The sequence below is a fragment of the Gopherus evgoodei genome, unplaced genomic scaffold (assembly GCF_007399415.2).
Source record: "Gopherus evgoodei ecotype Sinaloan lineage unplaced genomic scaffold, rGopEvg1_v1.p scaffold_33_arrow_ctg1, whole genome shotgun sequence".
NCBI lineage: Eukaryota > Metazoa > Chordata > Testudines > Testudinidae > Gopherus > Gopherus evgoodei.
The window spans coordinates 1,952,588-2,023,809 of NW_022060005.1; the positions used below are offsets into that span (position 1 = coordinate 1,952,588).

Consider the following 71,222-nt stretch of genomic DNA (forward strand, 5'->3'; position numbering starts at 1 on the left):
TGCAGACACAGAATTCAGAGGTGCGTCTGCAGACCTCAGCCCCCATCCCAGCACTGGGGGAAGGGAAAGAAGGCATTTTGCACTCTCCACCAGCTGCTCAGCACTCTGGGACTCTTTGTGATCCAGTGGCAGCAGAGCCTTCTCAAAAGTGTATTGGGGGAGGGGCACAGGTGCCCTGCTCCCTTCATGGCCCAGCCCTACCCCTGCCCCCAGACAAGCTGAAAGCTGGAGCAGGCTGGGAGCTGCAGACCCTCCACCTGCCCAAGGTGGGGGAGCTGAGAGCAGTCCCTGGCCCATGTCCCTACTCTGTGAGGCCCCCATGGGGGATGGGGCCTCAGAGCTGCAGCCCAGCCAGGGTAAGAGTCGTGTGAGCGGGCAGCTGTGGGGAACCACAGTGGACCTCCACCTGCCCTGGGTCGGGGGGCCAGGATATGGGCCAAGGGCTGTTCTTGGCACCTCCATCCCAGGCAGGTGGAGGGTCTGCAGCATGGTGCCCCATACTGCCCAGCCAGGCTCCAGCTGTCAGCCTGGCTGTGGGGGACTTAGAGGGAGGCAGACCCATGGCAAAAAGTGGGAGGGCCAAGACCCCCTTTCAGTGATCCCACCACTTAACACAGCTCATAGTGACTTCAGTTAGTGAGGGAAGATGCTATGGCAATGCACACTGTCCCACAGAAGTGATTTTAGCTCTGTTGGTGTGTTATAGGACTCTCAGTTGAGCCTCAGGCAGCTCTGCTACTACACAGTGGAAAAAGGAAGGATAAAATGATGCCTAAGACCCATGGTCAGCACCAGCACCCAGTTAAGCACCTATGCACCCTGTCTAGCACGTTCAGTTTAGTTGAGGATGAGTCCCTCAGTCAGGGTATGCCAAGCACAGTTCTATTGCCCTTGATTCACACAACAAAGATAACCACCATTTAGTGCCCGTGCTCCCAATAACAAAGTGACTTGTGATCCAACACCAGCCAAAAGTGATCATTTCATAGAATCATAGAATATTAGGGCTGGAAAAGACCTCAGGAGGTCACCTAGTCCAATCCCCTGCTCAAAGCAGGACCAACACCAACTAAATCATCCCAGCCAGGTCTGCGTCAAGCCAGATCTTAAAAACCTCTAAGGATAGAGATTCCATCACTTCGCTAGGTAACCCATTCCAGTGGTTCACCACCCTTCTAGTGAAATAGTGTTTCCTAATATCCAACCTAGACCTCCCCCACGGCAACTTGACACCATTCCTCCTTGTTCTGTCATCTGCTACCACTGAGAACAGACAAGCTCCATCCTCTTTGGAACCCCTCTTCAGGTAGTTGAAGGCTGCTATCAAATTCCCTTCGCTTTTCTCTTCTGCAGACTAAACAAGCCCAGTTCCCACAGCCTCTCCTCATAAGTCATGTGTCCCTACCCCCTGATTGTTTTCATTGCCCTCTGCTGGACTCTCTAATTTGTTCACATCCTTTCTGAATAATCACTTCCCTCGATCTACTGGCAATGTTCCTACTAATGCAGCGCAATATGCCATTAGCCTTCTTGGCAACAAGGGCACAATGCTGACTCATATCCAGCTTCTCATCCACTGTAATCCCCAAGTCCTTTTTTGCAGAACTGCTGCTTAGCCAGTCAGTCCCCAGCCTGTAGTGGTGCAGGGGTCTGCCTAGCAACGGTGCCTTTTTCCCTTTCTTCCTCTAGCTAATTTTTTCAATGTAAAGTAAACCAGAAAAACCACTTTATTTGCATGTGTATAGTGCTGGTATCTGCCTCCTAATGGGAGTGCTATTGTGTGACAAAAGACGCTTAATAGTCTCTTAATGGTTTCTTGCTTAATATGCAAGCCACAACTGCCAGAGAGAGCAGAGAAAAAAAAAGTATCTCTGGTTCCTTTTAAAACCAAACCCTCTCTGCTAAAAAGCCCCTAGCAGAGAAAAGAAAAATATAATATTCCTACTGGCTTCTGGATTCTATCTATCTTTCCCACAACGCTGCCACTCATATCATAAACCTAGTCCCAGATTTGGACCTTAGCGTCCAAAATATGGGGCTTAGCATGAAAACCTCCAAGCTTAGTTACCAGCTTGGACCTGGTAAAGCTGCCACCACCCAAAAAATTAGAGTGTTTTGGGGCACTCTGGTCCCCACAAAAACCTTCCCTGGGGACCCCAAGACCCAAATCCCTTGAGTCTCACAACAAAGGGAAATAAACCTTTTCCCTTCCCTCCTCCAGGTGTTCCTGGAGAGATACACAGAAGCAACCTCCGTGAATCTAAGCAGAAGGATTCCACCCTCCCCCGTTTCCAGCCTGGAAACACAAGCACTTCCCTCTTCACCCAGAGGGAATGCAAAGTCAGGCTAATAAATCTAAAACACACAGATTTCCCCCTGACTTCTTCCTCCCACCAATTCCCTGGTGAGCTGCAGACTCAATTCCCTGGAATTTCCCACTAAAGAAAAACTCCAACAGGTCTTAAAAGAAAGCTGTATATAAAAAGAAAGAAAAATACATAAAAATGGTCTCTCTGTATTAAGGTGACAAATACAGGGTCATTTGCTTAAAAGAATATTGAATAAACAGCCTTATTCAAAAAGAATACAATTCAAAGCACTCCAGCAACTATAGACATGTAAATACAAAAAGAAAAACAATAGAAACCTTACTGCCTTACCATATTGTACTCACAACTTGGGAACAGAAGATTAGAAAGCAGGAAAACAGAAATCCCTTCTCATAGCCGAGAGAGTATACAGGCAGAAGAACCCAGAACAAAGGACTCACACACAAACTTCCCTCCACCCAGAGTTGAATAAATCCTGTTTCCTGATTGGTCCTCTGGTCAGGTGCTTCAGATACTTATTTCCAGGTGAAAGAGACGTTAACCCTTAGCTATCTGTTTATGACACGTATCATAAACCTAGTCCCAGATTTGGACCTTAGCGTCCAAAATATGGGGGTTAGCATGAAAACCTCCAAGCTTAGTTATCAGCTTGGACCTGGTAAAGCTGCCACCACCCAAAAAATTAGAGTGTTTTGGGGCACTCTGGTCCCCCCAAAAACCTTCCCTGGGGACCCCAAGATCCAAATCCCTTGAGTCTCACAACAAAGGGAAATAAACCTTTTCCCTTCCCCCCTCCAGGTGTTCCTGGAGAGATACACAGAAGCAAGCTCCGTGAATCTAAACAGAGGGAGTCCATACTCTGTATTGCCAGTCCTGGAAACACAAGCACTTCCCGCTTTACCCAGAGGGAATGCAAAGTCCGGCTAGTAAATCTAACACACACAGATTTCCCCCTGACTTCTTCCTCCCACCAATTCCCTGGTGAGCTGCAGACTTAATTCCCTGGAGTTCCCCACTAAAGAAAAACTCCAACAGGTCTTAAAAAGAAAGCTTTATATAAAAAGAAAGAAAAATACATAAAAATGGTCTCTCTGTATCAAGGTGACAAATACAGGGTCACTTGCTTAAAAGAATATTGAATAAACAGCCTTATTCAAAAAGAATACAATTCAAAGCACTCTAGCAACTATAGACATGTAAATACAAAAGAAAAAACAATAACCCTTATTGATTTTATGAACTCTGTACTCACAACTTGGAAACAGAAGATTAGAAAGCAGGAAATAGAAATCCTCTCATAGCTGAGAGAGCATATAGGCAGAAGACCCCAGAACAAAGGACTCACACACAAAAAACCCTCCACCCAGATTTGAAAAAGTCTTGTTTCCTGATTGGTCCTCTGGTCAGGTGCTTCAGGTTACTTTTTTTCCAGGTGAAAGACACATTAACCCTTAGCTATCTGTTTATGACATGCTGCTTAGCCAGTCAGTCCCCAGGCTGTAGTGGTGCATGGGATTCTTCCATCCTAAGTGCACGACTCTGCACTTGTCCTTGTTGATTTCTTTTGGCCCAATCCTCCAATTTGTCTGGGTCACTCTGTACCCTATCGCTACCTTCCAGCCTATCTACCTCTCCCTGCAGCCTAGTGTCATCCGCGAACTTGCTGAGGATGCAATTCATCCCGTCGTCCATAACATTAATAAAGATGTTGAACAAAATTGGCCCTAGGACTAACCCCTCAGGTGCTCTGCTTGGGCAAAACAATCCCATCATGCTGAGCACCAAGGCAGAGTGAGTGAGACAGTGCAAGGGAGAGCAGCTCCTGAAGTCCTCTTCCACAGTTCATCACTAGATGACAGGGCAGCCCTCATTCAGACCCTGCTTACATTTGTCATAGCTGCAGTTCAAGAAAGCATCCTTAATTAGCAAAGCACTTAAGCACTGAAGTCAATGGGTCTTAAGCAGCCACTCAAGTGAAATCCTGAATGAAGGCCTGTAAGAGCTATGAAGTACAGATCCAGAATTCAGCTCCAGAGTTTTGAGCTGGGCCCACTAGGGAGCGATGACATTCAGCTCTACATCTAGCTCTGGAATTCAGATCTGGAGTGGCATCCCATCCTCCTCCAACCTCTTATTGCTAAGAATGATCAAGCCCAGATCCAGAACATGGATCTGGAGTTTGGGGGGATTGGGCACCTCTCTGCCTACATTTTCCATCTGAGTCTCCTCTGCTAGCTGCAGCCCTGATGAATGACTCATTACCATTTTAAGAAATCTGACACTGCAGATATGACCCTGTGACACCAGCTGGTCTCAGAATGGGAACACCCACATCCGATTCAGTGCCAAGCATGCATTAAAGTGAAATCAGTTCCTGCTCTCAGGGGAAAGAGCCATGGCTGCTGTTTTCCTCCCCGGGAACCTCCAAGATGAAGCAACTTGTTCGGTCTGCCTGGAGTTCTTCAAAGACCCTGTGTCCATAGAATGCGGCCACAACTTTTGCCGAGCCTGCATTACCAAGAGCTGGAGAGGCCTGGAGATGGATTTCCCCTGCCCTCAGTGCCGGGAGATCTTCCAGCAGAAGAACTTCAGGCCCAACAGGCAGCTGGCCAACATGTGCGAGATCATCAGCCAGTTTGCAGTACCTGGGGCGAAAGAGGCTCTGGAGGAGGGGCTCTGTGAGAAACACAGGGAAGCATTCAAACTCTTCTGTAGGGATGATCAGAGGTCAATCTGTGTGGTGTGTGACAGATCCCGGGAGCACCGGCCTCACACTGTGGTGCCCATAGAGGAGGCTGCCCAGGAGTACAAGGTATATGTCTGTCTGTCTGCCATCAGATCTGTATGTCTATCTATATTTGTATTTATCAAGTCTCCCTCTCCCCCCTCTATCATCTACATCCCCCACTGCGTCTATACAGCTACATCAGTGGTTCTCAACCAGGAGTACACAAACCCCTGGGGGTATGCAGAGGTCTTCCAAGGGGTACATCAACTGTCTAGCTATTTGTCTCGTTTTACAACAAGCTACATAAAAAGCACTTGCGAAGTCAGTGCAAATTAAAATTTCCTGCAGACAGTGACTTGTTTATACTGCTGTATATACGGTACACTGAAATGTCAGTACAATATTTGTATTCCAGTCAATTCATTTTATAATCATATGGTAAAAATGAGAAAGTCAGCAATTGTTCAGTAATAGTGAGGCTGTGACACTTTTGTATTTTTAGGTCTGATTTTGTAAGCAAGTCATTTTTAGGTGAGGTGAAACTTGGGGGCAGTGCAAGACAAATCAGCCTCCTGAAAGGGGTACAGTGGTCTGGAAAGGTTGAGAGTCACCGATTTAGGCCATGAAAGCACATGGCAATCACCTAGTTCAGAGGTTTTCCACAGAGCAGTCTTCTGTGGGGAGCTGAAACATCATAAACTACCGGTCTCTCTGACGCTGCAAACACTTACTTACTCAGTTGCCTTGTTAGAAAACAAAAGGTTAAATGAGCGAGAGTCTCCCGATCTATTTTTGGCAAGGAAGAATTCCCAAGGGTGAATAAGGTCTTTTGCAGATACTGATTCTCCTGAGCCGGGGCTAAGTTTTCTGTTTATGTCTTCAGTGAAGATGATTAAAATGGAATTCACAGCTGATAAATGCAGCAGTATTGTGTGTATGAGAATGTTCTCTCATGTATATATGAATGCATATGTGTGTGTGAGTTTCTTCTGTGTGTGTGTGTGTGCGCGTGCACATATATGACTGCGCTCCTTCTCTGTGTATGTCTGTCTGTTTGTATGTATGCATGTCTGCCTCTTTTTGTGTGCGAACACGATCGTTTCATTTATATGAATGTGTTTGTGTGAGTAACACTGAGTTTTTTCTGTTGTGTTGTCTCTGTGCACTGAGAACAAAATACACCAACACAATAAGACCCCAACAAAAACAAATAATAATAATCAAATAGAATGTTTCCCCTTGTCCCTAGGAAAAAATTAAGAGCCGTTTGGATTTCCTGAAGAAAGAGAGACAAGAATTGCTGGAATTTAAATCAAAGGATGATAAGAAAAGCCAAGAGCTACTGGTGGGTGCCTGCTATTAATGACAAGATAGCAATGAGTTAGGAGCCTAACTCTTATTGACATTTATGTTTGCACGGTGGTAAACTTGAGACTTCTTAGTGTGTAACATTGCATTCCCATCAGGGGCACTGGAACAGGTGGGACTAGGGGGCCATAGCCCCACACTTTTTACTGGCTGTAAGGGTAAGCGATGGCAGGAGGGGGCAGAGAAGAGCCAGTGGGGAGCAGGATCTTGGAGGAAGGGACAGTGCAAGGGCTGGGCCTTGGGGGAATTGGTGGCATGAAGGGGCTCAGGGAGAAGGGGCAGTGCAGGAATGGTGCCTCAGGGGTGGCATGCAGCAGGGGGCAGAGCCGCAATTCAGGCACCAGTAGCCCTCCACCACTTTTAGAGCATGTCAAAGTTAGACTCAGGACTCACAGTCTGTCAGACCACTCTGTTTTATTAGCACAGCGCTCTGCTAATAACACTCAGATAATGTGAGCACCATGCAGGGCCAGCGCTTCCATTTAGGTGACCTAGGCGGTTGCTTAGGACACTAGGATTTGGAGGGGCGGCATTTTGCCACCCTCGGCAGCAATTCGGCGGCGGGGGGTTCTTCTGCACTCCAAGTCTTCTGCGGCAATTCTGCGGTGGATCCTTCACTCGCTCCGGGACCCACCGCCAAAGTGCCCCGAAGACCGGGAGCCACGGAAGGCTCCCCCCACCGCAGAATTGCCGCCAACGACTGGGAGTGCGGAAGGACCCCCGCCGAGGGCGCCAAAAGCTCTGGCGCCGCTCCTGGCACCATGCAAGACACAAATTATCTTATGTATACAGATAAAAGGGTGAGAATTTAACAAGATAACAAAGGAAGCAGAATCTGATAAGTTTACCTGGGCTAGACATGCATAGTTAATTTCCTTACTAACTATTACTGATCTTCTGTTAACGTTTCACCATTAGCTTAAGTGAACTTATTATTTATGTCTAATGTTTCTTTTCCTGACACCTGTATTTCAACATTTCTTATTTCTGCTTAAAGGTACAGACAGCATTTCTGTAATCCATTCTTATTTTTACAATATAATTCTTTCTACTTTCACAGGCGCTTCCGTTGCTCCTGATTCCCATTGGGTTATTATGGAGATACGTGTCATAGAAATACTAAAACTGGCCTAAAATCTGAAAAGGGACTTGTGATTTTTGATGCTTCCCCCCACACACACTTTTTTGGTGCCCTTGCCCTATTTAAGACACCTTAGAGTCATGGAGCCCTAGATTTTAGAGGCCAGTCTGACCTCCTGCATAACAGACCCAGAGCCCCCCACCCAGTAATTTCTGCCCATCTTCCCAGTTTGAGCCAAAACATAGCTTTTAGAAAGACAGCCAATCTCTATTTAAAGACTTCAGGGATGGAGAAGCCACCACATCTGGTGCTTAATTTGTGCCAGTGCCGAGCCCCAACACTTATTGCCTTGGGAGTTCATAACCCCAGCACTTCTGGGCTTGTTTCTTCAGTTATGAATGTAAGAAAATTGCTTGAGCCCTGGCACCTCTTTCATTACAAAATTAAGCGCTGACCACATGCCTGCGGGAGGTGTCCAAAGGTTAATTACCCTGTCAAAAATGTGTGTCTCATTTCTAGTGTGAGTTAAAGGGGCTTAGTTTTCAGGGGATGTGAGCTCAGCACTTTCTGAAATCCTCGACTCTTTGTGGTGTCTCAAACTGGGCCCTTCAAAATGGAAAACCCTCCCCTGCAAAAAATCATAGATTGCATTTGAGAATGTAGGGCAGCAGCAACAACAAAGAGATTTTCCAGTGTAAAAGTAAAGTAGTTCTTGTCTAGTCAAAGTGCCACACAACTACATAACAAGCAGCGCAAAATGCTATTTAAGTCAACATTTATTGACTGCTGGCTCTGGCCTCCCGCTGGATCACCAGCTGTTGTCTTGGTAGAAGGAAAGGGGAGCTGTTGATAACTTGACAAGTTCCTCTGGTGCTGAGCAAATACAGAGGCGTTGAACCTGTGTAACTTTGGTGAGAGCTATGCAAATCACCACAGGACTAGATCAAGGTCATGCCCCACAGAGCTTCACGTGTCCTGATCATTCTCAGAGGCCTGAGTACCATGCAAACTTCTACACAGATTTACAGTTTCCCCTGCTTAATATTATATCAGCCTGCCTGATTCAAAATTGAGGGGGGATGGGGTGTGAAAGGAGGATGTCACAAGGGAGTGGAACATAAATGCTTGATTTAAAGAAAATAAATGGGGGGGAATCCAGATTTAACTTAGAAAATTCATGCAGCCCAAATCTAGGTGAAAGAAGAGAAAGAACCTAGGGGAAGTTTTTGACTATACATTGCATTAAAGCAATACATTTCATTCCTTATCCTCTGCTGCTATCTAGTGCCTGTTTCATGTCATTTCTTCAAAGCTAAAGTTTGTTGCCCTTCCTTCTCCCTTCTGTTTACTATATTGCTATTATTAATTATTGATTATTATTATTATTATTACCGTTCCTAGGAGCCCCTGCCATGGAGCAAGACTCCATTGTGCTAGGCACTGTACTAACACACAACTAAAAGTCCCCGCCCCGGGAGTACTTTCTCCATGCTAATCAAACACTATTGTAGTAGCTTATAAGTGAAGACATACCCTTAGCCTGCAGAGTAGAAGTAATCTGGGACAGCCACAGGGCTGGCAGGGGAGAGGCTGACAGACAGAATTCTGCCATTCATTGACTGATAGCCTGGAATGGCAATGACAGCAGCCAGTCAGGTAAAGTTATTCCCAGCTGAACTTGGACTATGACTGCCTGCCAGTTTGCAGCTAGAACGCAGCTCAAAAATAGCACTTCCAAGTTGTCCGAAAGTTTTGGATATCCCCCCCAGGCTGTTCAAATAAAAGGGAGAGTATTGCACACTAAAAATGGTGAGACTTTTGATAGAATCATGAGAGCTAACAGCACTGGTTAATAATTCTGATGACATTTCACCCCAAAGGCCAGGCTGGCAGATGGTTAGATAACTGTCCCCGCAATTATTTTTGTGCCTTGTGGCCGGGGTCACCTAACCACGCTTGTCTAACCAATTTGCCTGGTCTTTCTTCTGGCTTTCTGCGTGACTGGATATCCCAGAACACATTGTTCCACACTGTGTTAGCATCTGAGCACTTTATACCTTGCTGAGTCACATACATATTTGTCCAGAATACATCGATACAAGCACGGCCATGCTGTGTGATGGCTGTACGTGTACAAATGCACTTCAACCCCAGTGGTGTGGTGATAAAACCACCATGTGCACACAACCAGCAGCCACAGGCATAGGCACCAACTCCAGGGGTGCTCCAGGGGAAGGAGTGGGGATGAGGTCCACTCAGGGAGGGGGTGGAACTGGGCAGGAAGAGGCGAGGCGGGGGTAGGGCTTGGGGAAGGGGTGGAGTGGGGACAGGGCCTGGGGCTGAGTGGGGGTTCAGCACCCCTGGGGACAGGAGGAAGGTGGCACCTGTGGCCACAGGCCCTAGTCTTTGCACCGTCTCCTTAAAGTAGCAGAAGGGCCCCATCAACATCTGTAGAGCCGTCACCACACGTCCCTTCTCAAAACTCCCCTCTTCTGGACGCGTACAGAAAGGCACGCACATATTTGTCACTCTGTAACTCCCTCCCCATTTGCTGGTCTCATCCATCCGCCTCTTCCATTTTGCCTCTTAGGGCGCGTCTACACTACAAAATGAAGTTGACCCAACTTACGTCAGCGTACAGTCGATGCAGTAATTACATCACTTGGGTGTGTTTACACTCTGCTGCTTGTGTCAGTGGTGCATGTCCTCACTGGGATTGCTTGCACTGATTGTACTGTTACTGTACAGTGGCTTCTGAAGGTCAGTAACAGTTGATGTAAGCAACGCAGTGTCTACACTGACACTGTGTTGACCTAACTACATCCACATTGATTCTACACCTCTTGTGGAAGTGGAGTTATTAAGTGGGTGTAGTGGGTAAGTTATGTCAGTGAAAGCGAAATTTTAGTGTAGACACTCACTGAGTTGGGTTGACGCAAGCTGCCTTGCATTGACCTAACTCTGTAGTATAGACCAGGGCTTAGTTTTTAAGCTCTTTGGGCCTTGAAATGCACCCTCAATATATAAATGATGTAGTCAATATGTAGTTAGTTGGTTGGAACTGGGTTAAATGAGAGTGTAACTAACTAGTAGTGTGAATTTATCTATAGTTCAGAGATGGCATAAGGCGGAAATTCACTCATGTTCTTCACAAGTTTATAGGTAATCTGAGGTTCTTATCAGCCCACCATTACCATAATATCTAAGCACCTCAGAGTCTTTAATGTTGTCATCCTCACTTCATTCCTGTAAGGCAGGGCTATGCTACTACCGCCATTTTACAGGTGGAGAACAGAGGCCCAGAAAGACAAAAGTCAAAGCCGACTGAAGTGCATGGAAAGACTCCCATTGACTGTAATGGGTTTAGGATCAGACCCTGAGGCAGGAGTGCTGGAAGCTTCCGAGAAGTGTGGAGGGAGGGCACCGGTGCCTGAACCATAGCCCTGCCCCTCACTCTGCCCCTTTCCTGAGGCCCCGCCTATGTGCGGCCTCTTCCCCTAGAGGCCCCATCAGGGCCGGTGCAACCATTTAGGCTACCTAGGCGGTTGCCTAGGGCACTAGGATTTGGGGGGGCGACATTTTCTTCGGCAGCGACCGCAGTGGCCAGATCTTCAGCCGCCCTGGTCGCTGCTGGCATTTAGGTGAAGGGAGCTGGGGCAGGGGAGTGTGGGGAGGGCCGCCTGCAGCAAGTGTGTGTGTGTGTGTGTGTAGGGGTGGCACACAGGGGAAGTCCCTGCCCCAGCTCACTCCTGCCTCGCCTCCTCCCCGAGTACACCATGGCTGCTTCACTTCTCCCGCCTCCCAGGCTTGCGGTGCCAATCAGCTTAGGCACTGCAAGCCTGGGAGGCGGGAGAAGTGAAGCAGTGACAACGTGCTTGGGATGGAGGTGGAGCAGGGGTGAGCTGGGGATGGGGGGATGCATCAGGGTGGAGGGTGGGGGGCTGCCGCATGGGGGGTGCCTCAGTGCGCAGGGTGGTGCTGCCGCGGGGGGGGCGCCTCAGGGCAGGGGCTCAGGGACGGGGGGGGCGCAAGGTGGAAGTTTCGCCTAGGGCGCGAAACATCCTTGCACCAGCTCTGGTCCCCATTCCTGCACCACCTCTTCGCCCTGAGACCCTGCCCTGCAAAGTCTCTTCCCCTGAGACCCCGCCCTTGCACCACCTCATCCTCTTGAGATCCCACCCCCTGTTCACTCCTCTCTGCCCCCTCCCCCTGTTGCTTGCCCTTAAGGCAGGTAAAAAGTGGGAAGGCTAATTTATTTAAGATATGCTCTAGTAACAAAAGGAATTCTTTTGGGGGGATGAGTTCTAAATCCTGTGTTATTCAGGAGGTCACATTAGATAATCTCAACAGTCCCTTCTGGCACCTGAATCTATGGAAATTTGGGTGTTTTGGTTGAATTGGTATTCGTCAGTGGAAATCTGTTTCAGCAAAATTTTCTGGCCAGCTCTATTCACTACTTCATGCTACCATGCTACCATTGCATTCAGTGACGTACAATCCATCAAATGAGTTTACTGACCTGCCCTCTACCTGGTCATTTATTTTTGTTGAAGAAAACTATAGAGTTGGAGCGGCAGATGCTCATCTCTGAATTTGAGAGTCTGCGGCAGTTTCTGCACGACCAGGAGCATCTCCTCCTGGGCCAGCTGGAGAAGATGGAGAAGGGCATCGCCAAGAAGCAGAATGAGAACCTCATCGAGCTCTCCAAGGAGATTTCACTCCTCAACCAACTGATAACAGATTTGAAAGAGAAAATCCAACAGCCGGTGCTTGAGTTGCTCAAGGTAAGGCTGGGGCCATGAACTCTTGGGCATGGAAGGAGAAGGCCTTTACCCATCAGCATTACAAAAATAAGACACCTCAATAATGGTGGCCATTACCCCATCAAATACATGCATAAATAAAAATGAATGGCTGGGTGTGGGGCGTGGATGGGAATTTTGATTTGAAACATGTCCAACCAGCTCTACTTCTGAATGATTGCTGCATTCAAAGCTATTGGGATTGGTACACAAAAGAGAGTGCATTATAGGGAAATTCATCCCTGCCACTCCATGTTATTTCTGTTAGCCTAAGCAGCTAGCTAAAACATTCGGGGCCTTGTAGGTTGTTCCAGCTGGGAGGAGAAGTTAGTGGTGGAGTCAGAGACCTTTCATGCAATCTAGTTCATTTACAAGTCCTGAACACAGGAGAACACAAACAATAGATGATCGTATCTTTACTCATATCTCCAAGCCTCTTTTAGCTAGCACCACATTATCATTGTCCAGGGTATATCTGTAGTGTCTCTTCCAGTCTGTTCCTGTGTGGTTCACCCACACACACCATCACTCAGTAACCAGCCCATATGGTTCTAATTCCTGGGCAAACTTGCATATCCCTACATTTTAGGTGCGGGGGGCGGGGGCCTGCAATAAATGAGGTTATGTGTATTTTGCAGGTATTTGACATTCTCCCTTAGCTTCAATGACATTTTGCCCAAACCACAACCCTACACTGAAGAACTGGTTGGAGGATTTCAGTGGTATCTTGGGTTGGGCCCTATGCACAAGGGTCCATTTCATCCATAGGGCCAAATCCTCAGCTGGTTGAAAATCGGCACAGATCCATTGAAGTCACCTGTGCTGATATACACACGGGATGGGTATCTGGCCCTCAGCAATTATAAAATGTAAGGAATGAGGGGAATGTCTTATCTGGAATTATCAATGTGGGGAATGTCAGTGGCACTGACTCAACGGGTGCTTCGGGGCTCAAGCACCCATGGAAAAAAATAGGGGGTGCTCAGAACCCATGGTCCGTGGCCCCACCAGCACTCGGCCTCTTTTCCCGTGGCCCTACTTGTGCTGAACCTCTTCCATGGGGGGCCCTCTCCACTTCCTTGCCCCCCATCACTCACCCTTAAGGAAGGAGGGGGCAGAAAGGAGTAAGCAGCAGGGCAGGAGGCACTTGGGTGAGGGGTGGAGAGCAGTGAGTGGCAAGTAGGTGGGAGGAGTGTCAGGAGAGGAGGTGAGGAGGAGTTGGTGAGAGGTGCTTGGGGAGAGGACAGAGAAGAGCAAGAGGTGGTGGTGGGGGCAGCCTTGGGGGAGGGGCAGAGCAAGGGCTAAAGGAGACGGAGTGGATGGGTGGCTCTAGGGGAAGAGGCTGAGCAGGAGTGGGGACTCAGCGCAGAGCAAGGGTGGAGCACCCACCAGCAAAAAGAAAGCACCAGAGTGTAGGGACTTGATTTTGACCATGACGGGGATTGAACCATGGGTCTTTCAGAACTAAAAGCACGAGTTTGAAGTTAAGGATAAGGACTCATAAACAGCAGCACTTACAGGCTTGTGCTTGGTGGCTAGCCTACAGAAGGGGTGGGAATGAAGCACACACCCTGTCCAGTGAGTGACATGAATGCAAGGGAGTATCTCTTTCTTTCTCCCACTTCTAGGATGTGACAAGCATCTTGAACAGGTACGGAGCTGTGTTTTTACCCTCTCTCATGCTTTTCTCACGAGTGCTGCTGAACTGTCAGTGTTAGCCCTTCAGAGATAATAAGAGACAATTGGGCACCTGGGACAGAAAGGGCGCCTGCCACTCCACCCACACCCTGGGCTCCTTCTAGCTTCTTCTGTGGAAATTTAGAAACCCTCAGAAACTCTCAGATCTCCTTTTTCTACCAGGGAGCTCAGTCAAGCACCAGATTGAAAACCATGGAGGTTGGAGTCCTGCTTTTATTTATCTGAGTAACATGCAACTCACTCTTTACGTATCCCACGAGCACCATTTATGTCAGTGGTTCCCAACCGGTGGGGCGTGGAGGAACATTTCTGGGGGAAGGGACAGCCGGGGGGGGGAGCACCACCCAGCTCCAGTCCACCCCCAGCTCTGCTCAGGCCCCGCTCCCAGCTCCGGCCCTGCCCCCAGCCATTCCTGGCCCCAGACCTGCCCCAGTTGTGGCCCCAGCCTCGGCCCCCTTACCCCTGTTCACGTCTTACCCCTGTCCATGTCCCCACCCTCCACTGGAAGCTGTAGCCCTGCTCCCAGTCCTGGAAAGTTTGAGGACCACTGCTTTAAACCCTTAGGATGAAATTCAGCTTGGCACAGTGGCTCAGACATGGTGCAGCATACTACCACTTAAGCCCCACTTATAGCCTGATCCAAGGCCCTTTGAGGTTACTGGACATCTTTACAGTGACTTCGATGGCCATTCTCTTAAGACCTTGATGTGGGACTCCAGTGTTGCATAGTTCCCTCAGCAGGCCCTTGGCACTGAGATGGATTTTACCCAGAGTCGGTGACAGCCTTCCCCACCAAGGTATCATAACCCTGTCCTGAAGTATGGCACAATGGCCAGGATGCTAGTGGAGGACTTTGAAATTCTGGGCTTAAGTCCTTGCTCTGCTAGAGACTTCTAGAGTCTCTTAGGGTATGTCCACATGGCAAAGAAAAACCTACAGCTGACCTGTGCCAGCTGACTCGGGCACAAAGAAGTTGGGCTCCTGCTTGTTGTTTAAAGGAGGCAGTTTGGCCTAGTGATCCAAGCATTAGATGGGGCTTCAGCAGACATGCCAAACCCACAAAAAATATGCAGAAACTGGGCTTGTTTTTGGCTTAATTGGCTTGCGAGTTGCTTGTTGGCTAGTTTTTGGCTTGTAGCTTGTTGTATCTTATTGCTGCTGCTTCTTCTTCTTTTCTTTTTTATCGGCTCCTAGCAAGCAGGGGCAGGGGTGCACAGCTGGCCCACCACAGTCCCAGACTGCACACTGGGGGGATCTAGTCACATAGAGTGTTGGGGTTCTTAGGGATTGGCTTGTTTTGGCCTTGTTTTGAAATGAGATTAGCTTAATTTTTGGTTTATTGTGAAAGCCAGGGTGCTTATTTGCCATGTGAAAGTTGGCAACTCTGGGCTTCAGGAGATGTGGGTTCTATTCCTGGCTGTGCCAGTGACTATAGGTGGGGATGATGGGCAAGTCGCTTCCCTGATCTGAGCGTCAGTTTCCCCCTCTGTGAATGGGAATCATGATACTGACGTCCTTTGAAGTCTGCTGATGAGAAGAGCTATGTATAATTAAAAGTAGGGGACAGCTCCCTCTCCTTTGTCTGGCTTGCGTCAGCAGTCCACTCTCCTCCTCTTTGGCTGGCATGGGGAAATTTCCCTCTCCTGTTTCAATCTATGTTATACAGTACTCGAGTAGGTCCCACTCAAAGGGTGAGAAGAAGGGCTGGTCTCCTTGGACTGTTCGGTCCCTTAGCTCTGGGTTGAATCCTTTAGTTGTGGTGATAAATAATTAAAAAAAAAAGCCAAGACATTAACAGAAAGGACTTGAGTGTCTTCTCCCTGCAGGCATATCCCCATGTCCGCCCGGAGGAGCAGGGAGTCATCTATCTCTGCAGCGCTGTCCATGCTTCTCCTGGCCCCCTGAGTGGTTGGGGATCTGTCCATGACGAGTCGATGGGATGAGGATAGGGTAGGGCACTAATTCAGTGCCCAGTTAAGTTAATTGGATTCTTTCCATTGACATCAATGGATCACATCCAAGCAGTGGAGAGGATGTGAGGACAGGCATGCTAATTCATGGTTTACTACACATGTTCCCCTGAGAAATAAGTGAGATAGATAGAGCGTGTGCGGATAAATCGATCTTGATGAATACTACACGTTGAATTCGTTATTTGCAGAATATTGTCATTTTTTTTCAGTAAACATATTCAGCTAGCACTATAGCTGGAGAAATTCTACTAAACAACACCACTTCAGTCTGACTAGCCCAGTTTTGTGGCAGAAGACATAAGAGGGGCTTAAAATTTGTGCTGGCCCTTCTGCCCAAGGGGTGAATTTCACCCTCAAGCGCTAACACAAAACGAATTGGATACTTTGGTGAATACTTGTGAGCATTGGAGCAGCTCTACGGATCATCATCATAATATAGAATCATTTCCATTTTTTCTTCAGAAGCACTGGTCTGAAGTTTCAGAAGCCGGTTCCCGTCTCTTCGGATATGAAAAGCTCTATCAGCAATTTCTCTCTCAAGACCGTTGTCCTCAAGGGAGTGTTAAAGAAATTCAAAGGTGAGTGGAAGCAAAACCTCTAGTTACTTGGTCTTCAGCAATGTTTTCTATGGATTTTAATGCTAAAGAGGTCACTGATATGTTCAGTGCCCAAGGGAAAAGATAATGATTCTTTGTGGGCGTCTTGTTTAGCCTTTTTGTTAACAGATCATTGCACCAACCAAGAATAGCCAGTAGATGGTGCCAAGAGATTTCAAAAGCATGACAAATGAGTGAAACTAAAAACAACAGGGCCTTTCTTCCATGAAAATCTCATGAGATGAAATTCACTCCTGAACCGAGAGCCTTTGCCACTGAAGCCTGGTTTTGAGGTTTTTAGTGGTGCCTAGACATCTGCAGAAGGGGAAATTTCACCTGCTGACTTCAGTGAACAATTTGCTTAACTAATAACCAAAAATAAGAACAAGGCCCAAAAGCATTAGAGAAGCTCTGCAGAGCTCTGTGACTACAGACAGATCCATGGAACAGAATTTGAGAGAACCATTAAACATTAAGGCCAGTTGAGAAGTGACTGGCAATGGTAATGTTTACAATGATTTTTCACTCATTATTGACAGCCAAAAACAGTCTGTTAGCTAAGGGTGACTCAGCTGAGTATTCAGGCTCTTCTCAAGTGGAAAGCAACAAGGTGGAGTTCCCAAGGTTGCCAGGGTTGTCATTTTTATCACCAGTCTGCTGACACTGGGCACTGTGCTCAAAGCCCCAGCTTCCCAGAGTCAGCCTATTTCTCGAGAATCTCTGCTGCCATGTTATTAAAAAAGGATGTTTCTAGATCATGTGGTTGCTCAGAAAAGCTTGAGAACATGGCCCAAGAGTGTAGCCTAAAGTCTCAGAAATCAGACAGGACAGAAAAATAATAAGGAAAGTATTAATATTTTAAGCCAATCTCATGATTTTTGGGGGGTGGTGCTGACTCATGATTTTTGAGTGCTAGGGATTGGCCATCCTGGGTGGCATGTACAAGAGGCCAGGAGAGGCTAAGCCTCCCCAAGAAAGGCCAGCTATACACGGTGGAAATGCCGTGGATGTGCTGCAGGTCATCGTGTCGGAGGCACACCAGCCAGTCACCACCTTTGGAGCACCGGAAGTGAAGCTCCATAGAAGTGGGGGGTGGGGCCTGGGCTCCACTCTTCCCCTACTCCACCTCTTCCCCTGAGGTTCTGCCCCAACCTGTTGCTCACTTCTCCCCACCTCTTCCCCCTCTGTTGCTCGCTTAGGGCAGGAGAAAATGCTGGGGGTTTGCCCCATGACCCCATGGTGGTCCACTCCCTTTTCCAGGAAGGGGGTGGGCAGAAAGGATTGAACAGCAGGCGAGAGATGGAGAAGTGTGAGTGGTGGATGGGAAGATTTTGAGGGAGGGGATGGAGAGGCGCTAGCAGGGGACGAGGAGGGCCTTGAGAGAAGGGGCCAAGTGGAAGCATGGCCTGGCGCAGAGTGGGAGTGGAGAGCGGGAGGTATCTCAGGGTAAGGAGGCTGAGTGGAGGTGGGCCTCAGGATGGATCAGGTGGGCAGGGCCATAGTACGTGTGTGCTTGTGCCCAGACTCTCCAAATGCGGGAATCACACGCTGCCCATGTTGGCTATACTGAATTCCTCCCACACTTAAGTGACTTAAGGCTGGTCTACACTGGGGGGGGGGGATATCGATCTAAGATATGCAACTTCAGCTACGTGAATAGCGTAGCTGAAGTTGAAGTATCTTAGATTGATTTATCTCGGGTCCTCATGGCACAGGATCGACGTCCCCTGCTCCCCGTGTGGACTCCGATACCGCCGCTCACTCTGATGGAGTTCCGGAGTCAACAGGAGCGCATTCGGGGATTGATATATCATGTCTAGATGAGACCCGATGTATCAATCCCCGAAAAATGGATAGCTACCTGCTGATACGGCAGGTAGTCTGGAGGTACCCTTACTTATGCAGACCTAACCCCCCACATACATAGCGCTATGTTGATGGGAGACCTTCTCCCACCAACATCACTACCACCCCTCAGGGAGGTGGATTAACTATGTCGATGGGAGAGCTCTCTCCCGTCGGCCTTGGAGCGTCTTCACTTAAGCACCTAAGCAGCTGCATCAGTAGAGCTGCGGTAGATGCAGTTTTTTAAGTGTAGACCTGCCCTAGCACTGTCTGCACTGGGGGTTAGGTCAATAGATCTGTGTCTCTGTGGAATTTCCACATCCTGAGGGACGTAGCTATGCTGAAGCAAGATGCGGTGTTGTAAGTGTAGACCTGCGCTTAGTGATGTTACTTGAGGTTAAGATTGTCCAGCCCTTAGTCATGTTACTGGGAACTTACCCACAGGAGCAGTCCCATTGAAGTGGCAATATTCTTCTGAATGCAGGTTCTTTACTGATCCTCACTGATATATCAGCATTGACAATAACTGACTTTCTTCTTCTTTCAGAGACTCTGCAGGATGAACTGGGAAAAGGTGAAAAAGGTAAAAGGAATGCAGTCTTTACATTGTGGTTGTAATTTACACAGGGGTTTGGCGCAGGTGCCAACTTTCTTCTTTCCGGGTGGGTGCTCCAACTCCTCTGCCCTGAGGCCCCACCCTTGCTCTGTCTCTTCCTGCCCCCACTCCGCTCCCTCACCCCAGCGCCTCCTGCCCATGGCTGAACAGCTGATCAGCAGAGCTCTCAAAACAGCTGACTGACGGGTTGCTATTAGGTGCTAAACCCATCATTTTTTTTCCACTGTAGAGCACCCATGGAGTCGGCGCCTACAGGTTTTCATGGAAGAAAAATGACAATTTAAATGTTCTTCTCTCTCGATGGTTTCCAGATGTGGTTGGCTTAGGGTTGGTCTACACTAAAAAGTGAAGTTGACCCAGCTATGTCGCTCAGGAGTGTAAAAAATCCACACCCCATAGTGACAAAGTTAAGTCAACCTAATTCTCCAGGTAGACTGTGCTAGGTCAACAGAAGAATGCTTTTGTTGACCTAGCTGCCTCTTGAGGTGGTGGATTACCCATACTGACGGGAACTCCTCTCGTTAGCACAGGTAGTGTCTACACTGAAGCACTCCAGTGGCCCAGCTGCAGCTGTAGCATTTCAAATGTAGACAAGCCCTCAGTTCAAGAGTCAAAAGATGGGTTATCTCACTGAGGCTCCACAAATCAAGCTGGGTCCTTTCTGCCTGTTACACACACCAGCCTGCAGCTTGCAATGGAAAGCACAGAGATTTTAACTTACACTGGTTTCATCCAATCCCCTCTGGCTTGGTTCCTCAGGCATTTCAAACAGCAAATTAAGGTCCCGATTTTGCCAAACTTACACTGAGGTCTGGTTTAGAAAGTTTGACTGGCATAGCTATGTCAGAAATGTGAAAAAATCATACCTCTAATGGGTATCCAGTAGAACCTCAGAGTTACAAACACCAAAGTTGCGAACTGACCAGTCAACTACACACCTTATTTGGAACCGGAAGTACGCCATCAGGGAGCAGCAGAGACCAAAAAAAAAAAAAAAGAAAGAAACAAAGAAAAAAAGAAAAGCAAATACAGGACAGTACTGTGTTAAACATAAACTACTACTAAATAAATAAATAAATGAAAAGCAGCATTTTTCTTCAGCATAGTAAAGTTTCAAAGCTGTATTAAGTCAGTGTTCAGCTGTAAACTTTTGAAAGAACCATAACGTTTTGTTTAGAGCAGCAGTTCTCAAACTTCATTGTCCCGCGACCCCCTTCTGACAAAAAAAAATCACTACATGGCCCTGGGAGCAGGGACCGAACCCTGATCCCGCTCAAGTCCCACTACCCTGGGCGTGGGGGTGGGGTGGCGGCAAAGCCGAAGCTTGAGGGTTTCAACCCTAAGTGGGGGGCCTGTAACCTGAGCTCCACCAGCCAGGGCTGAAGATAGAGTGACCATATGTCCCAATTTTATACAGACAGTCCTAATATTTGGGGTTTCTTCTTATAAGGCTCCTGTTACCCCCCACCTCTGTCCTGATTTTTCACACTTGCTGTCTGGTCACCCTAGCTGAAGATCTGGGGCTTTGGCTTGGGCCTCAGGCCACAGCAAGTCTAACAACCCCATTAAAAGAGGCTCGCAAACGACTTTGGGATCCTGACCCATAGTTTGAAAACCGTTACATTAGAATTACGAACCTTTCAGAGTTACAAACAACCTCCATTCCTGAGGTGTTCATAACTCTGAGATTCTACTGTATCTGTGCTGGTAACATCCCTTGTGTAAATGTAATTATACCAGCAAAAATACCTTGCTGGTACAGTTTATTCCATTCAGGGAACTGGTTTAAGCTATACCAGCAAAAGAACTCAACTGCATCTCCACTATGATTAGCTATGCTGCTATACTTTACTGATAGCAAACCCTTTTAAGTGTAAACAAGACCACATTGGGCCTTTATTCCATGAGAAATCAAGAGAGCACACTGTGAAGAAGGGAGTGATCCAAAGCAAATTGCTGTCCAATTTTCTTTTCAACAGGTTTTAGATCAGACCCTAAGTTATAATTCACGGCAATGTCAACTCTCACAATCTTATCACATGTCTCATGATAGCTGATGTTTTATTTAAAGCCCCAGTGCCAGGAATCATGTGATTCGAGAGAATCTGAGCTTTCATTTTTTTAAAAAGAGAATAAGTTCCCAGCCCTGTGGAAAGATTGGAAAAATGTGACCAGAGGGCATCCCAAAGGCTCAGAAACCTGCCAGCAAATAGCTGTACATTGCTCATTGTTTTTTTTAAAACTTTGTGATGTTTAAGCCAATCTCAAGATTTCTGTAGGGAGGGGGATCAGACTTGTAATTTTTGAACAATTTGGCGTTAAAAACTTGCAAGGTGTAAAATCCACCCAGGTGCAGAGAACATACGAATGGCCACACTGGGTCAAACCAAAGGTCCATCTAGCCCAGTAGCCTGTCTTCTAATAGTGGCCAATACCTGGTGCAGCGAAGAGAATGAACAGAACAGATAATCATCAAGTGATCCATCCTCTGTGGCCCATCCCCAGCTTCTGGCAAACAAAGGCTAGGGACACCATCCCTGCCCATCCTGCCAAAGAGCCATTGATGGACTTATTCTCTAAGAACTTATCTAGTTCTTTTTTGAACCCTGTTATAGTCTTATCCTTCACAACATCCTCCTGCAAAGAGTTCCACAGCCAGAGCTGAACACTCATAAACCTGCAGCAGTTTCAGGGAGACAAAACTGGGTCAACAGGCATAAAACCATGGGGCAAAATCTGGCCTCTACTGAAGTCAATGATAGTTTTGTAACTGACTTCAGTGGGGCCAAGGTTTCGTCCATGAAGACAAAGATGGAGCCTATTTAAGTTCTTTGGGAAATTTCAGGCCCTTTTTTGTGGTACTAAAAAGCTGGGATTTTCAGTGACGCGTAAGGGAATTTAGGCTTTGGAAGCCAGATCGCTGATGCTCCTAAACTCCCACATTCTGTTTGCCAGAAACTGGGAATGGGTGACAGGGGCTGGATCACTGGATGATTACCTGTTCTGTTCATTCCCTCTGGTACTGGCCACTGCTGGAAGACAGGCTACTGGGCTAGATGGACCTTTGGTCTGACTTAGTACGGCCGTTCTTAAATTCTTATGTTAACATGACTTGACAGTTCATGAGAGGCATCTGTATTGCTTGAGAGCATGCCATTTTCTCCTTGCAACATTGCTGCCTAGAGTCACAATTTGAGGTGCCTTAGGGTGTGTCTGCACAGCAACTAGACACTTGCGGCAGGCCCGTGCCAGACGACTCAGGCTCGCAGGGCTTGGGCTGCGGGGCTGTGCCATTGCTGTGTAGACATCTGTGCTTTCTAGGACCCTGTGAAGTAGGAGGATTTGAGAACCAGATCAAGGCCAAAAATCTACTCAGCAATGAAATGGCTCTACCCGCACCCCACCCCCAAAGCCAACTCAGCTGGCACGGACCAGCCATGGGTTTTGTGCTGTGTGGACATACCCTTAAGCTACCTGATTCTTTTAAGCCTGACTTTGTGAATAAAGCATCATTTTATCTACCCTCTTCCTTAAGACCCATCTGAATCCAATCTGAGGTACTGAGATATGTTTAGGCCAAGATTTTCAACACTGACTGGTAGATATTCTAAGGATACTCAGTTTTTAAGAGGTTCTGGTTTTTAGAAGATGGGGTGTCAAGTATGTTATGTGTCTCACATTGAACACCTAAATACATAAGTTGCCTCATTTTTAGAAGTGCTGAGCCACCACAAATCCAGCTGAAGCAAGTGGAAGCTGCAAATTCAGATCTGAACCATCTCAACTAGGAACCAGTTTGGACTGGAGGCTCCAGGTCTCTCTTGTTCTTAGGCCCCTCCCAGAAAATGGAGCACTCCAATTTTGAAAAACTTGACCTAAGGATCAGTTGCTTTTTATTACAACAGAACCCTTGTTTTACAAACTAATTGGGGATTGAGGCGTTCATAACATTGAAAAGTTCATAAAAATGCACCTCACAAAAGGACAGTGCAGGGCAGTGTGTAAGATGCAACAGAGAGCACTTTGTTGCTTACTTCTAGTCCTTCAAACCACAGCAAAGTGATTTCCAGTGCACTGAAGGCATCAGAACATGAAGGAACAAGAACAAGCTGTTCATTGACATCACTGTCATGATGGGATTTCCTCCTTCTACCCTCACTGGGAAAAATGGTCATTCATAAAATCAATCGTAGTTTCCAAGTTACTGGGGTGTGCTCGATCCCCGTTCCACCCCACGCCCCACCCCATTCCACCCCTTCCTCCAAGCCGCTTCCCCACCTCTTCCTGCCCCACTCCTCCCCCTCTCTCCAAGTGCTTCCTGCATGCTGCAGAACAGCTTATCCGGGGCAGGCGCGAGGCAGTGGGAGAGAGGGACAGCCGGCAGGCAGGAGGCACTGTGTGGAGAGGGTGGCACTGACCCATGGGGCTCCCAGTGGGTGCAGAGCAGCCACTGTTTTTTTCTGTGGGTGCTCCAGCCCTGGAGACCCATGGAGTCAGCACCTATGAAATCAAGTTCCTAGTGCAGATATAAAATTGCTAATCATTTGTATGGGATTTGCATTGTTTCACCTTCCATTGGTAATTCTACTTTGTTGTTCTTATTATTCTCCACAGAGGACCTGACTCTGGATCCTGATACAGCCAACCAGCTGCTCATCCTATCCACAGATCTCAAGAGTGTGAGGATGGGATGCCGAAAACAGGAGCTGCCTGACAACCCCAAGCGATTCGATACTAACTCCCGGGTCCTGGCTTTGGAAGGATTCAAGTCAGGGAGGCATTACTGGGAGGTGGAAGTGGGGGCCTCAGACGGCTGGGCTTTTGGGGTGGCCAGGGAGTCAGTGAGGAGGAAAGGTCTGACTCAGTTTTCCCCCGAGGAGGGGATCTGGGCAGTGCAGCAAAATGGAGGGCGCTACTGGGCTGTCACCTCCCCTCAACGCACCCCGCTTTGCATCGGAGAGAGGCTCAGTAAGGTCCGGGTTTACCTAGACTACGAAGGGGAAGAAGTGTCGTTCTACAATGCTGAGAACATGCAGCACATGTTTACCTTTAACGTTGCCTTCAATGAGAGGGTGTTCCCCCTCTTTTCCGTCTGCTCCACAATCACCTACATTAAACTGTGTCCCTGAAACTTGCAAAACAATTCACTGAAGACTTGCCCAGGTGCCCCTCACAGAAAAAGCAGCCAGAAACCATGAAGATGAGCATGGCATTAATGCAATAGCTAGGTAGTTAGCTAGCTAGCCTAGGCAGCTTCTTGTGTTTTCACAGTCGAATCATCTAGCCCTGAGCAGAACAGGGCCAGACAACATGGCAGTAAAAGCAACAGTAGTTGGTCTACATTTGTGATCCGTGAGATTGGGCCGAAAGCTCCTTCAAATCAATCAACAGACTCCAGTTGACTCAAGTGGGCTTTGGATCAGGCCCCGGGGTGGGTGCAATGAGGAGAGATTTTCAGAAAACTGTCAGTGTAGACAAAGATTGTCAGCAGGGAAAAAGCAATATGACCGGGTCTAAGAACTTGTAAATTTGTTTAAGCCAAACCAATTTAAATAAGGATTACTCTCCTTTGAATGCATCTACATCTGCATTGGGGTTTTACTCTAGTCTAACAAGATCAATCGTAAATCCATATAGTTAAACAATTGCAACTTTTCTAATACAAGCCAGGTCTAACGCTGTTGGAAATAGCTGAGTCTTGTCTAAACTACAGCTTCCATCACTGGAGCATCACCAGTCCAGCAATTGCTTAACAGTTTCCCTATAGTAGTGGAGGCCGAAGTGAGAGCCTCTGATTGTTGAAGGTTAGATGCTAGTCCAATTTGTGTGACCTGTGCACCTCTTCTATATCTCTTGATGTGTAAATTGTTTAAAAGTCAATGGCAAATAATTCTTTACATGATGGGACTTGGAAACTCACTGATTGTCAAAAGGCCTTGTAGTAGAAATAAAATCTGAAGGCACTCTGTGAATGTTTGTTTTGCTTTCATTTGATATTATTCAGAATTGGCCTCTTGTATTTTCCATACAGTCAAGTCAAGCCCAGGCCCAAGGAACAGGACTTAAATGGGATGAAAGTGATATTTTGGTCTTGTGCGGACTTTCTTCAGTGGGGGGAATATCTCTCATAATTTATTTTTATTAGAAGCCCCCAGACTTAGGTATTTATACAGGAAAACTTCAGTGTGGTGGGAAGTTCTGTCTGGAAAACACCTTGTTATGTTGTAACCTTATAGTGACTAATAACCCGTTGAATCTGAAAACCTGAGTAATGTGTCTCATGCAAATAAACTTTTCCTCAGTATTTCAGGCTCTAAGGCTACGTCCAGACTACCCGCCGTATCGGCGGGTTAAAATCGATTGCTCGGGGATCGATATATCGCGTCTCATTTAGACGCGATAAATCGATCCCCGAACGCGCTTATATCGATTCCGGAACTCCATCAACCCCAACGGAGTTGCGAAATCGACAGGGAGAGCCGCGAACATTGATCCCGCGCGGTGAGGATGGGTGAGTAATCCGATTTTAGATATTCAACTTCAGCTATGTTATTCACGTAGCTGAAGTTGTGTATCTAAGATCGATTTCTCCCCGTAGTGTGGACCAGCCCTAAGACTGGTTGAAAATACCCCTAGGAGCATAAGGGAGGATTGTGAAGTTATAGGAACACTAGCATGCAATGAAAGAGACATGGCATCCATTATCTGCTCTGCTACAAACTCCTCTTGTGAACTTGGACCGCTCAATCTGTCTGTGTTCCTGTTGCCAATCTGTAAAGAGGCAATAATACTGAACTCCTTTCAGTGGTGCTCTGAGGATAAATATGTTGATGATTGAGAGGTATTTGGATACTGTATTAATAGGGACCATATATGACAGATGGGGGAATATTATCTTTCATAGTATTTCTGTGGTTGTCAGACTGGTGCTGGCTAGAGCCAAGAAGAGCAGAGATGAATGAAAATTACGGAGGTTGGGAATGGTATTAATTTCAATTTTTTGTCCCTCAGAAGAGTGTTATTCAGGTTTATCTTGAGTGATCAGCGTGATATAAAATCCTAAATGAATCTGACAGAGTATATTTCTTCTCATTATTGCACAGTGTAGAAATGCAAGTGCACGCCATGAAGGATGCCATTGATTAAACCATGCATATGCAGCAAACATCTAGGCACAGGCAGTATTGTGTATGGATTAGAAAAGGGGACTGGGAAACAGAATCCTGGGTTCCAGTCCTTGCTATCACAATGACATAATCTCTCACCAATTAATGCATCTATTTAATACATTCCTTAATAAAAGCTTGCTTGGTGCTTTGGAAAAAAATGTAAAGTGCCAAGCAATTAATATGATGACATACAATCTGTACTTGTTGTGTGCAAATAAAGTCTAGAGAACACACAACACACCAAACTATTGATTTCCATTTCTGGGGAGATATTTTTAACTTAACCAACCTTCAGGGTCCAAAACACACTTAGTGCAGCAGCTTGTAGCATTTCCACTTATTTTTTCCAAGAAAAGACCCAACTGGTGGGCTGACTCCAGTTGGTGTAAGCCCCTTTTCTTGTTTCTTTCTTAAAGCTGGCTGAAGAGCGTGGAGGAAGCTCCAACAAGTGCTTTTTGTGTGTGTTTAGGTGCAAAGCTCACTCTCCATATATTTCCATCAGCTCCTGGTGAATAAGGATACATTTCCTTGGGTTTGGAACATTGATCGCAATCTGAGCAAAGCACAGGTCAAAAGATCATCATCATTCTGTGCTAGAGAGATTAAGAACTCAACTAAAAACCAAAATAAGAACAAGGCCCGATAACCTTATAGAAGCTCTGTGACTACAGAGAGACATATGGGACAGAATTGGACAAAGTCATTCAAAACAAAGGCCAGTTGAGAAGAGACTGGCAATGATAATGTTCACAATGATTTTTCACTTATTAATGATATCCAGAAAGTCTATTAGCGAAGGGTGAATCCACTGAGCATTCAAGCTCTTCTCAAGTGGAAAGCAATGAGTTGTAGTTCCCAAGGTTGCCAGTGCTTGTGATCTTATCACCAGTCTGCTGATACTTGCAAAGGTGCTGACTCCATGGGTCCTCTGGGGCTGGAGCACCCACAGGGAAAAATTAGTGGGTGCTTGGCACCCACCAGCAGCCAAGCTCCCCTCTTCCCACCTCCTCCTCTGCCACCTCGTCCCCTGAGTGTGCCATGTCCCCACTCGTCCGCCTACCTCCCAGCGCTTCCCACCCTGCTGCTGCCCCCGTGAGAGGGTGGGAGGAACGGGAACATGGTGGCTCAGGGGAGGAGACGGGGAAGAGGTGGGGCCGGGGTGAGGATTTGGGGAAGGAGTCAGAATAGGGGCAGGAAGGGGGCGGAGCTGGAAAGGGGACTTTTGGGAAGGGGTTGGAATGGGGTCGGGACAGGAGTGGGAGGGGGCATGGCCGGGGCCGGGCCTCATGGAAGGGGTGGAGTCTGGGTGGGGCCAGGGCAAAGGCAGGTCGAGCACCCACTGACGGGAGCAGAAATCGGTGCCTATAGATACTGCGTATTGTGCCAAAGCCCCAGCTACCTGCCCAGAGTCACGCTGAGCAGGTAGCTGTCATTTTCTTTAAAAGGAAGTTTCTAGACTGAGAGCTAAAACCGTGCTGGAGAGGACCCTGAAGGATGCCACCTGTTGGCAGTATAAGGAAAACCTGAGATGGAAGCCAGAGCAGGGCAAGGCCTTCAAAGTGACATGCAACTGGGACGCCAATAACTGGTTCCTCCCTCGAGGCAGCTTCACCCGATTTGCTAGCTGGAGATTCATCAATAGGGCCCAGCTCAATTGTGACCTGCTGAAGGGAGCCGTTTGCCAAGGGAATGGGGATAAGCCATGCAGAATATGCAGCTATACGAGGGCAAGGCACTGGACTGCTATGGAGAGAAACCAGAAGTATCTTCTGTATGACTGATTGCATGTTGGAGCTAGTTATGGGAGAGCAGAAAAGAGCACTGGGGCTATGGTATAGCACTTGCATATATTGTACAGACATGCTTTATCTCAACCTGTGTATTATGTAATTTTAACATTAGCTTTAATAACATGTTTATATGTGTTCTTACCAGTTTAATTACTGAGGCAGAAAGTGCTCTTTGTATGAGACTCAACCTCCAAGACCACCCAACAGGACCTTGCCTCCAGAAGCTCTCACCACGGGTGGCTTAAGGCTGATTCAACCAATGCCTCTGAATTGGGCCCCGCCCCTAAGAGCGTCCTGTGCCCAAACCCCAGTACTGAATACTGGCAAGAGCCGGTGTGCTGTACTGGGTTGGGCCGGCTTCCCTAGGGGGCAATTGAAAGAGCCTGGGGCTCCCACCAGGGACTGGAGCCCATCGCCCTTTAAACTGCCACCAGAGCCCCACTGCTGGAACCCTGGGGTAGGGCTGCAGGGCTCTGGATGCTATTTAAAAAGTCCAGGGCTCCCCTTGCTTCTACCGCCCCAGCCCTTTAAATAGCCGCTGGAGCCCCACTGCTTCCCCAGGGCTACTGCGGCTATTTAAATGGCTGGGGCTGTGGAAGCAGGGGAGCCCCAGCCCTTTAAATAGCACCCAGAGCCCTAGGCTGCTGCTGCTACTCTGGTGGGGGAGGGAGGAGGTGGGCTGTACCCACTGTATCCACACCCTGCCCTGCCTGCACCAGCCCCTGTCTGCAGCCAGCCCTGCACCCCTTGCCCACAGTCAGCCCCTGTCTCCAGCCAGCCCTGCACCCCCTGTCCTGCCTGCACCAACCCGGCACCCCTGCTCTGTCTCCAGCCAACCCCTGCAGCACCCCCCTGCCTGAAGCCAGCCAGTCCTGCACTCCTCTGTCTCCAGCCCTGCCAACCCATGCCGCACCTCCCTGCAGCCCTGCCTGAAGCCAGCCAGCCCTCCCCACACCCCCTGTCTCCAGCCAGCCCCACACCCCTTGCCCTGCCTGCAGCCACACTCTACCTCCAGCCAGCCCCTGCCCTGCCTCTAGCCAGCCCCATGTCCACTGGTGCCCTGCAGTTCCCAAGGCAGTAAACCTGCACACCTGTTTCAATGAAGGGGGCAGGGAGTAGCTGGGACTCACACATGTGCACACCCTAGGGTGACCAGACAACAAGTGTGAAAAATTGGAACAGGTGGTGGGGGGTAATAAGATCCTATATAAGAAAAAGACCCAAAATTAATGTGCCGACATATGATCTGCTGCATTTATTGTAAGCAAATAAAGTGCAGAGAACACACAACACCGCAAACTATTGATTTCCGCTTCTGGCAAGAGGTATTTAACTTAGCCAACCTTCGGGGTGCAATACACATTCAGTACAGCAGGTGGTAGCATTACCACACATTTTTTCGAGGGACAGAGCCAGCTGGCCAGCAGTGTGCATGTGGCAAGTCCCTTTTCTTGTTTGTTTGTTAAAGCTGGCTACAGAGGTTGGAGGACGATCCGAAGGAGGCTTTTTATGCAAATCTAGGTGCAGTGATCATTCTCCTTACATTGTCATCGACTCCTGGTGAATAAAGATACTTTTAATTGGGGACAGAACATTGAGCAGGATCCTTAGCAAAGCACAAGTCAAAAGATCTTCACCAATCTGAGCAAGACACAAGAAGTTATTTTGGTAAGAGGCTCTATAGCTCAGGGGTTAGAGCACTGGTCTTGTAAACCAGGGGTCGCGAGTTCAAATCTCGCTGGGGCCTGTCCTGTGTATTTTCCATACCTTCATTTCATTTTAAAAAATTGTTGTTTATTTATTTCAACAAACGCTTTTATCTCGCTTTCCAGGAGATCAGTCACATTCCTTGACTTTTTCAAAGGTCAACCGGTGTCTTGATGAACCACCAGTTAGGTGAGGAGACAAACTTTGAAGCAGAGCTATTCTTCAGGTCATTTTCACCAACAGAAGTTGGTCTAACACGAGATGTTGCCCGCCTTGTCACTCTAATATCCTTGGGGCCACACTGCAAACGGTAAATTCTTAGAAAGGCCAGAGATATATAATGTTGGGTCATCTAAGCACCTGCAATTATGGATTTTAAAATTTAGTACCTTATAGTCCTTTTCCTTTGGAAGGTTTTTAACTGGAAGCAGTTGCTGTCTTTGTTTACATTACAAACAGAGTGAGTGGGGGGTAGGAATCAGTAGGATAAAAATCCGCTGCTCTCTACAGCTGTTACCAGAAACTTAGAGACTGGCAGATCAGATGAGTGATAAGTTTTTCACTTAAGTTGTTGGAAAGAAAGAATGAATGACTGGAGGGGGGAAGGGATTAAAGGGAAAAAATGAATTAAACTCAATTCACTTTCGTTGAAGATGAGCAAAACTGGGCGAAGTGTTGGCAGACGGAGACGAGAGTGAGTTGAAGCAAGAGAAAAGAAGAAAAATGTAAATCCGAAAAAGCAAAATCCGTATGTAAAGCATTATCTGATGGCAGCTCTGTAGTACTTCCTCAGCTGCTGAAAACATATGTGGCTCGTTGGTCTAGGGGTATGATTCTCGCTTTGGGTGCGAGAGGTCCCGGGTTCAAATCCCGGACGAGCCCGTGTTTATCTTTTCTTAAATATTTATTGACACTCTAAAAAACATACACAGTTTGCCTCTGGACAATACAAAATATGTCCTGACGTAAATCTACCGCGTAGGAGATCTTTTCTCAGGGTGAGCTGTACAAATACACAGCGATAAGGCAGTGAGATCCTTAGCTTGTGTTTTTGCAGTGGCTGGTTCCCTCTGGGGTTGGAGACTTGCCACGTGGCCTGATGAGTTTTTGCTGAGCCTGGCAGCACTAAGAGGGATTAGACAAGGGAATAGCAGGAAGAAAAACAAAGCAAACGGAGGAGGAGTTAAGGGAGGGAGAACCAAGCTGGTGGGGAAAAAGAGCTCGTAGGGGAGAAGGAATCAAGAAGCGATGTCAGGAGGCTGTGGATAAAACAGGCCTTCTAGGGTAACCCTTACCCAGGGTGACATGTACCCCGTAGTGCAGGGCTCCCTGCAAGTCACCCAAGGGGCTCTTAGCTCCCCAAAGGGGGCTTTGAAAAGCTAGAAGTGGCATAACAGCAGGGCATAGAACCGGGGGGGCATGTTGTGGGGGGGGCAGCCTGCCAGGGTGGGGATCAGCTGGGACTTCCTGGGGGGAGCTCTGAAAGGGGAATTCGCGGGCCGTGGGAAGTGTTTTCAGGGCTCCTGGCAAAGAGCGCGGCCTGGAGGGGGGCGGTGTTTAAAGAGGGGCGCGGTAAGCAGCAGGGTTATTTTTGGGAAAGGGGTGCGGGGCCGGGCTGCCTGAACTGACTGCTTGGTACGGGAAGGAGGGAGGAATTTGGGTCACTTGAATGGAGACCTGCAGAGCATAATTAAGTGGATGCTTTGCTGCGGGAGAGTGTTGTTTTTGGGGGGAGGAGGAAGCAAGACTGATTATTTCTGCTATAGCTAGAGAAACACGGACAAAGCGCAGCAGAAATTTAGGGTTGGGGTGGGCGCGGGAGGGGAGGAGAGGCGAGTTAAGTCGTTCTTAGCTGCACACACGCGGATGGAGAAACAGTCATATTGTTACACACACAGCAATACAACTGCACCCGCACATATTGACAAGAATGCATCAACACTCCCACCCCCCAGCGCTGTTGCATACGGAAACTTGGGCAAATCAGTCTCTTGTGAAAACAGCTCATAGAGGTGCAGGCACACAAATCACACTGTGTTTTATAGTAAACAAAAAAAAAAACCCCTCACGTTAACATAGTCACACGCTAATCATGTACGGGCTGTGCAGGCAAAGCCATTCACTGCAAAACTGCAGGATAAATGCGTCACAGAGTTTTCACCCTATAAATTCTGCCTACAAATTGCCAGCATGTAGCTCAGTCCAATGGAATTATGTAGCATCCAAAGAAAGAACACTCACAGTAAAACACATTTAAGCGCAAATACACATAAACCACACAATACTAACACACACACACACACTAATCACGTTATTGTGCTTGCACACAGGGAGAGGTATTCGACACACAAACTATTAGTCTAACTAGCACAATGAGATCCTCATCTTGGATATCAGACGTTATCCTAGTAGAGGATAATAGTAATAATAAAACTGCAAATACAAAAATCATACGGGGAGGTGTGCACACACATCTATCAGAGACATAGACGTCACAATCATTCGTAAGTGCACAGGAAGGTATAAACCACAGATTAAGAAACAGAACCAAGCCCAGAGACTTTTTTCAAAAAGCAAAATCATACATAGGCACATAAAGACCATAAACATACACACACATACAAATATCACAGCAGTTAGTTAAGGAACGTTTGTGGGCACACAGTTTCACCATACACAAACACACATACAGACCAAAGTAACAGTTACAATCATCTGCCAACACAAAACCATTAACAACAACCAGTACAGTTGCTTGAAGGCATCAGTAAAGCAGCACTACTGAGAGCCTGGACATATCTAGAAGATAAAGGGGCAGCTTTTTTTTATGTGGGTTTCTGTAGTGTAGTGGTGATCACGTTCGCCTAACACGCGAAAGGTCCCTGGTTCGAAACCAGGCAGAAACAAGTGGGCTAATTTTGATGTGGTGCATAAGGAGGGGGGTAGGGTTTCTAAAGTAAGTTAAATTTATAAGAACTCGTTGCACAGAAGATTAAGGCTACACACTTGTGGCACCTCAGCTGATTCTTGTTTCTCTAATAACTTGTGTCTGACTGAAACACCGAGTACGTTGCATACAGGCCATTTGTACTTAGTTTAGGACTGGGAAAGAAAAACTCCGTCATCTCTCTTACATTTATCTTGCAGTGAATTGTTTTGCCTATAATGCCAAAGGGAAGGGAGCATTGTCTGTCATGAAGAAGTGACAGACAAAGCAGCTTTGCAGAGATCCATACAGAGCCCCCTGCTAATGCCCTGAATAGTTGCTGTGCTCTCTGGGCTGGAGAATAAATCCATAGCTGTCATGCACAGAGGATGTTCCACTTCGGATGTTTTTAGAGCTGTGAAAACTGTCTACAAACAGCACCTTCCTGAAAACTGACTCTCTCTTCAGGCAAGGTCAGTGTTCTCTGGGAGGGGGCTATCAGGCAAGTGCAAAAGCACTTTTGTCAGGCAGACAAAAGCAGTCTGGCAGCGGTGGGATTCGAACCCACGCCCCCGAAGAGACTGGAGCCTTAATCCAGCGCCTTAGACCGCTCGGCCACGCTACCGAACTGAAAATATTCTCCTCTGAATACCTCTTTCCTTGCTATAGTGCTCTGTGCGCTGCTGAAAAAAAAGTTTGTCAAAAGCAATCTGACAACGTGCTGCATGCGTCTCATTTTTAATACACAATAAAAAAGTATAGTTCTAATTACAGAAGCCATTTATTGTTCTTATTTTAATGTCAAACCTCTGCTGCCTATATCCCTGCTCGTGTATAAGGTAGATTGGCACACAAAGAAAACCAAACAACTGAAGTAATAAAAGATTTCCTTGATAATCCATAGTTACATTCTTTCAGATGTGAGAGCTTACTCTTGAGCTAGAAGGGCAGTGATCTGTCTTTTGACATAATTATTACAGACTGTATTTAAAAGAAAAAGGAGGAGGAGAGGAAGAGAGAGAGCTATTATTATTATTATTATTATTATTATTATTATCGGTTTTTCTACAGAACAGAATATCTACTCTCATCCTGTGTCTCTCTCTTTCCCCCCTCCAGTAGAAACTATCTGAGATATCAATGACAAACTATTTTAACACCTGAATGATTTTGCTAAATGGTAACTAAATGAAAAAGTGAGGGAAATTCCACTCCTTTTCATGATTATCTGCAGCCAATCCATTCACACTCTGCGTTTCACATGCCCCCAACGCTACCCACTGTCCTCCACTCACCCACATTCTGAATATTCTGCCTCTCATACACACACTTTCTTCTCTGCCCCTCACCTCCGTGTCTTCTATTACTGTTGTAATTACTCAGATCCCTCTTCTTATTTCACCTTCCATTCCTCTGCCTACAGCTAAGCACATGGGCTCAAGTAACTGCCTGTTTGCAAGTTGACCTGTTAGGGTACGTCTACACTACAGGATAATTTCGAATTAACTTAAACTGGTTTTATTAAACAGATATTATAAAGTTGATTGCACGCGTCCACACTAGGCACATTAATTCAGCGGTGTGCATCCATGGTCCGAGGCTAGCATCGATTTCCGGAGCGTTGCACTGTGGGTAGCTATCACTATGATTATCCGGCCAATAACTTCGATTTGCGGCCATACTAATCCTAAATCGATATGTTAATATTGATTTTAGCATTACTCCTCTCGTTGGGGAGGAGTACAGAAATCGATTTTAAGAGCCCTTTAAATCGATTTAAAGTGCATTGTAGTGTGGACGGGTACAGCGTTAAATCAATTTAAAGCTGTTAAAATCGGTTTAACGGCGTAATGTGGACCAGGCCTTAGTTATCATGTTATGCTATCTTTAGCTGAGACATTCTTTCTACAGTTCACGTTATTGGACTAGACCCAGCTCCTAAGTGTCACTGAAAGGTTTGATTTGACCTGTTTTGTTGCTGTTGTTTTAAGTGTCAAGCATCCTAGTATATTATATGTTATTCTCTGGTAGAAATCCCCTGATTGTTAGTGATGGGGAAATGGCCAAAAGTTTGAGCAATGTCTGCTTGAGGCATGAATTGGGTCCTAGGTGCCCTGAAAGCTCCCAGCAGGGTGACTTATCTATCAGTAAAAGGAGAATTATGTCCTTGCAATTTCAAATTTATCTCCACATAAAGAATTTTCTTTGTTTTGTTTTGTTGGGGTGAAGGAGGAGTGAATCAGAGAGACAGATAGATAGAATGAACAAATTTGTAGCTATAATAGGGCATTATATACTTACAAAGACTATGAGGCTGATGCATTTTTATTCAACATAAAGCACATCAACTCCAAGGACATAGTTTATTCCTGTCCAAAAGAAAAAATAGTTGTGATGTTTTTGAGTGGATTTATATTGTAAACTACAGTTAGCACCAGCTGTGATAAAATGAGGTAATGTACTCTAGGTAGACAATATTGTAACTAGTAGACTTGTGGAAGATGCAAATTTACTGTCATTTGACTTCAAAAAATGGCAGGCTAGAAGAATGTACTGATAGCTCTTGTTCACTTTTATAGGAAATCTGATAAGCCATTGTGGCAACAATAGGTCAACAAAACTTTGTTTCAAAGTTTCTGTTCTCTGTTATGCAAAAAACAAATTAGTCTTATAAGTGTGACAGTGACTGACTTTGCACTTTTTTTTTTGACTCGTTATAAGGAATTAAATCTGAGCTAAATTTGCAAATGCATGCATGGACACCATTCTCCTTTTGCTGGTTAGAATTTTATACTGATCTAAGAGCACTGCTTTATTCTAATGTGGTCCCATAATGTATTAAAAGCTCTGTGAGAACAAAGAAAGAAAGATAGATAGATAGATAGATAGATAGATAGATAGATAGATAGATAGATAGATAGATTTGGGAATTGCAGATATAAGATTATAAGATTCTTTCATGACTATTGGACTTTTAAAGCACTAAAAAGACAGGGAAATTGTGCACTGAAATTAAAAATACAAAAAAAATTTGCAAGTCTTAAGGAACTCAAGGTAGCTTAATTCTTCAGTGACACAAATCTCCTATTTTCCTTTGTTTCCTCTGTTCCTGACATCTTTGTAAGATAAAGTTTTAAAAAATATGATTTCAGGAGCCCATCTCTGTCTTTGGTAGGTTTTAATTAGCGAGACAAATATGGCTTTGTATTGAAAACTGATTTACCATCTTACGTTATCACCTTATCCATATATCGATGGACAGATTTTATCTAAGGAATAATCTATTGGAAGGGAATGGGATCCCATGATGAAAGTGTCTTATTTACTAATCCTCAGAATGCAAATTCTGGAGCACCACTCAGGCTTCCTCACAGACACTGTGCATGCTGTCGGGGGAGAGCTGAAATTGAAAGGACAAGTCTAAGGCCTGGTCTACACTAGACGTTTACATCAAATTTAGCAGTGTTAAACCGATTTAACCCTGCACCCGTCCACACAACAAAGCCCTTAATATCGATATAAAGGGCTCTTAAAACCGATTTCTGTACTCCTCCCTGACGAGGGGAGTAGCCCTGAAATCGGTATTGTCATGTCGGATTGGGGTAGTGTGGCCGCAATTCGACGGTATTGGCCTCCGGGCGGTAACCCACAGTGCACTATTGTGACCACTCTAGAAAGCAATCTGAACTTGGATCCACTGGCCAGGTAGACAGGAAAAGCCCGCCGAACTTTTGAATTTCATTTCCTATTTGCCCAGCGTGGAGCGCTGATCAGCACAAGTGACCATGCAGTCCCAAATCCAAAAAGAGCTCCAGCATAGACCATACGGGAGATACTGGATTTGATGGCTGTATGGGGAGACAAATCTGTTCTAGCAGAGCTCTGTTCCAGAAGACAAAATGCCAAAGCATTTGAAAAAATTTCAGGGATATGATAGACAGAGGCCACAGCAAGGACTCAGCACAGTGCTGCATGACAAGCGTAACGGAAAGCCAAAGAATCATATGGACGCTCATGGAGGGAGGGGGGACTGAGGACTCAAGCTATCCCACAATTCCTGCAGTCTCCGAAAAGTATTTGCATTCTTGGCTGAGCTCCCAATGGCTGAAGGGTCAAAAACATTGTTGCCAGTGGTTCAGGGAGTATGTCGTCAATTTACCGCCTTCCTCCCCCAAAGAAAAGGGAAAGAAATCATTTCTTGCCTCTTTTCAATGTCACTGTATGTCTACTGGATGCTGCTGGTAGATGGGGTGCTGCAGCACTAAACAGCAGCATCCTCTCCCCTCCCCTCCCCTCCCCTCCCGTAGATGGTACAGTACAATATGACTGATAGCTGTCCTTGTCATCATCCTGTGAGTGCTCCTGGCTGGCCTTGGTGAGGTCGGCCGGGGGTGCCTGGGCAAAAATAGGAATGACTCCCGGTTATTCCCTTCTTTAAGCTTTGTCTCCTGGAGTTTCAGTCCTGGCAGATGGTGCAATAGAGCTAGTAACTGTCCTCATCATAGCAGCTGGAGGCTGAGCTCCTCTCCACTCCCCCCCCTTTTCATGTCTAATGGAGATTCTGGACTATCATAGCAGAGGAAGGTTGTGGTCCTCTCCCCCCTCTCCCTTTAATAAGTAATGGAGATGTCCTGCTTGGAATATCATAGCAGCTGGAGGCTGCCTCCCCCTCACTTTATCTCACTAAAAATTCAGTGTTTCTTATTCCTGCATTCTTTACTACCTCATCACAAAAATGGGGGGATAGCTGCCATGATAGCCCAGGAGGAGTGTGGAAGAAAGGAAGCAATGGGTGGGGTTGTTGCAGGGGCACCCCCTAGAATGGCATGCAGCTCATCATTTCTGCGGGATCTCTGGGGCTCTGACACGGAGCAGCTGTGCTCTCTGGTTCTCTAGTAGACTTGCCCCATATTCTAGGCAGGACTGACTCTATTTTTAGACAAAACATAAAGAAGGGAATGACCTGGGAAGTCATTCTCATTTTTGTCCACGCACCCCCGGCTGACCTCAGTGAGGCCAGCCAGGAGCACCCATGACAGCAGCAGACGGTACAATATGACTGGTAACCGTCATCACCAATTTCCAAAGCAGCAGACGGTGCAATAGGGCTGGTAACCATCTCTGCTATCTTGCAAAGGCAAATGAATGCTGCTGTGTAGCACTGCAGTACCGCCTCTGTCAACAGCATCCAGTACACATACAGTGACAGTGAAAAAAGGCTAAACTACAGAAGAAGTTCAGAAAGTGAAGATGCTTTCTAGTCCTGAAGGACTTGGGCACTTTTGAGTGTTGGAGGAGAGAAGGTAGGTTCTAGGAAAAGGAAATCTGGCCAGAGAATGTATCCACTTAGTCAAAAAGAAATAAATGGCAGTAGAAAGGTGAACATGGAAAATAGGCAACTGAATTCACAGAAAGTCATAAGAGAGAGACAAGGTAGGTGAGGTAATACCTTTTATTGGCCCAACTTCTGTTGGTGAAGAGAGAAGCTTTCGAGCTTCACAGAGCTGTTCTTCAAGTTCTTTAGCAACAGAAGTTGGGCCAATAAAAGAGACTACTCCAATCACCTTATCACTCTCACAAATTAACAAAACTAAAACTGTGGTAAGAGGCAAGAATTGTTCAGCTAAAATTTTTAAATAGTTGGCTCGTTGGTCTAGGGGTATGATTCTCGCTTTGGGTGCGAGAGGTCCCGGGTTCAAATCCCGGACGAGCCCTCTTTTCTTTGAAGAAAATCGTGGTCTTGTCTTTAGAACATTTTCTTTTTTTTTATTTTCTAGCTAATCAGCTCAGTTTCGACAATCTCTATTACCATAAAACCTAGTGGGTGATAGTGACAATACAGGAGCAGTGTGTCTGTTCAGTGCAAGTTACATGAGCCTTGATTTGGGGTTTTAAAAAGCTAAATCTTCCCAGCCTACACACAGCTAAAAGCGATTGGAGTTTCAGGCCCTGTTGGAAAAAGAAGCAGCTGTTTGTTCTCCTGGTTGAGTTTCCTGGTGCCTTGCGAGACCCTGTTTCTCTCAGTTGCTGGCCCTTTGCCACTGCTTGCTAGTCATCTGCTACTCTCATTGCAGAAAAAGGGAGCAGCAGGGGATTGTGAAATAGACCAGGGCAACATGATTGTCTGTTCTGTTCATGTCCTGTGAAGCACCTGGTGTTAGCCACTGTTGGTAGACAGGATACTAGGCTAGATGGGCCTTTGGTCTGACCCAGTCTGGCTGTTCTTATCAAAGCCAGCTGTCTGCTGGTGTGACCTGGTGATTCCTTTTTGTTTCAGAACCCATGGGATTTGGAGGGGCGGTGTCTCCCCACCACCATAAAATGCACAGGTGAGGGAGAGAGGGTTAGAACAGGGAAGAGGAGCTGTGAGAGAGGTGCCTCAGCCAAAACCCATTGCAGTGAATGGGGAGAATCTGGAACAGCACCTTACAAAACTTAAGAGGCAGCACACCCATTCGGTTCATTCCCCATGGAGCACCTAGCATTGGCCACTGTCAGGACACTGGGCTAGATGAGCCATTGGTCTGACACAGTCTGGCTGTTCTTGTTTTTATGTTGAATACTATGGAGGAATTATGGAAGCAGGCTGTAGAAAGAGGTCGATGGGGAGATGAAGCGGAGAGTTCTGGGGTTCTGGAGGAAGTGAGTGGACACAGAGATGCTGCATCATCAGTAGGGCCCTACCAAATTCATGGCCATGAAAAACGTATCACGGTTCATGAAATCTGGTTTTGTGTGCTTTTACCCTATACTATATAGATTTCATTGGTGAGACCAGTCTTTCTCAAGTTGTGGGTCCTGACCCAAAAGGGAGGTGTACGGGGCGGTTACAAGGTCATTGTAAGGATGTCGTGGTATTGCCAACCTTACCTCTGCACTGCTTTCAGAGCTGGGTAGCCAGAGAGTGTTGGCTTCTGACCAAGGGCCCAGCTCTGAAGGCAGCAGCACAGAAGTAAGGGTGACAATCCCATACCATGCCATTCTTACTTCTCATTGCTGCTGGCGGTGGCTCTGCCTTCAGAGCTGGGCTCTTGGCCAGCAGCTGCCACTCTCTAGTCACCTAGCTGTGACGGCAGCACCACCAGCAGCAGCAGCGCAGAAGTATGGGTAGCTAAATCTCCAGAGTACCACCACTTCATCTCACATGGTCTCATCTGTCTCCCTGGAAATACACCTGAAGTCATGCACTCTCAGATTCATGCTCACACAAAACTACACCTGGAGAAAAAATACAATTAAAAAAATCAAAAAAGAGAAGGCCACACCATTTCACATTCTAACGTCTACACTACAGCATAATTTCGAATTAACTTAAACTGGTTTTATAAAACAGATATTATAAAGTTGATTTTATGCATCCACACTAGGCACATTAATTCGGTGGTGTGTGTCCATGGTCCTAGGCTACCATCGATTTCCGGAGCGTTGCACTATGGGTAGCTATCCCGTAGCTATCCCATAGTTCCCACAGTCTTCCCTGACCCTTGGAATTCTGGGTTAATAGCCCAGTGCCTGATGGGGCAAAAATCATTGTCGCGGGTGGTTCTGGGTACAGCCTCACCCCTCCCTTCCTGAAAGCAGCAGACAGCCATTTCGCGCCTTTTTTACTGGGTGAACTGAGCAACCGCCATAGCACAGCAAGCATGGACCCTGCTCAGCTCAGTAGCACGATCGTGGACATTGTAAACACCTCACGCATTCTCGTGCTGTCTATGGTGAACCATGAACTGCAAACGCAGGAGAGGAGGAGGCAGCTACGGCAGCTACAGCAGCGCGGCGATGAGAATGATGAGGACATGGACACTGATTTCTCCCTAACTGCGGGCCCCCGTGCTTTGGAGCTCCTGCTGGTAATGGGGGAGATTCTACCCATTGAACGCCGATTTTGGGCCCGGGAAACAAGCACAGACTGGTGGGACTGCATAGTTTTGCAGGTTGGGATGATTCGCAGTGGCTGCGGAACTTTCGCAAACGTAAGAGCACTTTCTTTGAACTTTGTGACATGCTTTCCCCTGCCCTGAAACGCCATAATACCAGGGTGAGAGCAGCCCTCACAGTGGAGAAGCGAGTGGCAATAGCCCTCTGGAAGCTTGCAATGCCAGACAGTTACCGGTCAGTCAGGAATCAATTTGGAGTGGGAAAATCTACTGTGGGGGCTGCTGTGTTGCAAGTAGCCAAAGCAATCATTAAGCTGCTGCTACGAAAGGTTGTGACTCTGGGAAACGTGCAGGTCATAATGAATGGCTTTGCTGCAATGGGATTCCCTAACTGTGGGAGGGCGATAGATGGAACCCATATCCCTATCTTGGCACTGGAGCACCAGGGCACCCAGTACATAAACCAGAAGGGTTACTTTTCAATGGTGCTGCAAGCACTGGTGGATCACAAAGGACATTTCACCAACATCCACGTGGGATGGCCAGGAAGGATTCATGACGCTCGCATCTTCAGAAGCACTGCTCTGTTTAAACGGCTGCAGTAAGGGACTTACTTCCCGGACCAGAAAATAACAGTTGGGGATGTTGAAATGCCTGTCGTTATCCTGGGTGACCCAGCCTACCCCTTGATGCCATGGCTCATGAAGCCGTACACAGGCAGCCTGGACAGTAGTCAGGAGCTGTTCAACTACAGGCTGAGCAAGTGCAGAATGGTGGTAGAATGTGCATTTGGCCGTTTAAAAGCCCGCTGGAGAACGTTACTCACTCGCTCAGACCTCAGCCAAACCAATGTCCCCTTTGTTATTGCTGCTTGCTGTGTGCTCCACAATCTCTGTGAGAGTAAGGGGGAGACCTTTATGGCGGGGTGGGAGGCTGAGGCAAATCACCTGGCCGCTGATTACGCGCAGCCAGACACCAGGGCGATTAGAAGAGCTCACCAGGAAGTGGTGCGCATCGGAGAAGCCTTGAAAACGAGTTTCATCACTGGCCAGGGTACGGTGTGACTGTTGTGTTTGTTTCCCCTTCATGAACCTCCCCCCCTTTATTGACTCCTTCTGTAAGCAACCCACCCTCCACCTTCAATTACAGCTTGCTTCTGGAAATAAAGTTACTATCGTTTAAAAAGCATGTATTCTTTATTAAGAGTCATTCCCTGTAAGCAACCCACCCTCCCCCTTCGATTACAGCTTGCTTATGGAAATAAAATTACTATCATTTAAGAAGCATGTAATTATAAAAAGAGGCAAAGAATTAACAAGGTATCACAGGTGTGGTTTGGGAGGAGGATAGGAGGGAAGAAAAAGGCCATTAAGGACATTTCAATGTAATGACAGCCTTTTGGTTGGACTGTCCATGGGGGTGGAGTGGGTAGGTGCAGAAAGCCTTCCCCCACGCGTTCTTACACGTCTGGGTATGGAAGATATGGAACATGGTGAGTACTGAGGGTGGTTAAACATGGGCTGGAGCGGCACTCTGTGACCCCGCTGCTCTTCCTGAAGATCCACCAGACATCGGAGGATGTCAGTTTGATCACGCAGCAGCTCCAGCGTTGCATCCCGCCACCGCTGATCTTCCTGCCTACACCTCTGATCTTCCTGCCGCCACCTCTCATCTCGAGCGTCTCTCCTATCCTCACGTTGGTCCCTCTTGTTCTCACGTTCACTGGCATCTTTCCTGTACTTTGCTACCACATCCTTCCACTCCTCCAGATGAGCTCTTTCATTGCGGGTTACTGCCATGATTTCTGTGAACATTTCATCTCGTGTCCTCTTCTTCCTCCGCCTTATCTGAGCTAGCCTTAGGGATGGAGGCTTGAAAAATTTGCAGCTGCATGAGTGGGGGAAAATAGTGATAGAAGGATTATAAAAGATACATTTCACAGAACAATGGTTATACTCTTTCACAGTGAACAACACTATTCACCTTACATAGCACATGTGATTTCAAGACAAGGTCGCATTTGGATTCTTTTAGTATTGAGTGCCTGCGGCTGTGGTGTAACAGATCAACACAGATGCAGGTCCGGGCATCACAATTCAGCTTGCATGCGGTCATGGTAAGGCATACAAAGAGGCATATAGCTTCTCCCTGTGCTGCTTCTTTTACAAGAAGCAGCAGACGCCAAACCCTAACCCTAACACTGGAATTGCTTTACCCCTCCCCTCACCGCATGGCTGGTATAATGGCAGACACTGCTAATCACTCCCCTCTTTCTCCTCCCCCCTCCCCCCACCGCATGGCTGGTAGCTGGGAAGATTCCTGCTGGTCAAACGCTAAAAAGCTCATCGCCATTAACCCTCCTCCCCTCCCCCAGCTTGGCTACCTGCAAGGAAGGATTTCTTTTAAGCAACAGGCAAGCAGCCCAGTAGGAATGGCCATCTCTGCCCCCTTAATAAAATTCCTTAATTTCAACCAGGTTACCATGAACGATATCACTCTGCTGAGGATAACAGAGAGAGATAAAGAACGGATATTTCTTGAATGCCTGCAATCACTGGGACCATACGCAGCTATGCTTTGTCATGCAATGATACCCGATTACTTGCTACATGCATGGCGTGGTAAAGTGTCCTACCATGGTGGACGGAACAAGGCTGCCTTGCCCAGAAACCTTCTGCAAAGGCTTTTGGTGTACCTCCAGGAGAGCTTCATGGAGATGTCCCTGGAGGATTTCCGCTCCATCCCCAGACTTGTTAACAAACTGTTCCAGTAACTTTACTGCTTGCTAATGCATGCCAAACACTCATGGCAAATCAATCATTAAAAAACGCTTGCTTTTAAATTATCTTTTATATTTACAAAGGTACACTCACCAGAGGTCGCTTCCATGGCTTCACTGTCTGGGCTAGTGGTTTGGGAGGGCTGGGACGGTAATTCCGTCTGGGTCACAAAAAGCTCCTGGCTGTTGGGGAGAATGGAGTGCTGTGTGCGCAAGCTCTTCCTCCTCTTCCTCCTCGTCATCTTCCCCCTCCGCTGAATCCTCATCCATGGTTGAGATTATAACCCCCACCTCGGAATCCACGGACAAGGGGGGGGTAGTAGTGGCACAGCCCCCTAAAATTGCACGCAGCTCAGCGTAGAAGCGGCATGTTTTTGGCCCTGATCCGGATCTGCCGTTTTCTGCTTTGGTTTTCTGGTAGGCTTGTCTGAGCTCCTTCACTTTCACTCTGCACTGCACTGAGTCCCTGCTGTGGCCTCTCTCCGTCACAATATTGGAAATTTTTTCAAAAGTTTTTTCATTTTGTCTTTTGGAAGGCAGTTCTGTTAGCACTGAATCCTCTCCCCATATAGCAATAAGATCCAGTACCTCTCGTGCGGTCCATGCGGGTGCTCTTTTTCTATTCTCAGGAGACTGCATTGTTACCTGTGCTGATGAGCTCTGCATGGTCACCTGTGCTGATGAGAGCTCCACGCTGGCTAAACAGGAAATGCAATTCAAAAGTTCGCAGGGCTTTTCCTGTATACCTGGCCAGTGCATTAGAGTTCAGTTACCTGTCCAGAGCAGTCACTGGTGCACTGTAGGATACTGCCCGGAGGCCAATAACTTCAATTTGCGGCCACACTAACCCTAAATCGATATGCTAATATCAATTTTAGCGTTACTCCTCTCATTGGGGAGGAGTACAGAAATCGATTTTAAGAGCCCTTTAAATCGATTTAAAGTGCATTGTAGTGTGGACGGGTACAGCGTTAAATCGATTTATCGCTGTTAAAATTGATTTAACTGCATAGTGTGGACCAGGCCTGAGAGGCTTCACACATATACCAGGTCTAACTTCATCCAGAAGGGGGCAGTACACACACAACTGAGCTTAACCTATTCCATTAACAAAGGTTAGACTACGGAGGGGTATAAGAACCAGGTTTGTTTCTGTAGTGTAGTTGTTATCACATTTGCTTAACACACAAAAGGTCCCTGGTTTGAAACCAGGCAGAAACACACAGCTCTTTTTTGCAGAGGTCACTTTACTCGTATGTCTTAAACTAATAACTTTTCTTTTTTAAGAGCCTGCAAAATACTCTTTTTTATGCAATCTCAAGAGCTGTTTGAACTTATAAAATGGGCTCAATCATGTTACAATATATGAGCCAAAGTTATCTTGCCACAGTGATATCCTGGAAAATTGTTTACATATATATTTAGATTACAATGTTACAAAAGAAAAGGTGGCTAAGAAATACATTGTAAAAAAAAGGGGGGCCTTTGGGACAGATTGTGATCTCATTTACACTGGGCTAAGTTATTAAACTCTCCATTTAGTATTATTATTAGTAGTAATAGTACTAGTCATCATCATAGGTCTAGAACTCCTACTCAGAACCAGTGCTAGGTATGGTAAACACAGAATAAATACAGGCGAGTCTCATTTTACGCACATTTAACATGCACAAATTCAGCTTTGCGTGGTTGGCAAAAACAAAACAAAAAAAAGAGAAAAATAACAATTTTAATACTGTACCTGTAGTGCGGGTGATTCCGCCTGCCATTACACTCAATGTAATTTTGACTATACACGATTTTCGCTTTACGTGCTGACAGCAGAACGTAACCCCAGTGTAAGATGAGACTCGCCTGTAGTGTTGCTGTGGCCATGTTGGTCCCAGAAATAAAGTGGGTGAAGTAATATCTTTTATTGGACCAACTTGTAGTAGTGAGAGAGACACACTTTGGAGCTTATACAGAGCTCTTCTTCAGATTGCGTAAGCGCAAAAGCATGTCTTTCTCACCTACAGAGGTTGGTCCAATAAAAGATATCACCTCCCCTGTCTTGTCTTCCACAGAACAAATAGTTCTTGCCCCCAAAGAACTTACCATCTAGAGGTCAGTGTGAGAAGAAAATCAACCTCAATGACTGGGGCTGAGAAAGGGGACTAAATGACCTTGTCATAGTCCACGCCCCTCGGATCAGGGCCACGTGGGCTATAGGTCACCAGCTGTAAAGCAGCCCTTCAGTGCAGGACTGCATGGCCTAGCGGTCAGAGTCTATAGTACCCCCTTCGGTGCAGGGCAGCCTGGCCTAGTGGCCAGAGTCTATAGCGCTCCCTTCGGTGCAGGGCAGCGTGGCCTAGCAGCCAGAGTCTATAGCGCCACCCTTCGGTGCAGGGCAGCATGGCCTAGCAGTCAGAGTCTATAGTGCCACCCTTTGGGGCAGGGCAGTGTGGCCTTATGATCAGAGTCTATGGAGCCACCTTTTGCTACACGGCAGTGGGGCCTGATGGCCAAAGTCCATAAAGCAACCCTTTGGCGTAGGGTAGTGTGGTTTAGTGGCACATAGCGTTGGAGTGTGGCAGTCCTGGTAGGGGGCCCAGGCCCACCCAACTCCACCGGGCCCCAACCCAGAGCCCTAACAGTGGCATAGCGGCTTGCCACTGACTCAGTGGGGGCATCCTACTGAAACACGTTGAGCTTCCCCGGGCGGGAGGTTCACTCCATCACCCTCCCTGGGTCACTTCCTACCAGAGTCTGTGTTGGGGTTTCCCATGAGATGATGGGTCCTCTGTGTTCAGCAGGGCTGGTCGTCTCCAGGGTTTCCTCCAGTCTCTGGGGTACAGGTAGGCTGTGGACAGCTTTGATTCCCAGCGCATCAGAGGCTGTGGCTGGCCTTTCGCTGGAGCTTCCCAGGCAGATTCTTCCCCTGCGGCCTCCAGTCCAGAATGAGCTGGTCTCTCTCTCTTTATACTACTAGAGCACTTGGAGCATGCCCAATCTTGCCAGGGGAGCAGGACTTCTGATGTCAATACCTGGGGCTTAACCTTGTCTGGACTAGTGCGGGGTAAGTGGACCCCGTCACAGACCTGTTTCAGAGTGGTAGCCACGTTAATCTGTATCAGCAAAAAGAACGAGGAGTACTTGTGGCACCTTAGAGACTAACAAATGTATTTGAGCATAAGCTTTCATGGGCTAAAGCCCACTTCACTGGATGCATGCAGTGGAAAATACAATAGAAAGATATCTATATCTATATCTATATCTATATCTGAGAACATGAAAAAATGGGTGTTGCAATACACATTCTAATGAGACTAATCGATTAAGGTGGACTATTATCATAAGGAGAAAAAAAACTTATGTAGTGATAATCAGGATGGCCCATTTCAAACAGTTGACAAGAAGGTGTGAGTAACAGGAGGGGGAGAACAGGAGTACTTGTGGCACCTTAGAGACTAACGAATTTATTTGAGCATAAGGTTTCGTGGGCTAAAACCCACTTCATCAGATGCATGCAGTGGAAAATACAGTAGGAAGAGATATATACACAGAGAATATGAAACAATGTTTTTTACCATACACACTATAATGAGAGTGATCAGATAATTTTAACTATTACCAGCAGGTGAGGAAAAAAAAAGAACTTTTTGAAGTGGTTGTCATAAACAGATAGCTATGGGTTAATGTCTCTTTCACCTATAAAGGGTTAACAAACAGTGACCTGCAAACACCTGACCAGAGGACCAATCAGGAGACAAGATACTTTCAAATCTTGTGGAGGGAAGCCTTTGTTTGTGGGTTTTGGGTTTGGCTTTGTTCTCTCTGGGTCCTGGACGGGATTAGAGGTGCAACCAGGTTTCTGCCAATCTCCTTGCTACAGTCTTTTATCTATTCAGAATTGTAAGTAAGAAAAGGCAGTCATAGTCTTTTAATTTGTTTTTTTTTTTCTATTTGCATATGCATACTTGCTGGAAGTAGCTTAAATTGTGTTTCTGCTGGAGAAAGTTTATTTCTATTGTTTATAAGTTGAAAGACCCTGTAACTTTTTACCATCTAAAGTGCAGAAATAAACCTTTTACTTTTTCTTTCTTTTTTATTAAAAGTTTTGCTTTTTAAGACAGGTTTAATTTTTTCCTCCTAGTTAAGGTTCAAGGGAATTGGTGGGGAGAAGGGAAGGATAAATGTTCTCTTTCTGTTGATGTAAGCAGAGTCAGGATAAGCTCTACCCTGACATCTGGTGGAAAGAATTTCAGAGAGTGTATTTGCATAGGCACGCCTACCCTATCCCAGACTGCCGAGCTGTGGGACTGCTTGGTGACAAATGACTCACCCTCAGTTGGGTGGTACTTGCTAGACAAGGGACATGGGTTCCAAACCCAGTGAATTGAGAGAGAGAGGCTGGGGACAGGTATCTGTGCCTGGTGGTGCAGTTGCCCTGTGGAGCCAGAAGCACCAGTTCCACCCCCTTCTCTCTCCACTGTGGAATGTCAGAGTTGATTTTTTTTATTCCCTCAAGAATCTAAATACAGGTTACTGAGCTGAATTCACCTTGGGCTAACGGTGCACTAGCACTGGAGCTCCCCTGCTGAGAGCTGTGCTAACTAGTGAGGGAGCCTGAAGATATGCTGTGGAACAGAGCGGCTGGTGGAGTGGAGTGGAGCAGTTGGGGGGATGGCTGGAGTGGATCACGGGACAGCTGGTGGCAGCGGAGCGGCTGGCAGAGCGGAGTAGCTGTGGGACGGGTGGAGCGGCCCACAGAGTGAGCGGAGCCGAGCAGTTTGCAGGGAGAACTGGAGCAGCTGGTGGAGCGGAGCAGTTTCTGAGGACGGCTGGAGGAGCAGAGTGGAGTGGCTGGTGAAGCGGAGCAGTTCGTGGAGAAGGCGGAAGCAGAACCCACGGAGAGGCAGGGCAGTTGGCCCCGGACCACGTAAGGTGCCCCTTTCTACCCAGGCTGGGGGGGACCTCTACAGATAAACTCTCGAACTCTGGGGTGGCATTGACCAGAGACTTTTGGGTTGTTGGACTTTGGGGTGATTGGACTTAAAACCCTGAGGGGAAAAAGGACAGTGCCAAACGTACTTGGAGGTGGGTTTTTGTTTATGGTTTGTGTTATAACCCTGTTTGTGGTGTTTCTCCAATGGGATGCCGCATTGATTCCTTCCATTATTAAAAAGATTTTGCCACACTCAGACTCCGTGCTTGCGAGAGGGGAAGTATTGCCTCCTAGAGGCGCCCAGGGGGGTGTGATATGTGAGTGTCCCAGGTCACTGGGTGGGGGCTCGAGCCGGTTATGCATTGTGTTACTGAAACGGAACCCCTGGATAATGAACCCAGCCCTTGTTGCTGCCAACTCAGAGGGGCAGAAGGGTTACAGTTATATTCACGCAGCTTGTATTGCCTATGGGTGAGGGGGAAGATAACACTCCTCTTGGTGTGGTGATTCAAGAAGTTGAATCAGGCGATCTCCTAGTGTTCCCAGGGCGGGAAGGAGCTGGGAGGAAGAAGGGAGGGGGAAGGGAATGGTTTATTTCCTTTTGTTGTGAGACTCAAGGAATCTGGGTCTTGGGGTCCCCTGGGAAGGTTTTGGGGGGACCAGAGGGTATCAGGCCCTAAAAATTCCTGATTGGTGGCAGCGCTACAAAATCTAAGCTGGTAATTAAGGTTAGAGGACTTTATGCTAGTACCCATATCCTGGACGCTAAGGTCCAGATTTGGGAATTATATTTGACAGTGGTAATCAAAATGGCCCATTTCCAGAAATTGACAAGAAGGTGTGAGGAACGGTGGAGGTGGGGGTGGGGATAAATATGGGGAAATAATTTTTACCTTGTGTAATGACCCATCCACTCCCAGTCTTTATTCAAGCCTAATTTAATGGCGTCCAGTTTGCAAATTAATTCCAATTCAGCAGTCTCTCATTGAAGTCTGTTTTTGAAGTTTTTTTGTTGTAATGTGACTTTTAGGTTTGTAACTGAGTGATCAGGGTGGCTGAAGTGTTCTCTGACTGGTTTTTGAATGTTATAATTCTTGACATTTGATTTTATCTATTCAGGGGACACCATCATAGGACCTAATCACATCAGCCACACTATCAGAGGCTTGCTCACCTGCACATCTACCAATGTGATCTATGTCATCATGTGCCAGCATGCCCCTCTGCCATGTACATTGGCCAAACCGGACAGTGTCTACGCAAAAAGAATAAATGGACACTTCAAAATCAGACTGTGTTTACCAGATGTACCAGGCCTTGGATTAGAGCCTCCTTCAGCACACAGAGACCACCTCATCTGGTTTACCCTTCTTACATAGCTCAGTGATGGGGGCAGCCCAGCACCCTCTTCACCTGGGACATGTTCCTCCCAGGTCTGGCTAAAGACACAGAAATCATCAATGTATCCCAGGGCCAAATTCTGCACCTCCCTCAGTAAACGATCCACCCAGCGCTGGGAGGTGGCCGATGCCCCTTTGAGGTTGAAAGACATGACCAGGAACTCAAAGAGCCCCAAAGGAGTGGTAAAGGCAGATTTCAACCTGGCATCTGGGTCCAAAAGTAGCTGCCAGTTGCCCTTGGTGAGATCCATAGTAGAGAGGTAATGAGCCCCACAAATTGTCTAGAATCTCACCAGGCCTAGGCATGGGGTAGGCATTGGACACAGTGATGGCATTGTTTCCAATAGTCCACACAGAATTGGATCAACCCATCTTTCCTGGGAACCAGCTGTTGAATGGCTGGATCACCTCTAAAGCCAGCATGTCCTTGACCTCTCTCTCCAGGTTCTGCGCTGTTTTCCCAGTGACTCTGAATAGGGGACACCCGATGGGAGGATTGGCTCCCATCTCAGGGAAGAGATCCATCAGGGGGTCTTCCTCCTTCTCCTCCCAATCGTCTCTTATCAGGTCCAGGGGTCCCCTCGCTCTCCTCCCATACAGCAGCTGTGGATTCCTGGGGCACTTCCCTGTACTGCAGGTACTTGTCCCAGTCCTGCAGATGCTGATTCATAAAAGTCCTCAGCATCACCCTCAGGGTCCCATAAAATCTCTCCACCAGCCTATTGGACTGAGGGTGATATGTAGAGGCCCACAAGCCTGGAGTAGGGCTGACATGAAATTGGACCCCTTGTCTGTAAGGACCTCACTGGGGACCCCCACTCTCCTGAAGATGGTCAGCAGCATGTCTGCTATGGTGTCTACCTTGGTGGAGGACAGAATCACTTTCTCTGGGTAGCAGGTGGCAATATCCCTCACCACCAGGACGTATTTCTTCCCCGACCGATCCACCTTGCTGAGGGGCCCTACTATGTCCATAGTTACCTTTTGGAAAGGTTTATCCACAATGGGCAGGGGTCTCAAGGGAGCTTCACGTTTATCCCGGGCCTTCCCCACCTTCTGGCAGGGGTCGCAGGACTTGCAGTACTGCTGGACTGTGTCACACACACCAGGCCAGTAAAAGTTTTGCAGTAGTCACTGCCTGGAGCGCTGGATCTCTTGGTATCCTGAGAGAGGGGCATTGTGGGCCAGGTACAGTAGCCTGTGGTGGTACTTCTGGGGCACCACCAGCTGTCTCATGATTTCCCATAGTTCTGCTTCCCCTGGGGGAGCCCATTCCCAGTACAAGAATCCCTTATTTCACAGGAACCTTTCCCTGTAGCCTTCCCCAAGGGGGTTTGCAGCGCTGTGGCCAGCAAGTTCCCTCAGCTTCTCCAAGGAGGGATCCTTCTGCAGCTCGGTCTGGGATTCAGCTGCTGGAGAAAGAAGTGAAACCTGTTTCCTTTCGCTGGCTAGGCCTGGGGTCACAACCCCGCTGGGCCCTGTTCCTGATAGCTCTCTCCCTGCCATGGAATCACTTCCCAGCAGCAGGTCTGGACAAGGCAAACCTGGTTGGCAGCCATCCTGCCCTGCCCTGCCCTGCCCTGCCTGTGCCCCTACTCCCCCCCAGCTGGAGTATTAGATCCCACCATGCTCAGCGCTGCCCTTGCTGTCCCAGTGGGGGTAGGCAGTGGGCTCGCTGCTTTAATCATAGCATCAGAGCTAGCGTGAGCCCCCTCTCTGGTGTGCAGGGAGTGGGGAGCATCTCTCTGTCCCATTCAGTACCAGGGGTCTGGTTACAGGCTAGCAGGTATCTGGAGCTTAGCAGTCAGATCATTTGCATTTTCATTGACAATTTCAGGCTCAGCCAATTGGCTCACTGGATTCAAATTCAAATCCTTGGCTGTTACAGAAGCAGGGCCTGGATCCTGTCCCAAAGAGTCATCCCTCAACAGGACACCACAGCTGAGTTTGGAGGGAATGACAGCTCAGTGGTTTGAGCATTGGCCTGCTAAACCCAGGGTTGTAAGTTCAATCATTGAAGGGGCCATTTGGGGATTGGTCTTGCTTTGAGCAGAGGGTTGGACTAGATGATCTTCTGAGGTCCCTTCTAACTCTAATGATTCTATGAACTGCAACTGCCAGCCAGCCTGACCCCTACTGTGTCTGCAGAGGGATCCAGGCCATAGGCAGGGTGAGGAGCTTCATTCCTAGGACCCTTCAACCTGGTCACACAGCCTTGCAGCATCTGATGAGGCTGCACCACCCTGGGGCCCGACAACAGTTCTCTCTGTCCCAGGAGCTCGCCACCCCAGGCATGTCTCCCCATTGACCATCACCTTCTGCTTCCACTGTGAGCCCAGGAGAGTCCATTCAGACATATAGGCTGGGGCCGGGAGTGGAAGCCTGTCCACCATCCCACCCATCTGGCTGACAGCATCAATGGCCTTTGGACCCAGCATGGAAGCTAGATATCAGGGCTTTTCCGCAGGGTCCCCCTGCTTCAAATCACCAGCCTGGTCAAAGGCAGTGAGGTGGGCACCCTTCCTTAACCAAGGGCAGCAATTTAGTATCAAAGCTCCCTGCGCAACTGGCACCCCGGGGACTATCTCCACTCCCTCTTGGGAAGTCCCTTATGCCTCTCCGCTCCACCATTACCAGTTCATGCTGCTGCTGCTTCTCCTGCAGCTCTTTCTTGGGCTCTTGCTGTCTCTCACAGTCCTCTCGCTCCTTCTCACTGTCCTCCAGCTAACTCAGACTCAGCTCCAGTCCCATCCTTCTCTGATCCCTTGATGGGGAACCTGATGGTGAAGATCCCCATCTGATTGGGGAGAGGAGTCTTCGGGGATGCCTGGCTACCACTCCAGCTGCACGATTAACTGTGCTTTCCTGAACTTTCCAATGTTTAACCCTCTCTTTTTGTACAGGTTTACAATGTCCTTCTTAGGAGATGGTGATAGGCCATCACTTCGCTGTTCCCAAGTTGTTGTGGACTTGCAGGCCTGTGTGCTCTCAGCTCCCCACGGTCTGATGATGATGATGTGTGTGACTGCACCAGCCACTCATTCCTGGCAATGTTCTCCCCTCTGGTCTGCAATATTACCTATCATCCCCTTCCCATCGCTGATTGCATTTCAAAACATATGCACAGCATGGAAACAGCTCACAGTAACTCACAACACAGCCTCCGCTTGTTTGTTCATGACCCTCGAGTGCCATCTTGTGGCCTTTTTGTGTCACTGTTTTGTAAGTGCTGAAATCCCTGAATACTATTAAGTATCAGAGGGGTAGCCGTGTTAGTCTGGATCTGTAAAAGCAGCAAAGAATCCTGTGGCACCTTATAGACTAACAGACGTTTTGGAGCATGAGCTTTCGTGGGTGAATACCCACTTCTTCAGATGCATGTGGTGGAAATTTCCAGGGGCAGGTATATATATGCTAGCAAGCAAGCTAGAGATAACGAGGTCAGTTCAATCAGGGAGGATGAGGCCTTGTTCTAGCAGTTGAGGTGTGAAAACCAAGAGAGGAGAAACTGGTTCTGTAGTTGGCAAGCCATTCACAGTCTTTGTTCAATCCTGAGCTGATGGTGTCAAATTTGCAGATGAACTGAAGCTCAGCAGTTTCTCTTTGAAGTCTGGTCCTGAAGTTTGCCATCACATACAGCCCCCAGCTAAAACCCCTCCAACGCATCATCAAGGATCTACCTCAACTGCTAGAACAGGGCCTCATCCTCCCTGATTGAACTGACCTCATTATCTCTAGCTTGCTTGCTAGCATATATATACCTGCCCCTGGAAATTTCCACCACATGCATCTGAAGAAGTGGGTATTCACCCACGAAAGCTCATGCTCCAAAACGTCTGTTAGTCTATAAGGTGCCACAGGATTCTTTGCTGCTTTTACTGAATACTATTGCATCAGTTGGGATTTATTTATTTATTTATTTATTTATTTATTTATTTTGGTTGGGTTTTTTTAATCTACAGCTATTTGCACACTGAACTCTGCTTGCAGAGAATCTCTCTCTCTTGCATTCTAACTATCTGTAGCTAGCTGTTATGATGCAAACTAGCTTAATTAATTGCTAGTGTACTACATTTAAGGTTAGGTCAGGTTTTTTTGTTTTGTTTGTTTTAATAACAGATTTATGGTTGCTCATAACTTTTCTGAGAATTACTCTGTTCAAATATAATGGGAGATTATATTACATTTGTCTACTCATTCACTTAGTCATTCTCTCTCTCTCTCTCTCTCTCTCTCTCTCTCTCTCTCTCTCTCTCTCTCTCTCTCTCTAATTGCTTCTTTTTTTTCTTTTTCTTATTCCCTTCCTTCTCTTTCTTACCTCCTCCATTCTACCCTTTTGCATTGTTGATAACTGGGTGAATATTCCTGGATTTCTTCTCCATTTTCTTCAGAACAAGATGTACCAGGAGGGAGCCGGACAGGGTATTTTCATCCTTAACAGCAAAGACATCTCCTTCTTTCCCTGTCACCTTCTCTAACCTAAGCATATGAATCCATTAGCCATATTAAAAGCAGTGCAATGTGCAAATGCATTCCCAATATTTGTTTCAGAGCACCAATAAAACAGGGTGAAAGTATAGACTGATCTGCACAGAGTGGGGCTGAATGGCCTAAAAACCTAATAATAAATACAAATCAAATTAATAACAACATTAATTTGTTAATATCGCACCACTCAAGATCTCAAACTAGAGTTTATGTGGGACTTAAGTGGTTGCCTAGGCCATGCATTGGCACTCTCCACTGGGGGCCCATCTCATCCAAACTCAGCATCATGTAGTATTTTCAATATCATCTCTATTCAGGAAAGCTCTAAAATATGTGCTTGAGAGGCAATAAGAACATAACATAAGAACGGTCACACTGGGTCAGACCAAAGGTCCATCTATCGCAGTATCCTGTCTTCCAAAAGTGGCCAATGCCAGGTGCCCCAGAGGGAATGAACAGAACAGCTAATCACGGAGTGATCCATCCTCTGTCGACCATTCCCAGCTTCTGGCATTGTGATCTAGTGGGCCAAGCACAGGAGTGGGAGTCAGAAATTCTGGATTCTATTCCCAGCTCTGCAACTGAGCTACATGATGACTTTAGGCAAGTCACTTCCCCTTTCTGTGCCTCAGTTTCCCCACCTATACAACGGGGGTAATGATAGTGTTCCATCTTTGTGAAGTGCTTTGAGATCTACAGTTGTTAAGGGCTCTAAAAGAGTTGGGTATTTTAAAGTCTCACTGACTCCAATGATTAGTTGAGCATGTGCTTACTTGCTTTCCTCAGTATTGTTCCTTGCCTTAATCAGCTTTGGAAATTCCAGCCTGTGATTTCTATACATTTGTAGCCAAAAATTCACCTGAGTTAGAACATTCTTCACAGCGTCTTTGAAAGCAAAGGAAAATAATCTTGTGCCATTTTTATCTGTATTTTTGGTGCTTCTTTACGATGGAAACTTTTTGCCTTTCCCCCAGAAGGTCTGGTTTTAAAAAACAAACAAAAATTAGGATGATCGAAGTGAGAATTTTTTGCTGGCTCCAAGGTGTGAATGGGGAATATTAATTAAAGAAGCAGGGGTGACAAATATTCATCAGTGAAAACTTTTCTCTCAACTGCTCATCAGGTGTTTGAGTTGAATAGGGTTGCAAAGCAATAAAACAAGGTTTAAAAAAGCACAAATAATTGTAAATGATGTGAGGAGAAATAGCCTCCCCATATGTCACTTGCACAATATTTCTGATAGCAGTTCTTTAGTCACCTATAGGAAAAACAGAGTGGACAAGCCTGAATATTTAAATGTAAAAGACCGTTTCAAACCTTCTTTTCTACTACTAAATAGGGGAACCATAGAACAGTAGGGCCCACTAAGTGGAAAGCACCATCCACACACACACTCAAATAGCTGCTTTCCCCCCCCTCTTTGAAGGTTGCCCTTAAAACAATGGCACCCAGTAACCACAGTAGGCCATTCCTTACCTCTAATGAACTTTTGATCCCTGGATTTACTGGGCTCAGTTTCCATTTGAAAGTGGATCCTTGTGCTTCCTTTTCTGGTGATTTGTACATTCCCCTCTCTTCAGCATTTTGATTGATTGCTTCTGATAGGGAGCATCTGGGAGCAGAGAGATAAATAACCCAGGATGTAAAGAAAATTAACTTTATTTAAAATGACATCTCTCAGGCCTCTGTTCTCCACCATAAAGAAGAAAAACAAATGGGCACAACCACACTCTGCCTCCCCTCCACTGTCTCCTTGGCAGCTCACCTTTAACATAAGAGGCTTTCTTAGCCACCTAGGTTTTCATACCAATATCACCCCACTCGTGTCTAGGGAGGCATGATATGGGATCATCCAGTGACACTCCCAACCTAGCATGAGTCCTTAGATCCAACCACACAGAACTGTATGTGTTGAGCTGAAGGAGTAACTCCATTCACCTGAAGCAGCTGTAGGCTGTTATCCTCTTTGGGGACAATCCATTAGAGGGCATATGGTCAGGACGGTCTAGATAATCCTTAGTCCTGCCATGAGTGAAGGGGACTGGGCTAGATGACCTCTCGAGGTCCCATCCAGTCCTATGATTCTATGTGCTAAATCAGTGATTTAGATAAAGACACAGAGAAGCAGCTTTTTCTTTCCTCATCAATTCTTCATAGATTATAAGGCCAGAAGGGACCATTTTAATCATCTTGTCTGACCCCCTGCATAGCCCAGGCTAGACAATTTCAGCCAGTTATACCCAGTCTCTAGCCCATAACTTATGGCTGAGTTGAAGATCTTTTAGGAAGAGCTATTCAGTCTTGACTGAAAGACTCTCAGTGATGTACAACTACCACATCCTTAGGTGAATTATTCCAGTGGTTTATTCTCTCACTGTTAAAATATTGTGCCATATAAAAAGCCTGAATGTGTCTTGCTTCAGCTGCCAGCCTTGAATGTCCTCTTCCCATCTCCCCGCAATGATGGTTCCTGATGCTTGTACTTCTTCACCAACGCTGTTATCATTTTGGTCAGGGTAGCCTCTTGGTGGCAAAGCTGGGACAAGTTCTCCTTCTCTATCCCCAGTGTTTCTCTCTCCTCTTTCTCCAGCCAGATGAGGAGGTGCACATTTTGGACCAGGAACACACAGCACACATACACAGGCAGGCCCACACCCCACTGCAGACACAGACTGAAGCCAGCTCTGAGTGAGAGGACTCCCCCAGCACTCACATGCACACTCCTTTTTTTGGAGATAAACCCAAAATAATGCTGTCCTGAGCTCAGGACCGGCGCTAGAGTTTTTCGCGCCCTAGGTGCATGGCCATTTCGCCGCCCCGCACGCAGCTTCCGCGGCTCCGGTGGAGCTGCCGCAGCCATTTCTGCGGAGGGTCCATTGGTCCATGGCTCCGGTGGAGCTGCTGCAGCCGTGCCTGCGGGAGGTCCACTGGAGCTGTGCAGGACCAGCAGACCGTCCGCAGGCACAACTGTGGCAGCTCCACCAGAGCCGCCTGCTGCCTCCCCCGGCAAAATGCCACTCCCCGAAAATCCTGGCGCCCTAGGCAATTGCCTAGTTTGCCTCAATGGAAGCACTGGCCCTGTCTGCGCTGTATAGAAAAATCTTCACAGCGCAAGCTCATAAAAATCCACTCTCTTTCTCCATGTGAAGAGAGATGTGCACACTTCTTGCCCCCACTCCAGTTAGAAATTGCATAAACTGGGTTTTATTATAAATAAGAAATAAGTTTATTAACTACCAAAGATGGATTTTAAGTTAATATAAGAGATAACAGACAGAACAAAGTAGATTACTAAGCAAATGAAATCAAACACGCAAACTAAGCTAACGAGGAGTCTTCACTAAAGAAATTGGTTACAAATAATCTTTCTAGATAGTGTTGCAGACAGATTACAGAAAGTCTTGAAAGCCAGCTGCACTGGTCTCCTTCTTGAGACCTCAGGTATTATTACTCACAATCCAGGCACCCTTCCAGCTTGGGTTTAACCCTTTTCCCCTGAGTTTGATTTTTGCTTCCAGGTGTTTTTTCAGTGTCTCTTTGGGTGGGGAGGCAGAGAAGAACCATGATGTCACTCCCCTGCCTAATATAGCTCTTGCATAAAGGCAGGATCCCTTTGTCTTCTAGTGGAAAACCACTGGCATCAGGGCTGGCTTTAGGCCTATTCCACCAATTCCCCCGAACTGGGCCCCACATCTAAGAGGGCCCCGCACCCAGTGAGAATCTCTTCCCTGGCTAGAGACATCTTTTTAATTTTTACTCACCTGGCGGCACTCTGGGTCTTCAGTGGCACTTCGGTGGCGGGTTCTTTGCTCGTTCTGGGTCTTCGGCGGCGGGTCCTTCAGTGCCGTCGAGGACCTGGAGCGAGTGAAGGCCCCGTTGCTGAAGTGCCACCGAAGACTCGGAGCACTGTCCAGTGAGTCCAAGCCCCACATGTTTTTTTACATGTGTTTTTGGTTTTTTTAAGTCATCCTTGCTGGGGGGCCTTCGAAACTGTTTGAATTGTGCTCCACACTTCCTAAAGCTGGCCCTGGCTGCACGTAATACATCACATCTCTCTATGTGAGACAGATGCATGTATATCTATCATTCTCGATAGAGATAGAAAGACCTTTATTTACCTATTTGCTATTTTTCTCACTGTCTCTGATACTATGGGATAGTATTAAAATGGAAAAAAGTCAATGATGGTTATGAAGGAGATTAGAGAGATACAATGTCAGATAGTAAACAGTCAGTAGGAAAGTTTTAGAGTTGACTTAAATAGCTGAAAGCTAAGAAATAAAAATGATAACATAAGATGACAAAGTGCCAGGTTTAATTTTTAAAGCAAATTTTACTTAACATTTTCTACTGATGCCCAGGCAAATTTCCGTCTATGCAGAACCCTTCCCTTCTACGGTGACAGTGAATACATGATGTCAAGTAACACAGAGACTGAACCAATGTTAATGTCAGCTTTTGCTTTTTGGCCCTACTTCCCTGGCTGGAGCCCCGCAACCCCGCAGTCCCGCTCCCCCGGCTGGAGCCCCACATCTCCGCTGCCCCAGTCCCCTGGCCCGAGAGTGGCAAGTGCGGCTGCCCACTCCTGTGGCTGGAGCCCCGCAACCCGACGGCCCCGCTTCCACAGCTGGAGCGGGGAAATCCAAAGTGCCGTAGGGAGAGAACATGCCCCACAAATTGGGTCCGCACTGGCTAAAGCCGGCCCTGAGTGGCATTCCAAAAGGGGAAGAAGGGTATCCAATACCAGGTGACTCAGGCCCACATCTCTACATGGCTGTGGCAGATGCTGCTCATAGGCTGCCTCCAGCATCCACAGGAAGAATAAGCTCTTTAACAGTCCATTGTCTCTGCTAACGGCCCATCAGCCCCATCTGGCTTTTTCATTGTTACCTGAAGGGTTGGTTGGGACTGACCCAAAGTAACACATTTGAAATACAGATACATAGTTAATATTCCTAACTTCAGATACAGAAATGATACAGGCATACAAATTGGACAATAACATTCAGTAAATCATAACCTTTCCAATGATATCTCACATTAGCCATCTTGCATAAAGTATATCATAAAGTAACCTGGAATGGGTTATCTAGGGAGGTGGTGGAATCTCCTTCCTTAAAGGTTTTTTAGGTCAGGCTTGACAAAGCCCTGGCTGGGATGATTTAGTTGGGAATTGGTCCTGCTTTGAGCAGGGAGTTGGACTAGATTACCTCCTGAAGTCCCTTCCAACTCTGATAGTCTATGATTCTCAGTTATGTCATATTCATATCATAAGCACATTTTCATAAAGAATATGGAGTGAAACGTCACAACTTGCACTCACTTAAAATCTCTCTCTTTGTACTTAAATAAACTCATTTTATTCTTCAATCAAAATGAATCCTGGGTTGTGAATTGTTTGGGTAACTCCATTTCAGGTAGCCAACTGCTGTATGTCGATCCCCTTACAGAGGCAATGGACCGAATACACCTCGACTATCCAGGAGAGGGCTGGACACAGGGGCAGCTCCAGGCCCCAGCACGCCAAGTTCCTGCTTGGGTCGGCAAGCCAAGGGAGGCGCTCTGCCTGTGCCATGAGGGTGGCAGGTAGGTTGCCCTCGGCGGCTGGCCTGCGGAGGGTCTGCTGGTCCCACGGCTTTGGAGGACCTTCGGAGGCATGCCTGCGGGAGGTCCACTGAAGCCGTGGGACCAGCGGACCCTCTTCAGGCAAGCCACCAAAGGCAGCCTGCCTGCTGTGCTTGGGGCGGCAAAATGCCTAGAGGAAAATCTGGGATGGAGAATGTGTTGGGGTCACTCTGCAAGTGGTAACAAAGGCTGCTGGAAACAAGAATATGTCTCCTGTGTTGCAGACAGGCTGCTGGGATTAGAGTTGCTGGACCAGGGTTGTGGCTATACACAGACACCCAGGATGTGACAGGCATGCTGGCAGGCTGATTGTGAGTGACCTAAGTTGGCAGCTACAACAGCAAAACATTGTGAGACATCCAAGGGTAGAGGGCAGGGTGACACATCCCCTCCTAATGGGCTTGTGTGAAGCTATAAACTAAAACTGGAACCCAAGCAGTTATAACCTGTCTTCCAGTAGTTCCCAGAGGCCCTAACCAGGATTTTAATACAAATGGCAATCGCTCCAGGAAACTTTAGCTCTGAAGTAATAAACACAACCACAAGGGTAACTGGGTGGAAATTCATGTCCTGTGGTTAAACTAGATCAGTGGTTCTCAACCTATTGACCATTGTGGGCCGCACAGGCAGATCTGTATGTGTTATGTGGGATGCATCCACACACTATATATGCTACTTGTGTCATAAGCAGTGCATGAACCTCCTCCCTTTGGGGAGGCTAGCCTCCTGGCCCTGCCCCTTCCACCAGATGCCCCTCCCCAACCCCACCCCTTTTACCTGCCAGAGCCCTGAGCCCTTCCTCCCCACATTGTCTGGAGGAGCCCTGGCCGGACCGACCTGAGCACTGCCCACCCACCACAGCCGCCCCAAGCCCCGGACCACCAGCTGGCCAGCCCCAGCCTTGCTGACTGCACTGAGTCCTGGGACACTGGCCTCACCTGAGCTCTAGGATGCTGAGACGCTGCCCAACCTGACCCCCAAGACAGACCCCCAGATGGCCCAGGCACTGACCCAAGCCCCCCTCGGATGCTTGCCAGCCCAAGCTGAGACTCCGCTGGCTTTGGAGCATAAGGGGAGTGAGGACAGGGCCTCAGGGTGGACCGTGGGTGAGGCCATGGCCTATTATACCCCCTATGATAGGTATGGCCCTGAGGATGTCACATGGGTCGCAGTTGTGTGCTGACTGGGTCACGAGCAGCCCATAGGTTGAGAACCACTGGACCAGATGCCCATTTGAGTCCCCTTAGGCATTAAACTCTATGAATGTATGAACTTGAATAACCTTGAGAGCAAAGAGCCAGATGGACAGGGCAAGGAAAAACTGAACTTGCTCAGTTTTTATTTTACTACTACTAGTATTATGATCATTATTACAATTTTGAACTGCAGAAAGAAATCAGGTAAAATATGCAGATGTTTTGTTTAATTTTTTTTTTAAACCCAGCCAATTGCAGAACTGGTTGATTCCTTCATGCATGTGTCCCTCTACCTGTCGCCCTTCCCTCCCACCACTATCAAAAAAGAAACCTCCAGAATCTCAATTTTGGAGAACATTTTACAAAACAATATTGTAAATCTCATCCACCCAAACCAGTTCTAGGTGTAACCCACTCCCACATGAACGAGAGGGTAAAACTGACTGCCTTAGGGACTGTTCCCAATGGTAATGTACAAAACCTAGATATTAGGGCAAAAGGTGCTTTAGAGACACTAACAGATGGTGGTTAGCACGTCCTCTCTTTTAATCTGACTTACTCACACATGCTGCCACAATGAAAGTCAAATGAATTTATTATATAGAGATATCGCCTTAATAATGTTTGACATTCTATGCTGTAATAACAGCTATTATGGGTGTAACATGGCAGGTATCAATGGAATTTTATAAACAGGTCCAGGGGGAAACAAACTAGCTGCTACAGGTAGAGGTAAGGTGAGCCATGTTTATGTTCACAGATCTTGGCAGAAGGTATTGGCACCTAGTTTGCTGAAAGTGAGACACATACGCCTATGGATAAACTGCAATCTGGCATAAGAAGGCGTAACCCCAGTGATAACAATGTAGTTTTGTTCCCAGCACCAGCAAGGACTATGGCCTTTGTTAATGTCACTGAAAAATAAATGATCTAAAAAAGGAAGGAAAATGTGAGCATTAGTAACACAAGACATGATATAATTTATGAATGTAAACCCTTAGGCGCTATGGTAATACAAATTGTTGACCACTGTATCCTGGCTAGCAGTATATATATATATTATATATATATATAAAATCCACCCCATAGATCTGTTAGTATGCATTAAGCACCAATACCATTAAGCACAGACAGTATAGCAGATGGGGAGGGATAGCTCAGTGGTTTGAGCATTGGCCTGCTAAACCCAAGACTGTAAAATCAATCCTTGAGGGTTCTATACAGGGAACTGGGGTAAAATACTGTCTGGGGATTGTTCTGCTTTGAGCAGGGGGTTGGACTAGATGACCTCCTGAGGTCCCTTCAAACTTTAACCTTGTATGATTCTATCTAACCTAAATTGGCCTATACCTTTACTACAATTCTGTTCACTTATGCTAAGTATGCCATAACACCTTCCATTAGCCCAGAAGTGCCCAAACTATGAGGGAGTGCAGAGGAAAGTTCCCTAATGTACCAAAAGAACAAAGTAGAAATATGATTGGTTAAATCTAGTTTCAGATTATCTACACAGTACCTTTCACTTGTAGAAAATGAAAGATTTATGGGTGTAATTTTGGGAGCACACCTTCTTTGTAAGATCAGTGTATCAACATTGAATAAGATGGTTTCCCATAGACTGGTATCGTTTTAAACCATTCTCCTGTTCTATATTATTGAATTAAAGCAACAAACCCGACTGCCATTCAGTGTTCCCTCTAATTTTTCCCACCCATGTGCGGAATGAATTTTGTTATGTGCACCAATATGGAGGCGATATATGATGGGCGTGGGACCAAGGGGCTTGGACCGTGGGAGGGGGCTCAGGGCTGGGACAGAGGGTTTGGGTGCAGAGCGGAATGAGGGCTCCAGCTGGGGATGTGGGCTCTGGGGTAGGGCCAGAGATAAGCGACTCAAGGCTGGGGCAGAAGATTGGGTTGTGGGGAGGTGAGGGCTCCGTGGTGGGTCTGGGAATGATGGGCTTGGGGCTGGGGTAGGGGTTTGAGATGCAGTAAGGGCTCCAGCTGAGGGTGTGGGCTCCAGGGTGGGGTTGGGAATGACCGGTTTGGGGTACAGGCTGCCCCGGGGATATGGTGGGGAGAGAGGACTCCGCAAGTGCTCTCTCCCTGCAAGCAGCACCTGGGCTATGGAGGAAGGATGCCTCTCCCTGCCCCGGCAACTTCAGGGCTGTGGCTGCTGGAGAGGCACATCACTCCCAGCTATGGCAGGTCCAGGCCAGCCTGAGTTGGGGCTGCAGCAGATCAGTGGCTGGGCTAGGTTGGGTCCAGCACTAGGGGAGAGGAATCTTTCTCTACCGCAGCCCTGAGTGCCTGTGTGGCTGCTGCACGACCACACGGCTTAGAGGGAACTTAGCTGCCATTGGTTATTTGGTCTCTTGGATATATTTCATAATGAACTAAAGTGTGGCTGAGCAACTGACTATACATCAAATATCAGAGGGGTAGCTGTGTTAGTCTGGATCTGTAAAAGCTGCAAAGAATCCTGTGGCACCTTATAGACTAACAGACGCTTTGGAGCATGAGCTTTCCTGGGTGAATACCCACTTCATCAGATGCATGCCATGTATCTGACAAAGTGGGTATTCACCCACGAATGCTCATGCTCCAAAACGTCTGTTAGTCTATAAGGTGCCACAGGATTCTTTGCTGCTTTGACTATACATCAATGACCCCTACTAGGCAAGGCGTTAGAATCTTTCAGCATAACAGTATAACAATGGAACCTAGATGCCTCCACCAAAATCAGATTCCCTGTGGGTTACATAGTCACATGCAGTCTGCGCCCCAAAGAGCTGACAACTCCCCTAAGGTGAATTCCTTGTATACATAAGTTTTAAATATTGCAAATGCTGCTCATTGATCTCTCATTCCGCTTGAAATTTCTCCTGACAAAAGATATCTCAGGGTGTAAAAATGCATGGGTGGCAAGGGAGGCTGAGCATCCCCAAACAGACCATGCTCTGCCTCCAGGCCCCTCCTGCTTCATGCTCTTCCCCCATGACCAGGGCTGGGGCTGGGGCTGGGGCTAGGGCAGGCTGGCCTGCAGCCGGGACTCAAGATGAGGGGGATGGGGCTGGAGCTGGTGCTCACACAGCCTGGTGCTCCAGGGCTGGGGATACTGAGATTGGGGGCACTGGGGCCACACTTTCCACCTGGTGCTCCAGGACTGGGGGCACTTGGGGGCCTGAGGCTGGAGTGAGGGGGGGGGTGGCCATAGTGGGGGGCGTCTGGGCTCCAGTGTGTGTGTGTGTAAGAGGCAGGGGAGGGACAGGGCCTCTTTCAGAAGGGGTGGGGCTGGGGGTAGCCTCCCTGAACAGACAGTTCATGCACTGCCCATGCAAAAAGGATTTGCACAGTGACAATGGCCAGCTGGCCAAGGCTTTCAAAAGGGACTTATGACTTTAAGTGCCTTAGTTTATCAGTGCCAGATTTGAAAAACTTCTAAAGAAACTTGTGTTTCAGAAGGCAAGTGAGTCAGATCATTCTGAAATCAGGCGTCTAACACATGCATTATGCTGAGCATGCAAAACTGGAAGCATCCAAAACTTGAGGCAATATTTGTAAATGTTGGCCTTAGATGATTGAAAACAAGAAGAGAAACTTTACATGTGTGAACAGACTCACTGAAGTCAGTGGGACTCCTCCCAGTGTGTAAATGCAGCAGCTGTATACGCTTTTGCAGGTTCAGGGCTTTTACACAGCCTCTCCTTCAATACAGGCTGATACTTATAGTACGAGCTGGTTACAAGCTGCAAAATTGTGAAGTGCATAAAATCAACTGTGTTCCCTCCATCAGGGTGTGATTTCAAGTGTATTAAAAGCTAAAATGTATGATCTGATATTATAAAAAGTAATCTATGTATCTGATATCAGCACTAAAAAGCCTCGTATGTAAAAAAAAAATTACTATGACTAATGAAAATTATAATCTATGTAGTTGTTCTATTTTGGGAATCTGCTTTTATTATTTTTATTAATGAATGTTTAAAAAGAAAATGAGTCTGTCAGATTTAATGCGTGATCTGTTATTATTAATGATTATTGTTATTTAAAATAATGACTGAAAATATATATGCACTTGTTTCTCTGCTATCTTGTTGTAAGACATTTTATGTATAGTAATTATGCTTTTAAAAATAAAGAAAAGCAAACAAAGTTTTGAAAAACTGAACACATGTAACCTAAAGACAAAAGAAGACAGTGACTGCTTACGTCCACCCTCCCATTTTGTTCTGCGAGCAATCTAGAAAGGAAAGAATTTTCACCTTTTTTGGAAAAATGCTTCTGTTTGTTTTAAATCAAACTGTGTGTCTTATAGTTCTGTTCTGGTATATTCTTAGTGTTGGAGAAAAACACAATTCTCACTCTCTGGTTGGGTGCAGCAAAGTCAGATACTTTATTCTCAAGCAATTGCATAGAGGGAGAGAGTGCGCTAGGACACAAGGTTTCCCCCTCCTAGGCAGGTCTCTCTCCAGGTAAATAATTACAGCAAGCATTTATACCTTTTGTTACATACAGTAATAAGCAACAGCTGCCTTTTGTTTATACATAGGTCATCCTGATATCTTATTTTTCTCCCTTCTATTTAGACTACCGTCTACATTCCATATCTAATACAAGGTCGCAACAACTTCTCACACAGTTCTTTCCCATTCGCCTCACACAATCCTCGCTTCTACAAATCTCGCCCTAATAAGGTTACAGCTAGCCTGACTCTTGCTCACAGAAGAGACTATTTGCATTGAAATTCCCTTCAAATCCCTGTCAGTTCTTGCTCTACTTCCACATTAGAATCTTCCTGTCTCCCCATCACTGTGGTATATGGTCATAACAAACACACATTTATGAGCTGAAAATGATTTCAACAAGTACATAAATAAGCAATCGATGTAAGTCTTCTTTGCCACTTTTACATTTACAGCTGAAAAAGTCAAAATAATTTATAATACTAGGTACATAGAGTGCTCAGTCTAATTAATGTTGCATTCATTTAATATAGGGCAGTAATATTATTCTCAGGGATTCATTTAGTTAAAAAATGTTAAGGCATAAATATTCATGCCTGAAGGCTGAAAAAGCATTTAATAATTTTTTTAAAAAGAGGTTAAAAAAGGCCACTTGGAAAACCCTAATCTGTAAGAACTATAGTCTGTAATCAGTAGCCAAAAATACTGCATGAGACACTTTAAATAAGTCTCTCTAACCTAGGTCTAAAGCTACCCAGTCAGTTCCTTTCTAAAGAAAAAGGAACAGTAAAGGGCCTGCATAAGAGCCTGAACCATAGACTCTCTACTGCCCGTCAGGGTTCCCTCCCCACTCTGAACCCTAGGGTAAAGACATGGGGACCTGTATGAAAGACTCTCTAAGCTTATTTCTACCAGCTTAGGTTAAAAACTCCCCAAGGCACAAATCCTTCCACATACCTTGGATTAGGTAACTCTGCCACCACCAAGTGATTTAAACAAACATTTAGGGAGGACCACTTGGAGCTCTAACTTCCCCAAATATCCCCCCAAGCCCCTACACCCTTTTTCCTGGGCAGGCTTGAGAATATATTCTCACCAATTGGTACAGGTGAACACAGACCCAAACCCTTGGATCCTAAAACAATGAAAAATCAATCAAGTTCTTAAAAGAAGAATTTTAATTAAAGAAAAAAAGGGGGAAGGAATACCTCTGTAAGATTAAAATGGAAGATAATCTCACAGGCAATCAGATTCAAAACACAGAGGGTTTCCCTCTGGGCAAAACTTTAAAGTTACAAAAAGAAAACCAGGAATACCCTCCCTCTCAGCACAGAGAAAATTCACAAGCCAAAATAAATAAATAAATCTAATGCATTTCCTTGCTAAATATTTACTAACTCTATAGGAGTTAGATTGCTTGCTTCTTTGATCTTGCTCTGGCAAAAGCCTCATGGAACAGACAGAACAAAAGCCTCTCTTCCCCGCCCCTAGATTTTCAAGTATCTTGTCCCCTCATTGGTCCTTTGGATCAGATGCCAGCCAGGTACTTGACCTTCTTAACCCTTTACAGGTAAAAGAGGAATTAACCCTTTACAGCAAAAAGATTTTATGCTACCCTTAGCTGTATGTTTAAGACACCTCTCTCCCCAAATCATAGACAGTGTTGGACAGCCTATTCCACATTGGCTGTGATTTCTTCCTCGAACTTTAGGAGAAAACAGAATTAATAAGACACATGCACCTTTAGATATACTACTGATTATATAAAAACTAACAATAGTTTCTACATTTCAAGGACGATTTTAACAAGTTGATTGTGGGAAACCCATGGGAGAGTTCATCAGCCACTTTGTTAGAAGCTCCTGAAATGTGTTGTATTTAAAAATCAAAATCTTGGAGAGATAAACTCCACTGAAGAAGTTTTTTGTTCTCGTCCTTGAAGGTATGAAGCCACTTCAGCGCAGCATGGTCTATTTGCAAGTGGAAATGCCGTCCCCAAACATATGGGCATAGCTTTTCCAGCGCATATACAATGGTGTAGCATTCTTTTTCGCTGATTGACCAGTGGCTTTCCCTCTCAGACAGTTTCTTGCTGAGAAACACGACAAGATGAAATTGTTGATCCGGTCCTTCCTGCATTAAAACTGCTCCCACACCATGCTCAGATGCATCTGTGATTACTAGTAATGGTTTGTCAAAGTCTGGGGCCCTTAGCACATCAGACATGAGTGTTGCTTTAAGCTGGTTAAAGACCTTTTAACTCTCTTTAGTCCACTGAATTGCATTTGGCTGTTTCTTTTTGGTTAGGTCTGTCAGTGCGGCAATTTGGCTGTAGTGTGGTACAAATTGCCTATAATATTTGGCCAAGCCTAGGAAGGATTGGACCTGTTTCTTTGACTTTGGGAGGGGCCATTTTTGGATAACATCCACTTTGACCTGTAGGGGGTTAAGAGTTCCTTGACTCATCTGGTGTCCAAGGTAAGTCACTCTGTTTAGGCCTATTTGACACTTTTTTTAGCCTTAACAGTTAGTTCTGCCTCCCTTATGCACTTGAAGACTTTTTTCAGATGCTCCAGGTCTTCTGCCCATGAATCAGAAAAAAATGGCCACATCATCAAGGTAGGTGACTGCAGATACTCCCAATCCCACTGGGAGACAATCTACAAGTTTTTGGAAGGTGGCAGGTGCATTTCGCAGCCTGAAGGGGAGCACATTAAATTCATACATCCCTGCATGGGTGATGAAGGCTGACCTTTCCTTGGTGGGTTTATCTAGCGGTACTTGCCAGTACCCCTTGATTAAGTCTAAGGTAGAGAAGAACTGGGCATGTCCCAGTTTCTCCAATAGCTCATCTGTGCGTGGCATTGGCTAGTTGTCTGAGTGAGTTACAGCATTTAATTTACGATAGTCTATGTAAAAGCGTATCTCCCCATCTGGTTTGGGAACTAGAACCACTGGAAATGCCCATGCACTGTTAGAGGGGTGGATTACACCCATCTGCAGCATATCCTGGATCTCCCATTCTATAGCAGGTTTAGCTTGAGGAGACACCAGGTAAGGCTGGGCTCTAATTGGATGAGCATTACCTGTGTCAATGGAGTGGTATGCCCGTTCGGTCCATCCTGGGGTGGCTGAGAACACCGGTGCAAAGCTAGTGCACAGCTCCTTGATCTGCTGTTGCTGCATACATTTGAGGGTCATGGAGAGGTTCACATCTTCCACACCACCATCATTTTTTCCTTCATATTAGATACCTTCAGGCCACTCAGCATCATCTCCTCCCTGGGCTGTAAACTGACAAATCTTTAACTTTCTGGAGTAAAAAGGCTTTAGAGAATTAACATGGTACACTTTAGGCTTGAAGTTTGAGGTGGGGGGTGCTATGAGATAATTAACAGCTCGCAGGCCATCTTGGACCATGAATGGCCCTTCCCATGATGCTTCCATCTTATGGGCCTGGAGCACCTTCAAGACCATGACCTGGTCCCCTACTTTGAAGGAATGCTCTTTGGCATGTGTATCATACCAGGCTTTTTGATCTTTCTGAGCATCTTTTAGATTTTTTCTAGTAAGGGCTAAAGAGGTTCAGAGAATGTTTTGTAGATTGTTTACAAAGTCCAGAATGTTAGTTCCTGGAGAAGGTGTCAACTCCTCCCATTGCTGTTTCATCAACTGTAATGACTCCTTAACCTCGTGGCCATACACAAATTCAAATGGTGAAAACCCTAAACTGGGATGTGGTACAGCCCTGTAGGCAAACAGCAACTGCTGCAATACTAGGTCCTAATCATTGGAGTGCTCATTTACAAATTTATGTATCATGGCCCCCAAAGTTCCATTAAACTTCTCCATCAGGCCATTGGTTTGATGGTGGTGAGGGGTGGGGCAACCAAGTGGTTCACCCCATGAGCTTCCCACAGGTTTTTCATGGTTCCTGCCAGGAAACTAGTTCCCAAATCTGTAAGGATGTTGGAGGGCCAACCTACCCTGGGAAAAATGTCTGTTAAGGCCGGGCACACACTTTTAGCTCTGGCATTGCTTAGAGCTACTGCTTCTGGCCATGGGGTGGCAAAATTCATGAAAGTCAGTATGTATGGATTTCCTTGGGGTGTCTTTTTCAGGAAAGGACCTGGAATATCCACAGCTACTTGCTGAAATGGAACGTCAATTATGGGGAGTGGCTGGAGAGGGGCTTTGACCTGGTCTTGGGGTTTTCCCATTCTTTGGCACATCTCACAAGGCCAGACTTAGGTAGAAACATCCTTGCCCATTCCCTCCCAGTGGAATGACCTCCACAAATGGTCTTTGGTTCTGTTCACCCCAGCATGGACACTAGAATGATCGTGGGCTAAGCTCAAGAGTTTTACCTGGTAATTAGTTGGAACTACCAACTCTCTCTGAGGATGCCAGTCTTCCTGGTGCCTACCAGAAGGAGTTTCCTTGTATAAAAGTCCTCTTTCTACCACAAACCAGGATTGGTCAGAAGAGCTGAGAGGCGGCGGGTTGCTCTGTGCCACTGTCCAAGCTCTCTGGAGGCTCTCATCTGCATCCATCTCTGCCTGGAACTGTTCCCTTGATGCTGGAGACATCAGTTCCTCACTGGATTGTGGACTGGGACTTGGTCCCCCAGGTGATGGGGCCATTTCCGTTGACTGTGAACCGCTCTCTGCTGGTGAACAATGTGATATTTCAGGCTCTGGCTGAGCCTCTTGTATAGGGTTACCTGCTGCTGCTGCTGCTAGTGCAGGCTCGGTGGTGCCCTCTGGTGTTGGAGTTGTAGATGGGGTTGCGAGCCCTGGACTTAGTGCTGGCAATGGTTTTGGTGCTGGTTGCTCCACTAGTTCCGGTTTGGGACTAGCTTTGGCTGGGTCTCTAGGACTTGATCCGGCTGGGTCTCTGGGACTGGATTCACTACGGCTGTTGCAGTTATTGGCAAGGGATCCAGTTCCACTGACTCCATCTGGGTCTGCTTGCATGGGGATCAGATAATTATCATAGACTGAAAAAGTCCACATTCCTGACCAACTCTTGTACTGGACGGACAGGCAATGTGGCTATAGGCAAATTTAAAGAGTTTGACATGAAGGGTGGAATCATTACATGGGCCTTTGGATTAATGAATTTGGGGTCCACTAAGGATTAGTGGATAGCTGGAACCTGTGCTCCAGTGTCCCTCCACACTGTAACCTTCTTCCTGCCCACACTCACAGTTTCCCTTCACTCTGAGGGTACCTGGGAGGCATCTGCACCTGAGAACCTTGGATATGACTCCAGTGTAATGAACTGCAGTCTGTTGGGATTCTTGGGGCAGTTGGCCTTTACATGCCTGTAAGGTTCTTGGGAGGCTACGGGCCTACTCAGGGTGCTCTGCAAGAACGAGGCCCACACACTGTGAATTATTGGCTTTAATGAAGGCAAAGTGACACACCTGCAACAGGGACTCCTGGCGTTGCTGTCACAGAGGAGGGGAACCCAGTGCACCGAAGCTCGGCGTGGTACAGAATCCAAAGGTGGGGCCAAGAGCACAGCTATATATACAAATCACAGAAGCAACTCATACGTATGCAAATAGGGCCTTTCCACGGCTCTGTCGGCCCCTTGGCCAAAAGCCAGAGACTTTCCACAGGCGATGTACGCCCTTTGGCCAAGGGCCATACAAACTGGCTCTAACCAGTTAGAAGCGGGCTATAGCTGGCTTGCAGTGTCCTACAGTGCCTGGCAGCTTAGTAAGCAGGGGCTTTCCACAGGCCGTCGAGAAAGCAAAAATACCCTAGCTAGGCCATTACACAATCTTCCGCGGTTCCCTACAATGCCCCAGCTCATTACATTTAAAACATCG

At 46.8% G+C, this 71,222-nt stretch overlaps 1 protein-coding gene and 6 non-coding genes across 7 annotated transcripts; 6 read left to right on the forward strand and 1 right to left on the reverse strand.

The window, feature by feature from the left end:
* Positions 1-4,682: 4,682 nt before the first annotated feature.
* On the forward strand, positions 4,683-24,988 carry LOC115641049 (E3 ubiquitin-protein ligase TRIM7-like). The gene is made up of 7 exons (XM_030544158.1): positions 4,683-5,142; positions 6,308-6,403; positions 12,061-12,291; positions 13,938-13,960; positions 16,443-16,558; positions 18,969-19,004; positions 23,652-24,988. The coding sequence occupies exons 1-7, from the start codon at positions 4,726-4,728 to the stop codon at positions 24,164-24,166; spliced, it is 1,434 nt and encodes a 477-aa protein (XP_030400018.1). The 5' UTR covers positions 4,683-4,725; the 3' UTR covers positions 24,167-24,988.
* Positions 24,989-29,670: 4,682 nt separating this feature from the next.
* On the forward strand, positions 29,671-29,743 carry TRNAT-UGU. The gene has a single exon. It is a non-coding gene; the product is annotated as a tRNA-Thr (tRNA).
* A 770-nt stretch (positions 29,744-30,513) lies between these two features.
* TRNAP-UGG lies at positions 30,514-30,585 on the forward strand. Its single transcript has one exon. It is a non-coding gene; the product is annotated as a tRNA-Pro (tRNA).
* Positions 30,586-32,536: 1,951 nt separating this feature from the next.
* Positions 32,537-32,609, forward strand: TRNAV-AAC. The gene has a single exon. It is a non-coding gene; the product is annotated as a tRNA-Val (tRNA).
* A 563-nt stretch (positions 32,610-33,172) lies between these two features.
* On the reverse strand, positions 33,173-33,254 carry TRNAL-AAG. Its single transcript has one exon. It is a non-coding gene; the product is annotated as a tRNA-Leu (tRNA).
* Positions 33,255-38,271: 5,017 nt separating this feature from the next.
* On the forward strand, positions 38,272-38,343 carry TRNAP-UGG. The gene has a single exon. It is a non-coding gene; the product is annotated as a tRNA-Pro (tRNA).
* Positions 38,344-44,433: 6,090 nt separating this feature from the next.
* Positions 44,434-44,506, forward strand: TRNAV-AAC. The gene has a single exon. It is a non-coding gene; the product is annotated as a tRNA-Val (tRNA).
* The last annotated feature ends 26,716 nt before the right edge of the window (positions 44,507-71,222 follow it).

What these genes read in the sequence shown, in the direction of transcription:
- LOC115641049 (XM_030544158.1), top strand. Translation starts at nt 4,726, where the DNA reads ATGGCTGCTGTTTTCCTCCCCGGGAACCTCCAAGATGAAGCAACTTGT. An exon ending in CGGTGCTTGAGTTGCTCAAG is followed by an intron (nt 12,292 to 13,937) that starts GTAAGGCTGGGG and finishes TCCCACTTCTAG; the next exon opens with GATGTGACAAGCATCTTGAA. An exon ending in GTGACAAGCATCTTGAACAG is followed by an intron (nt 13,961 to 16,442) that starts GTACGGAGCTGT and finishes TTTTTTCTTCAG; the next exon opens with AAGCACTGGTCTGAAGTTTC.